The sequence below is a fragment of the Schistocerca cancellata genome, chromosome 2, assembly GCF_023864275.1.
Source record: "Schistocerca cancellata isolate TAMUIC-IGC-003103 chromosome 2, iqSchCanc2.1, whole genome shotgun sequence".
NCBI lineage: Eukaryota > Metazoa > Arthropoda > Insecta > Orthoptera > Acrididae > Schistocerca > Schistocerca cancellata.
In genome coordinates, this window is record NC_064627.1 from 875,705,397 (window position 1) to 875,777,485 (window position 72,089).

The window sequence follows — 72,089 nt, forward strand, 5'->3', positions numbered from 1 at the left end:
AGAATAGGGCCCTTGCTCGCCCGGCCGTTCACACGCTGTGAGACCATCTAGCGCGTCGTTCGATGAGTCTGCCTTGTGATCCCACCTACTTTATAGCCTCTAGTAAATAAATAGAAACAAAAATGTAATAAACATTGGCAGGAATGTGACATAAACACCACAATTTCTTGCATGCTTGCACGATAGAGGACTGCAGCACCATTCCCCCTTTCAATTATCGAACAGACGAAAGGATGGCTGACATAGTGTTTAGTGTATCTGGGATTGTAAAACAGTTAAGATCCTTAGACGCTAGAAAGGCATCTGGCCCAGACGGTATCCTCCGGGACTGGAAGAAGGACCAGATCATAGCAATCTATAAAAAAGGGTAGAAAATCGGATGCGCAATTACCAGCCAATTTCACTGACATCGATTTGTTATAGGATCATGGAACATATTTTGTGTTCAGACACAGTGACCTTGCTAGACTCTGAGGAGCTCATCTGCAGAAACCAGCACGGTTTAGGAAACAGCGGTCGTGCGAGTCACAGCTAGCCCTCTTTGTACATAATATACAACAGGCTCTAGATACCGACCCCCAGGCTGATGCCATATTTCTCTACTTTCGAAAGGCGTTAGACTCAGTGCCGCACTGTCGCTTGCTGCAAAAAGTGCGCGCTTACGGTCTATCCAGTGACATATGCGGTTGGACAGAAAGTTCTCTAACAGACAGGAGGCAGTATGTCGTCCTGAACGGGGTAACTTCAACAGAAACAAGAGTAACTTCAGGTGTGCTCCAGGGCAGCGTAACACGTCCTCTGCTTTTCACGATTTACATAAACGGTTTCGTAGATGGTATTGACAGCGGCCTTAGACTGTTTGCCGCTGATGCCGTAGTCTACAGGAAAGTAGTACCACACGAAAGTTGGGAACGAAACCAATGAGGATTTGCAGAAATTAAATGCGTGGTGTAATGACTCGCAGTTATCTCTCAATATTAGTAAGTGTAACCTACTGCGTATAACAAGGCGAAACACTTTAATTTATGAGTACAAAGTGAATGATCAGTCTTTGGAAGCGGTAACATCAGTCAAGTATCTGGTTGTGACTATTGGAAATGATCTCAAATGGAATGATCAGATTGCCGGCCGGTGTGGCCAAGCGGTTCTAGGTGCTACAGTCTGAAACCGCGCAACCGCTACGGTCGCAGTTTCGAATCCTGCCTCGGGCATGGATGTGTGTGATGTCCTAAGGTTAGTTAGGTTAAAGTATTTCTAAGTTCTAAGGGTCTGATGACCTCGGAAGTTAAGTCCCATAGTGCTCAGAGGCATTTGAACCATTTTTGGAATGATCAGATTACACAAGTAACGGGTAAGGCGAACTCTAGATTGCGGTTTATTGGTAGAATACTGAAGCGATGCAGTCCTCCAACAAAGCTTACAATAAGTTTGTTCGTCCAGTCTTAGAGTATTGTTCGTCTGTATGGGACCCTTACCAGTTGGGTCTGATTCACGAAATTAAGAATATCCAAAGAAGAGCGGCAAGATTCGTGACTGGTACATCTAGCCTTTGCGAGAGCGTTACAAATCTCATAGAAAGTTTGAAGTGGGCCACACTTGCAGATAGCGTGTCGCTAAACAGAAAGGGCTGCTCACTAAATTCCGAAATCCAATGTTCACCGAGGATGTACAGCATATATTATTATCACTAACTTCCAGATCGCGTAATGATCATCATTCAAAGATAAGGGAAATAAGAGCTGGTACTGAGGCGTTCAGACGTTTTTCCCTCGTGCGATCCGCGGGTGGATCAGGGGGGGGGGGGAGGGGAAATATGACTTTTGGCGCGAATTGTGCCCTCCGCCATACACCGCTTGGTGGCTAGCGGAGTATATTTGCAGATATGTAGATAGAGGCTTTCTTCACGGTATCACAATTTCAGTTACTAGCAGTGTACTTGACTGTTACTGGAGTACCACTCACACTTCGAAGCTCTAACAAGATATTTCGTGCTGCTGCTATTCCACTGTGCCTTGGCTTCGCTGAACCCAGTGTTGTGATGGTATGAGATGGATGGTATTCTATTAGAGCGAGGTTCGGTCAGCACATTTCGTTCCACGTGGGCAGCCGCTGCGGTGCGAAGTGCGCCACACGCTCCTGTGCCCCAACACGCTCATTCCTCGCCCGCCGGTGCCGCTCGATGCGTTATCAAATGAGTTAATCACGTGGCCACCGCCGCCGGGGGCCGAGGCTGATTGTGGGAGGGGGAGGAAGCTGGGAGGCCGTGGCATGCGCTTAATAGAAACTGCTGCGCGCAGCCAGCCCGCCGCCATTGCAAACTTCCCCCCCCCCCCCCCCCCCGCTCCGACCTTCGCCGATCTACAATGTACTGGCTCTCAGACTATCGGGGAAACAATCCGCGGCGTGCAGTTCTCCTCCCCTTCCCCCCTCCCTCCACCGCACGTATGTCAAGGTTACCACTGTGGTAGCGAAATCCACACCGTTGTACAGGATGTTGCAGATGGATGTATCTACAGGGTTAACCGGTCCAACACTGAAGACTTTCCGAGGTTGATAAGAGATGTTTTCTGAAGGTACATGAAATTTATTCGCAGTTTGGAATACGAACAACCATAAACTGTGTCAGGGAATGATAGCAATGAAATTTGTGCTGAATCTGGACTCGAACCTGGATTTCCTGCTTTACGCGTGCAGTTACCATGTAACACCATAGCTTAGACACTACATACCTCTTGTTGATTCATTTAGCTTTCTATTTTGTTCAACATCCCACCGTTGAACTTCTGTAAATAGTGTATGATTAATTCGATATTGTAATGAAGTGTAATCTCTGTAATATGCACAATATGAGCAAATGACATTTTGTCTTACTCGTATAATCTCTTTGGTTATCTCTGAGGTTGAATCATTTTGTTTAAATAATTTTTTTGTGGAAATGTCAATATGTGCAAATGTTCTGTTTTGTTTATTGTGTTTGGTTGCTGATATGTAAACTGCTGACCTTCACTTAGGGTTGTTAGTTATTTCATGTGTAAAAGGTGTTGTGGCTCCCCTCGAGAATGGAAGCATGCAGCGCGCGCAAATTGTGGTTGCATTGGATAGAAACGTGGAACAAAGAGTCAGTCGGGGACGAGCTACCAAACTATCAACTACTCATATAAAAGTTGTGTATTGTGCTGGTTCCGAGAGAGGCTTTTCCTGACGTTTCCTCGGATGGATGGATAACGAGCTGGAACTATTCTGAAATTGGTATCTATCATCGCCACCAAGAAATGACAGAGTCCAGCAATTCTATCTACAAATCCACCTACCGACATGCACCCGCCACCACTGCGCAATCACTGTAATAGAACAGAAGAACTATAGTAATGTACAGTGACGGATCAGCTCATTGGACGTGTTAGTGTGCTCAAATATAAGGTAATTTATAACTGAATTTATTTACCTACCTTGATTTTTTTCCTTATCACAACACCTCTTAGGTTCCTCTCCGTTTGAACTACGATTACCGAGTGTCTTTTATTGAAAGCATATTAAAATTAATATGGCAATAGAGTGTGCTAAGATTAATAATGTTTGTTGAAAGGATCTAACAAATATCTCAACTTTGTGTTTCACTGCAGTATTCAGAACTGGAACTGTTGAGAGTTAGATGTTCATGCTTGCTAAGTGTTTCACTGATGTAATGAAAGTGTGTTTAGTTTGCTCTGCTACAGTGGTCAAGATTAACGGCCCCCCTCCATTGAAAGTAGTTAAAATGCAAAAAGTTACTTAATTATAGAAAGTTTCAGTTACTCTTGTTATTCAAGTGAACTTCTGTACAATATCGGGTTCCTCTTTTGTATTAAAAGTGCATATTAGTGGTGTAACAGGGTCAACGGTTTGTCTACTGTGGCCGAGCGAATCTAGACGCTATAGTCTGGAACCACGCGACCGCTACGGTCGCAGGTTCGAATCCGGCCTCGGGAATGGATGTGTGTGATGTCCTTAGGTTAGTTAGGTATAAGTAGTTCTAAGTTCTAGGGGACTGATGGATGACCTCAGAAGTTAAGTCCCATAGTGCTCAGAGCCATTTTGTCTGTTGTGCTCATGATAAATAACAACTAATAGAAACTAATAGAAAACTAATGAAAATAGTAACTTCTTGATTCGGAAGACAATGAGAAGTAATTTGTTAGTGAACTCCATTTAATTTTCATTTAAGTAGAAAGGTGTTAGTAGTGAGAGACTTAATCTATGCACAGTAACTAAGTTTGCTGTGAACCATATTCATATTTCATGTCAGATAGGAATTTGTTTGAAAAGTAATACTAAACCTATGTCCGAGTTACGATTCTACAATGAATGTTAAGAGTAACGTTATTGAGACCATTCAGTTTGACTAAATCTTCAAGATAATAGTGTGTTTTATTATCTTGTTATATTTACGCAAATAGTTTGTTCTGATCTGTTAGCTCCAACCTTAAAGTGAACATACTGTATTCAGGTAGCAGAGTTCATTGCACTCGCGTGTGGCAAAGTATTGGTTGTGTTTGTCCGCTACTCATACCTGTTTTCCTGAACAAGAATGTCAATCATTCTCTTGCCAAATTAGGCTTTCTTTGAACAGTGTAGATAGGTAAAATAGTGTTTGTTACTGTTTAAATATTTACGTGATTCTGACTTTCACTTCCGATAAGCCACCTCCGTTAGGTACAACACGGTCAACATAACGAAATTCTTCTCAGAGGGTAACACTGCTCTGTTGCTTTATACCACAATTGCTTGAATAAAAATAATTTCATTATAAGAACTGCCTCCAACATTAAGGTTATGGTACAGCAGATGGTAGTGTTATACGTGGCTTTTCCGTGACAGGACTATTTGTTCTGTTGGGGCATAGTACGTAATAAACCAAATTGGGTATTTGATTACATAAGCTACGTAAATGTAGTTGCAGTGTTATAACCTCAATCGCTTTGGTATTCCGTGCACGAATGACGGCCAGACCCAGTCTCCCATATGTCGTCGTTCCTGCGTCACAACCTGTACTCGTACACGCATTGTGCCGTTCCCGTAGAGGGAAGGACACTTTAATCGAAAGCTTTTGTATGTCCATCCTTTTGACAGGAGGTCTTGGGGACCAAAGCCTTTTACTACTGTGAGGAAATGAAACGCCTACAGCCGTCCTTATGATTTCATTTATTTTGTAGCTACCAGTTTCGGCGACACAATGCGGCATCTTCAGGCTGTAGTCGATGGTGAAGTGGTTGCCACGAACCCTATATATACGGCATCAGTGGCCAAAATAACTGGTTACGCAGACTATCTAAAAACGTCGGTGTCAACACTCCAACCATCAACTGCCAACACAATCGCTGCCTAGTGTCGGCGGATACTTACGATATTGCACTGCCTATCACGTTAAGAAAACCGATGCAATGTTCCTCCAAATACGCATGCATATCTCCATGAACAGTCACTGCTGTCACTACAGCCGTTATGAAATGTATTCGCAGCTGCAAACACGAAAAACCATCAGCCGTATTTTTGAATGCATCGTTCTTCTTAACAACACAGGCACTGCAATATCGCATTTATCCTCCGATACCAGGCAGCGACTTTAAGTTAAAATGTCCTTCAGTGTGGAAGAATTACATAATGTGTGTACGAGTACACATTGTGACGCAGGAGAGATGACATATAGATGTCTGGATATGGCCGTGAGTCTTGCACAGATAGCCGAAGCGGTTACAGAGGGATATATGGGTTCGAGTCCCGGTGCGGCACAAACTTCCACTGTCGCCATTCCATGACACAGCCGATGGATGTTCGTATTAGCAACTAAGAATACTTTTCGTATATTTTGCGAAGATTGTAGTCACCACAGTGCCTGTTCCTTCGGACATGCATGCATGGACGCATGCATGCATGCATCTCCAAAGGAACATTACATCGTTCTTCATAGGAAACATAGGCACTTCAGTGTCGTGTTTTACGAGGACTTTTACTTTCGTTGTCTACATTGGTGTCCACAACTTAAGGACGCGAGTAACTTTCCCATTATGTGTCATTTCCTAATAACATAGCTCGATGAAATTTGGATCAAACACTCAAAGAATTGCTACAGTATAGCATTGAAGGTAACTGGAGCAGACACGCAATGAGAAGAAACGTCCCCTGTATTCAGAGACAGTATGTACGGCATAGTACAGAAGATAGCTCAAACAAATACGCAATGAAACGGACAGAAGCGAAGCTTTTATTCAAAGGTATATGATACCTAGCACTTACTGGAATTGCCGGCCGTGGTGGCCGAGCGGTTCTAGGCGCTACAGTCTGGAATCGCTAGACTGCTACGGTCGCAGGTTCGAATCCTGCCTCGGGCATGGATGTGTGTGATATCCTTAGGTTAGTTAGGTTTAAGTGGTTCTAAGTTCTAGGGGACTGATGACCTCAGAAGTTAAGTCCCATAGTGCTCAGAGCCAAAGTTACTGGAATTAAGGAAACCGCGGAAAGGAGGACCCACCAATATAACTTTCTTTTCACACAACCTTTTTATTTAACAATATGTAAACTGTGTTTTACAGATAATAGAAGCATTTAACCATAAAATTTTCTTCAAAAAAATGAATATATCAGTATAGTTCTTTTGACCTTAAACCTTAAGTTAAATAAGCTTTTAATCTACGCAAAAGAAATCTGATGTTCTGTATTGCAAAGCAGCAACAATATGACAATGATTACAAGACGGCCGGACCTGCAGCCCGCTCGTTATCGGGTGAAACAGCGGTGTTTACTACCGCGCTGGACACAGTCTGTCTTATTAAATGCCCTACGGCAACACATGAAAACTACACTCCTGGAAATGGAAAAAAAAACACATTGACACCGGTGTGTCAGACCCACCATACTTGCTCCGGACACTGCGAGAGGGCTGTACAAGCAATGATCGCACGCACGGCACAGCGGACACACCAGGAACCGCGGTGTTGGCCGTCGAATGGCGCTAGCTGCGCAGCATTTGTGCACCGCCGCCGTCAGTGTCAGCCAGTTTGCCGTGGCATACGGAGCTCCATCGCAGTCTTTAACACTGGTAGCATGCCGCGACAGCGTGGACGTGAACCGTATGTGCAGCTGACGGACTTTGAGCGAGGGCGTATAGTGGGCATGCGGGAGACCGGGTGGACGTACCGCCGAATTGCTCAACACGTGGGGCGTGAGGTCTCCACAGTACATCGATGTTGTCGCCAGTGGTCGGCGGAAGGTGCACGTGCCCGTCGACCTGGGACCGGACCGCAGCGACGCACGGATGCACGCCAAGACCGTAGGATCCTACGCAGTGCCGTAGGGGACCGCACCGCCACTTCCCAGCAAATTAGGGACACTGTTGCTCCTGGGGTATCGGCGAGGACCATTCGCAACCGTCTCCATGAAGCTGGGCTACGGTCCCGCACACCGTTAGGCCGTCTTCCGCTCACGCCCCAACATCGTGCAGCCTGCCTCCAGTGGTATCGCGACAGGCGTGAATGGAGGGCCGAATGGAGATGTGTCGTCTTCAGCGATGAGAGTCGCTTCTGCCTTGGTGCCAATGATGGTCGTATGCGTGTTTGGCGCCGTGCAGGTGAGCGCCACAATCAGGACTGCATACGACCGAGGCACACAGGGCCAACACCCGGCATCATGGTGTGGGGAGCGATCTCCTACACTGGCCGTACACCACTGGTGATCGTCGAGGGGACACTGAATAGTGCACGGTACATCCAAACCGTCATCGAACCCATCGTTCTACCATTCCTAGACCGGCAAGGGAACTTGCTGTTCCAACAGGACAATGCACGTCCGCATGTATCCCGTGCCAGCCAACGTGCTCTAGAAGGTGTAAGTCAACTACCCTGGCCAGCAAGATCTCCGGATCTGTCCCCCATTGAGCATGTTTGGGACTGGATGAAGCGTCGTCTCACGCGGTCTGCACGTCCAGCACGAACGCTGGTCCAACTGAGGCGCCAGGTGGAAATGGCATGGCAAGCCGTTCCACAGGACTACATCCAGCATCTCTACGATCGTCTCCATGGGAGAATAGCAGCCTGCATTGCTGCGAAAGGTGGATATACACTGTACTAGTGCCGACATTGTGCATGCTCTGTTGCCTGTGTCTATGTGCCTGTGGTTCTGTCAGTGTGATCATGTGATGTATCTGACCCCAGGAATGTGTCAATCAAGTTTCCCCTTCCTGGGACAATGAATTCACGGTGTTCTTATTTCAATTTCCAGGAGTGTATATAAGCTCCATTGATGACAGAGTGATTCAATTACTCAAAACAGATGACTTGACTTTTAATTTGAAAGCTGTTTGTCGAAAGGTTCGGGGTTAAGAAGCGCACCTGTGCATAAGGTTAAACAGATTAACAAACAATATGACAATGATAGGGCTTACTTCAAAGCAACCAGCTTTTTAATTTTAATCGGCAACCAAGGTGCGACGGGATCCCAACCCGTCCCTTCTGACAATTTTATTTTGACTAATTTAATATTTTCAGAGTTAAACTGATTGTCAGTTATTAAGACCGCTCTGAAGGAACGTCTTCAAACATTACCTGTGAACGCGAATTACAAGAGAACTCACTCGGCGGAACCACAAGATCCAGATAAATACACCAATAATGACTCGGTCTTTCAAACACAGAAACAAGCAGCTTAGTACAACACGTTCTTGAGATTAGAACTAATGACTGAGAAATGCAATTACAATCAAAGAACTGAACCGGTTAACAGATAAATCTTGCCACAAGGTCTCTCTTTGTTTAACGGCAACCTGTGCCTTAGTACAACTGTTTCAGCTGTATTTACGACCAAGAGCTGATTAATTAGAAAATTAATGATCGGATACAAACCAGAAGGTAAAGGCAGTATAATAGCAAAAGAAATTTTCAAATTACAACTAGTGTCTTTATTTACCACCAAAGAGCCGACCGAGTAAAACTCTGAGAGCCAGGTACAAACCAGAAAATAATAAGGAGCGCAGGTAGACAATGAAACAAATCACCACGAGGATTACAGAATGTTACTCCCCTTTATCAGCAAGCAGGTCAATGGATCCACGGTGCGTCGCAGAGGTTACTGAGTGGTGCCGATGAAAGCCAGGTAGAAGACGGCAGCCAGGTCACGAGCGGCCGTCCGACACGAATGTTGCCAACCAACCGACGGGATGTCGGCCTGCTACTTGTAGTCGACGCTGACCCCGGTGAAGTACTCCGGTATCTTCGCTCTACGCAGACCCTCCTTGCGCAGCTCGTGACTTCGGCCGCTCAGACCTCGTGACCACCTCTTATCGCGAGCGCTACCACCAATCCCAAAAATTCGTCCCACCCCCCCACCCCCCCGCCGACAACTCTGGGGCCAGCGAACCCCATATACATACAACTTTTCCTTATAGATATTGGCAATGGGGCCGCAAGATTGATAGTGGATACTTCACCTGAGCCAGACAGGAACGAGCAAGTCAGCCAACCGCCGAATGCCTACTGCTCGAGAGGGTCGCACATTGTCGTCCTTAAAAATTAAGTCACTTTCGAATGCGCCCCTGAAAAGATGCACATATGGAAGGAATTCCGTGTCACAATAATGTTGACTAGTGAGTGTCCCTTGTTTGGAGGTCAAGTACGCCAATGCAACTTTATGCCACCCCACACCATAACATCTGCTGCATCAAAACGTTCATGTTTGACTATGTTCTTGGAAGCATTATATATTGCCACCCCTCGGCTTATGGGGGTACGTCCAGATTTACTGAGTCTTCTCTCATCCGAGAAGGGTCCGCGACCCAATTCCTAGTTGGTTCAGTCACTATGTTCTTGGTGTCATCACACACGGAGTCGCCGATGTCAACGGAGCAAACGTAATGTTCGTCGTGCTAAGGGATCACCTCCATGCAGTCTCCGAGCCACTGTGAAGCGTCAGTTTGCTTGCCTTGCCGTTCTATTAAGCAAAGTCGCGGTTCCTTTGTTGCCTGTTATACGCTGTAGAGGTTATCTTCTGTCTCGACCGACAACCGCCTCTCCGTCGGGAAGCAGTGCCCGTGGCTCGGAACGCTTGCCATGCACGTGAAACAATGCAGTGAGCAGTACCTAACCCCCAAGCTTTACTTAGCCATTCTGTCGGTTTCCTAATGATTCTTCCACGTGTGAAGTCATCCATATTTAGCTCCGGGCCATGCTGTAACGATGAATAACTCCACAGAACACTGTTAACTGCTCACTGATTAACACGCACTGTCTTTTCCTCTTCCTTCAACGGCCTCGTGTTATGGAAGCAGCCCCATTTGGAGCTATTGTGGAGCTGACCTCAAGTCACGTGACATCCAGCTTTCTGTGCACAACTATTCGAATTTGAAAATTAGAAATAATGTTACAGTCAACTCATTAAGAGGGATAATTCTACGTAAGAGGTTTAACACATTAAGTCAAGTAGCAAATTTATAAACTGTATATATGTCTTCATCAAGTACTTGGGAATGAGCCCATTTAGCGAAATCCAACAAACTTTACGCGTAACTTCCAATCTTTTCGATACTTTCCTCGCTGACACCCCAGCCAAAATAGTGAAAGAAGGAAAGTTAATCACTTACTGCATTTTTATTGATCACGCATGTCTTAGAATTATTACTTCTTTACTACCAAATCTATCCGCGACACGTTTTGCAGGCAGTAGCCATATACGACTTAATGTATGTGCAAAAATATATAATAAATTGCACTACGCAGCGGACTGTGCACTGATGTGACTCTTCCTAGAAGATTAAAACCGTTGGGCCGGTCCGAAACTCGAACTCTGGACCCTTGTCTTTCGTTAGTAAGTGATCCAACGACTGAGCTGCCCAAGTACGAATCACGAACCGTCCTCACAACGATACTTCCGCCAGTAACTCACCTCCTAGCTTCCAATCTTCACAAATGTTCTCGTGGAAAACTTCCTGGATTCTCACTCTTCAAAGACGCGGAAATGCAGAAACATGGCTTAGTCACAATACAGAACCAAGCCCTTTCGAATAATGTACAAGACCAGCAGTCAGTTCGACGTGGTTTGTAGTGTCTCCTTGACATCTAGGAAGAAGGAATATGTTTTCACTACAGTGACAGAACAGACCCACCCTCACATCACAGTCCCATAATAAGCTCTCTGATGTGAATACCTTTACGAGTCTCAGATTGAGAGGTTGCATGCCCTGTTTTGCATCGCCTCTCATTTTCATCAATTTTATTAATGTTACATGCCACTGCATGGTGGTAACAGGGCAGATAAGGATATCGTAATGAGAGTATTTGTACTGAGAGCTCATCCATGTTGGGTTACTTCTCTGGGTGGCCTGTGTGAGGCGAGCACCGAAGGACGAGGCACACTGCGTTTCCGGTTGGGGGCTGCACTTCTGCGAATTCTGAGAGGGTCATACATCAATGGGCTTAAGCGCCTGACGTCGGTCGAGTTTCACCTATCCTAAGCTGGGCAAGCCGACCTGTGAGATATCTGAGTGTCGCCGCAGTTTACATGTTTACCGTTATAGCACGTCCGGAATGAAGACTGGTAGCATTGGCTGACTGCATTGTCCTCATGATTCTGATAATACTTGTGGACCATCTGCTGCTAGGTGCGACTGTCTGGCGCCGGATGGCTGGTGATTAGGCAAGTTTTTTTCGTAGCCAGTCAAACGGCAAGTTCCGTGCCCACAGCTGAATAGCGGAGGGATGATTGGTCAACTTAAACTGAGGCTAGTTGACGTCATAAAACCCTGCTCGAAATTGGAGGGAACGGTCGCTATTGGCGCAAATGATGCTCTGAGACAATGTGGGGGAATTTTGGAATCAGCACTGAACGCTGATTCACGGTTTTCTAGGATAGTAGGGAGATGAGCAATGTAGGCTTCCCTCTTGCATTGTGCAGGCGCACGGGATTCAGGATATGATCTTCGTCGGAGTTGGACGGTCTTGCAATTTAGTTGCAATTTTTCAACAGAACTCTCGGGCAGCCTTAGAGGCCATGGGTTGAAACAGAGTTTCTGCTCAGCAGAAGTCGGCGCCTACATCATCAGAACGCTACCTACCGACGATGTGTCGCAGATTTCAGGTCTGGTACGGTATTTTGCGGCTTTGGCATTGTAGGACCTATAGTTTTTATATTGAATCCCTCAGCAGCACGCACGCTCGCTTTGCTACAAGACCACCTCGCTTGTTTCCCCATGTGATCCCATTTGAGCTCTCACTACTAATCGCAATACTGCAGTATACACTCCTGGAAATTGAAATAAGAACACCGTGAATTCATTGTCCCAGGAAGGGGAAACTTTATTGACACATTCCTGGGGTCAGATACATCACATGATCACACTGACAGAACCACAGGCACATAGACACAGGCAACAGAGCACGCACAATTTCGGCACTAGTACAGTGTATATCCACCTTTCGCAGCAATTCAGGCTGCTATTCTCCCATGGAGACGATCGTAGGGATGCTGGATGTAGTCCTGTGGAACGGCTTGCCATGCCATTTCCACCTGGCGCCTCAGTTGGACCAGCGTTCGTGCTGGACGTGCAGACCGCGTGAGACGACGCTTCATCCAGTCCCAAACATGCTCAATGGGGGACATATCCGGAGATCTGGCTGGCCAGGGTAGTTGCCTGACACCTTCTAGAGCACGTTGGGTGGCACGGGATACATGCGGACGTGCATTGTCCTGTTGGAACAGAAAGTTCCCTTGCCGGTCTAGGAATGGTAGAACGATGGGTTCGATGACGGTTTGGATGTACCGTGCACTATTCAGTGTCCCCTCGACGATCACCAATGGTGTACGGCCAGTGTAGGAGATCGCTCCCCACACCATGATGCCGGGTGTTGGCCCTGTGTGCCTCGGTCGTATGCAGTCCTGATTGTGGCGCTCACCTGCACGGCGCCAAACACGCATACGACCATCATTGGCACCAAGGCAGAAGCGACTCTCATCGCTGAAGACGACACGTCTCCATTCGTCCCTCCATTCACGCCTGTCGCGACACCACTGGAGGCGGGCTGCACGATGTTGGGGCGTGAGCGGAAGACGGCCTAACGGTGTGCGGGACCGTAGCCCAGCTTCATGGAGACGGTTGCGAATGGTCCTCGCCGATACCCCAGGAGCAACAGTGTCCCTAATTTGCTGGGAAGTGGCGGTGCGGTCCCCTACGGCACTGCGTAGGATCCTACGGTCTTGGCGTGCATCCGTGCGTCGCTGCGGTCCGGTCCCAGGTCGACGGGCACGTGCACCTTCCGCCGACCACTGGCGACAACATCGATGTACTGTGGAGACCTCACGCCCCATGTGTTGAGCAATTCGGCGGTACGTCCACCCGACCTCCCGCATGCCCACTATACGTCCTCGCTCAAAGTCCGTCAACTGCACATACGGTACACGTACACGCTGTCGCGGTATGCTACCAGTGTTAAAGACTGCGATGGAGCTCCGTATGCCACGGCAAACTGGCTGACACTGACGGCGGCGGTGCACAAATGCTGCGCGGCTAGCGTCATTCGACGGCCAACACCGCGGTTCCTGGTGTGTCCGCTGTGCCGTGCCTGTGATCATTGCTTGTACAGCCCTCTCGCAGTGTCCGGAGCAATTATGGTGGGTCTGACACACCGGTGTCAATGTGTTCTTCTTTCCATTTCCAGGAGTGTAGTTGGGAGAGTAATATTTGATTCATTAGGACCTCCAGTCATTTCGTCAGCCTATTGCATTACAGAGATTAGGAGCCTCTCTTTTTCTCGAGACAACTCTTATTCTCATAATAGTTGTGTATACACTATCCTTTAACATACTGTATGTGTCAATGATCATGTGCCTTTATGTTATGATGTATAACAAATCTCATTGTAATATTTAGCCGGCCGCGGTGGTCTCGCGGTTCTGGCGCTGCAGTCCGGAACCGCGGGACTGCTATGGTCGCAGGTTCGAATCCTGCCTCGGGCATGGGTGTGTGTGATGTCCTTAGGTTAGTTAGGTTTAAGTAGTTCTAAGTTCTAGGGGACTTATGACCTAAGATGTTGAGTCCCATAGTGCTCAGAGCCATTTGAACCATTTTTGTAATATTTAATCCGCATATTATTTCGTTGATATATGCAGAATACAATTAACTCTTGTTTACTATGATAAACTTCTCTTTCTTTTCTCTGAGTAGATTACGATTTTTATTAAATTATTGTGGGTGTGCACTCCGTATTTTACCAACTAACAGGGTCCGCCATCATTTCCTTTCGTTACTGTTTTTTGCATAGTTTCTTCGGTGGTAGGTAAGGAGGGTGTCGAGTGCATGTCTCGTTCTCATGCAATATTCGTCAAACTGAAGAGGTAGAAACTCTTCTCCACCCAAGCACCTCCCAAGATAATACCTTTAATTTGTTGTCTGTTTATAGATGTATGGTCTTTCTCTAAGATGAATATCAAGAGGCAAGTTCCCAAACACTGCTTGCAGTGAATGAGTTGAGGCTCTGTCAATTCCATCAGAACAACGCAGAACGGTATGTTGCAAATTGCACCACAGACAGTTGCTCGGTCATCAACCTCAGTCTATGCACTCATATGTCAGCACTATAAACCACAATGGCAGCCAGTAGCGTCTGACGACGCAGATGAAATTTTTGGAGATATATAGAACCTTAGTAGCGTTCTCCATTACAGCCGATCTTTCGAGCAGCCTTCTCAGATACTATGCACCGAGCTAGTAAATAGTAATAAAGTAGCCTTAAGGAACTATTGCGATTACCGTATCGAAATGCAGGTGCGCTGACTTTCCCCAGTTACCACACACGAGATGTTATGTCACTGCACGTGGCACTTAGTCTATGAGATAATTATATCCGGAAGACTCTTGCAAAACCCCATGTCCCCAAAGGAACGTGATCCAAAGATTTTTTTCATATTTGTAGTTAAAGTAGCAGCCTACTTAATACGTTCCAAGGATATCGAAGAAAAAGAAAACTTGAGATATAATCTTGTGTTCTAACATTAATAAGCAATAAGAAATTTGATTTGTCTTAGGGCTCTTTTCCACATTCTAACTACCGATTACTATGGCTTAATGCACTACACGCAGGATGGCTAATTAATCAGTGAATAACAACACCAAAAAGTCCATTAAAACTAACGGTTTTTCAAATATTAAACCTTGACCACCAATTCCTAAGCTAGGTTTGGTGTCCTTTGTGATTGCTGTCGCAGGTACCAATATCTACAATTTGCTCGTATATTCCAAATCACAGGAATATTCTACAGCTTCAAAAAGTTTTCATTACATGTACGGAAGGTCGACATAGTGGGAAAAGAGTCTCATAAACAAATTAAAAAATCGTATTTTGACGGAGTAATCGTGATGTATACTAGAAGTTCTTAAGATTATCTAGCCCTGAGAAACAGAGTGTTTGTGCGTTTTGACAACGTTCTGTTGATCAACATTTCCATTCAATACATAATAACTCATTTCTGTAAAGATGAAATTAAGATTTCCCTCTGCCGTGTCCCTTCACGCTGGTAGAGAGCACACAAATAATCTATGTATTTTCTAGTCGATAAACACGCCGTACGGCGGCCGGCATCAGTTTGCAGCCTCTTATCACATGAGTAGAAAGAGCTTCTACAGCTATTAATTTCCATGTTTACATGAACTATCATATATGCATAGACTTTCCATGAAAGTTAGTGATGGTAAACAGTTGGCACATCACTTTGAGCAGCGAGCACCTCAAGTCCTATGATTTTCTGTTGTGTCTGTTTTTATCTACAGTGTTTCGCAGCTTCATATACTTTAGTTAGTTGTGTTACTTGAAATATCAGCATGTCATCTTTAGGTAAAAGAAGTGCTCCCAATGCGGTCACATACAACGTCGCTACAGTGAAGGTCTTCTTTTCAGTTGGACGTATCTCATATATGAAAGTGCCACGTAACGTGTCTTACGGAAAGAATAGCTACGCAGGAGAACTACATCAACGAGTGTCAGTTACCTTTCAGTAACTCCAAAATCACTGAAATATTACTAATTTACAAATACAGTTCCATAAACTGAGACAATTTTCCCCTTTTAGTATAAATATTAGACACAATTCTATTCCTCCAACACATTACTTTATTTGCGCTTCCAGATACTTATGTAGGTGACAGACACGAACAAATAACTGGAAAAATGCACATTAAATTTACTATCTACGAATCACTAGAATATAGTCATAGATGCTTAACACAGCTTTCTGAGAGTTATATAATGCTCCTAACAACTACGCGACATTGAATGTACGACGTCACATAACAATTTTGAGCTGCTCTCATGACGCGTTTCCCAAAAAACGCCACAAAGTGCTCTTAATACTTACATGTACATTTTTTCCCGTTTACGCTTTCAATTTTTAATCGACACTATGACAGTGCATATCATAAAACTCTCATTACAGTTTTCCTTAAAGTGAGCAGTTACTTGTAATGTAAGTTTGTTAACACTGATGTCGTGCCTTTAAGAGAAAATTGAAAAATAAAATTGGAAACAGGAATATTGATAAATATAATTATGGGCTCTAATCAGTCAATGATCGCCTCAGTGTGAATATTGACCGATGTAGTGTAGCTTTGAACATTCCAGAGAGGGGTCAACGGATGTTTAAAATCCTGGTTTGCAGCTAGTGTACACCTTTTAGCATGAAACTTACTTATTTTTAGCCATCTGGTGTTTCTAATCCTTTACAACATAGTATGCTATGGTATGTCGGAACGAAGCGGGCTGTCACCCAGTGCAGCAGAAATAACTATTCAGTTCCATCAACGCAACATGGCCATGTTAATAAAGTATTCATTACGTCATGTTTTGTTAGGGTGTTTGCCCAGAATATATGACCTAGAGCGTTTCTGAACAGATATCGGTTACATATAAATTTACATTAGGTCGAACAAGGTACTCCCTGAATAGAGTTTAGTGTACGTTAGACGTTTATTAGCGGAATGGAATTGCCTCTGTAATCAATGATGGATAACCCTTCTGCCATGTCGTAAACGGTATATTGGAATTCTTACATTACCGTCACTCTTAGAAACTCTGAAATACAAGCAACGAGAGCACGTAATAGACATTTAAGCACTTCTTGTAATAAATACGGAGACACATCACGGTGTTCCATCCACACCAAGACAAAGTTTTCGATATTGTTATTCGAGCTAGACACTACAGAATACGTCTCTTAGAAATGCGGAGTAAAGGTCCTCAAATTTAAATATCGATCTGGAAAGGTAATGTGACGCGTACTAATCTTATACGGAGGAGCCAACTGCAATGGAACTGTACTATGCGAAAGATAGCGTTTCCTAAAGTAACGGAAGCTTACATTGCCTTAAAATAGAAGAAATATGAAACTCCTGAAAAGTCACGCATATCCATTCATGATAAAGTAATCAAAGTAGGGAAAGCATTATTTACTAACACTGAGATCAATCTAGAATGAGCAATATAGTAACGACAAAGAGTGCGTGCCTCATACAACTTCTGGTCGTCTGACAAGGAAACAAGGGTGACAGAATGTTATGGGAAAAACAACACTGAGTATGAAATTGTACTAAATGTGGAAATAATAGATCAATTAACAGATTTTTAATCCTTGGTTGTGATAAAACGTATGAAGACGAAATTGCTTTTCGGCATGAGATAGCGAAACTTATTTCATGGGTAGTACTTCTGCTTCTTCTTCTTCTTCTTCTTATTCTTCTACCTCTTCTTCGTCTTCCTGAAACGTTTCTGCTTATGCAGGTAGTTCACAGAGAATCATCGAAACTTCTGTTCCTTCCCCCCCCCCCCCCCCCAGAGTCTATCATTTAGCGTCTCTTCCCACTGCAGTCCTCTTCCGCTCACATCTACCTCCATCTGGTCTCTCCACCTTGTTCGTGGTATTCCCATTAAATCTTTCTGGTCCCATTCTTTCGAAGTGGTCAAATGATCTAAGGTGCTCCGGTAAGCCCTATCTTCATAAATTACATGTTTTCTCAGAAAGTATTTCAGCTATCAATTTGAAATTTTTATAGTTTATTTACTGGAGTACTGGCTACAACTTAACACAGGGAATTTTAAGAAGTTGATTTCGGTTGTTAGACATTAATTTTCTCTCTTGTAATGAAAATCACTTCTTGATTGCCATTTTGTGTATGTAAATTCGACAACATAACGGCTTTTTGGAAAAAAAATCCGTCTTAAATTACGCACAAAGGACCATGTAACATTTCCTGAAAATTTGAAGCTATGTTGTTTGGTAGATCCTGAGAAAACAGGTAATTTGTATGAAAAGACAAAATTTTTGGCAATGGAGCGACAAAGTTTGAATTGCCTTTTTAGTATACTCTAGGTCCTTAGGATGGATTAGCTTCATATTTTGCAAACTCCTCCTCCATATCCCTCTTTGTCCTCCTCCTGTTCATTCTGGCTTTTATTTCTCGCCTATTTACAGCCGTGTCAGCTGCCTGAAGACGTTCCTTGTCTAAAGCAAGCATCCTTCGCCCCATGTTGAATTCTGTCTTCATGTCGATATTTCGAAATACTTTACACCTTACAGCGTTGCCATCGCTAAAAGTAGCAACAGCAGCATACACACCAAAATGAAGTGTTTCTATTCCAACAAATATACTCTTAGGGATTCTAGACTATACAACACTATTAACATTTACATTGGGGTTTTGAGTATTTCAATGAACACACTTTTTCAACAGCTCTAGTGCTGTGAAGTCTCTGAAAACATATCTAACACCTCCATTACCGTGTCAGACAAACTATGTTTATGAGCGTACCCTTCATCAGTTAGCAATCACTTGCTGAACTTACAACGACCGTTTCCTCCTTTGGGACATAAGTAATGTTGTGGACTTTCACCGGTTGAAAAAGTTAAAGAAAAGGAACCCAAACAGCCTTTTTCATTCATCGACACTGTGTGTATGTTTTGCCTAATAGGCATTCAATAATAGTTCTGTATTTCGTTAATTACACTGTTAACCATTTGCATCTCGTCATTCACCATCACTGAGTTTTCAATTTTGTACGTAGCTTGATCCCATTCGTTTCTGTACGTGTCCAGTTCACTCAAATTTCTGCACTACAACATATCATCATACAGTTGAGTTCTTGAATATGTTTGAAACTTTTAGCATCACTGTCACCAAGGTAATTCACATATCGCATTTCATCACATACAACGGAATGTTGAAATATACTAGCAACACCAACAACTTCCATTCCCTCACTGCTGCCACTACAGTTGGTTTTGCAATTATTTTCATGTGTTTTATTTTTTCGTGGACACCTATAATATTTAAATAGTGCTGCTACGTCTAAAACTTTCCCTGGTGGCAGATACTACACAATTAACAGATGTGTATCCGCGTTTAGGCCAGACACCTCGAATGCTGTATTCAAGTCTCTATCATCACTGTTTTCTATTAGATTTTCTATAGATTCTGTACACATATCTTCCATTTTAGTCACTACTAATCTATTATAGTTCGTAAATTTGGTTGGGTTCAGGCCACAGAAAACTGCAACAGCAGTAGAAACCTTACCTACTGTACGAAAGGCTTTAACAAATCTAATCTTATTTTCATAGATTTTCTTGATTGGGAGTTACTGCAGCATTGTTCCAAAAGATGATCATGTGTGGGTCTTGTAGGAACACTTACCAACTTCAGTTCCACTTCATTTGCAAGTCCTACGTGATTTTTCTATAGAGGGTTCCAGACGACTTCATCACACTGAATACATCCTACACAGTTTGCAAAAATTCCGTTGGGAACTGACATATGAAATGCTTCATTCACGTCCGAATCGCCCATAAAACATTCATACTTTTCACTAACTGAACAAAGCTTCCTCAGCGAAGTACTTTCTTTCTCACTTTCATTACAATGGGAAGGTGCACTTACGAGGTTAGGTTCACACAATTGGTTATTGTCTTTATTGCTTACGGTTAAAACACCTACTTTTGGCATTCCAACATTTTTCCTTCTCTTAAAAACCTTCAGAGGATTTCTAGTCACTTTAAGAAGAAACCAACTTCTTGGAGATTACTGCCAGACCACCCAATGACCTGGGAAAGTGTCTGAAGAAATGATTTTCTAAAAATGATGACGTAGAATAGCTTGTGTAACATCAGTTATGTTTCAACAGTACTTCATCCAGGCCTGATCAATATTCTCCCTCTACAGTGATGATTCTTCATGAGTTTTTGCTAGCTACCGTTACACTAGGCAGTGTTAGTCATTGAAATAGATGTCCAGCATTTACGAGCTTTATTAGAGGAGGCTTCTGTTTCTTAACTACAAACAGCAGAGCGAAGTGCAGATTATTAATAAGTGCAACAAGAAAGATATTCACAGTAGGGAATCACCAGTACTCTAGGTCACATACATGTGTTAAAGAGTCTATAGTTTATCGTTAAAGTGAATGCCATCATTACGTTATGTACAGGCCACCACATAAAGAGATAGTTTTGCTTCCAGATATAGTCACATCGCGATCATCCTATAGGAATTGTACTAATTTGGATGATTTATGACTACAGTCTGAAGAACAATTACGTCGAATTTCGCTGCAGTAAAATATCCTATGTATATTCCCTGTCACTTTAATATGCCTTTTGACTTATCTTATGTTTATTACCTATTATGTCGTAATAGATGTCTGTCCATCACCTATTTTGATGGTATGCTACCTTTGTGCTTTTATTACACTTCTCTTACGTTTCTCCATTGTTGTGTGAAGAATTTTCAACTTTCGTTATCCAGACATCTCTCCTTTACGAATCTGGGGTGCCGCTGATTGTGGTGAGAAACAACGCATGAAGTTTAGCTGTTAACTAATCACAACCAATTAATGGCAATGTGTTTACACTGAAATGTCTTGCAGACAGAAAGAATGAGCTACTTTCCATTTAAAATTAAATTTCTCATAGATTACAGCCACCCAGAATACAGAATAGCGAAAGACAAGTATATGAATTTGGTTACATCATTTGCAAGAACAAGATCGCTATGTTAGACGATGCAATACTTCGGAATGCTACTTATGCTCTGAGGTACTAAAAATGGAAAACTGACATTGTCGTATCTCCTCTTCCATTACATCTAAATTGATAAAATGGCACTCACAGAGTATTGTGTTTTAATAGTAATTTATACATGAAATGTAATGTTTATGACTAATGAAGGAGAAGGATTACATACACTCACGTCACTGACACATAATATCATGAATAATTTGTTTCAATTATATCATTGTTCAAATGAGTACAATTTTTCTTGGTGGAATGTGTATCCTTAGGTGCTTTAGAAAATTTATAGCTTATCTTTTCTCTCTTCTGGTCACGATGCTCCGCACATTTCGATAAATATCAGATTCTTCTGCTAGTTTTACATTTCATCTGCCACTACACCTGTCCACTTACCTTACAGATGTATTTTGCAGCAGCGTATATAGTATGCTTGATATTTTTTCGTTTCCAACTGAAAGTTGCTCGTTCATTTGTAGTTCAGTTACGGTCATAACATTTTGATTTTTCTTATGTCGAGTTAGTTCTGGAAATACCAGAAATGGTCGCTGGGATGATAGAGACTCAGGTCCATGCATTTTCCAGGTGTTATCAACTGCCTCACAGAACACTGTCAGTGCAGAGAACCCACGGAAACGTAACTGACAGTTGCTGGTAGCATCTAATCTTTGTGATGTAAATACAACAGACTACTGAACAATTCAGCATATTCGGTTTTAAAGACGGGAGGGAATTATTGTGTAGCGAAAGACAGGAAAATGTTAATTCTTTGGTGACACCAGCACTTTGAATAAATATTAATCATATTTTTTTGTTTCCTGGATATGAGTAGCAGGATGTCTATTTTGAGTGAGTCAGCGTGTCAGAGATGTGAAGGTGTAGGTTTGTACCCCATTCTTTCTTTACAGAGGACTAAGCTAAAAGTTACAGTTACTGGAAAAAAGTATAGAGGTGGAGAGATAAGTGAGAATTGAATTTTTTGCCAAGGTAACAGAATACTGGTCAATTTTTGTGATAGCGCAGAGGTTTGCTATTGATGAGGTTTTAGGGGCTGATGTTTTGTCGAGGCATCAGGCCTGAGGTACACTAAAGTGACTTTGAATTGTAGTGAGGCGACGCTGAATTCGAGTTTTCACGAATATTCGGTTAGGGAGAAGAATTCAAACCACTGTTTTAAATTTCTCACCAGATTGAGTTGTCTTTTGAGCTGAAGCCTGATATTAATGAGGCTAGTGTTCATGCAGTGCTATAATAGACTGCCAATGATATTATTGTACTTTCCAGGATGTATGGAATCAGATAGACTGCGTTGAGGAGGCAAACAAGGTTGACAGAGGAAGTCTAAGTTGTGTACAGTGACAATATTCTTCAGGAGCTCTGAAAATCCTGGTACAATTAAGACATTTATCATGTCAGTTCAGGGCCAAGGAGCTTAAAAGGTATTTTGTAACAACATATTATCAAACAACATTAACTTATAGGGCATGAGCTGAGACTGAGATGATCTTAGATGAAAATGTGACTGAGCTTGGAGTCAGTTCATATCATGACCCTGTATTAGGAGACGGTATTAGGTGTTGGGTTCTAGGCAGTCCCACAAGCTGACAGACCATTGATATCCAAAAATTATTCTTGGTATTAGAGTTCTCTCTGCAACTGATTTAAGAGAGATTTATTGGCTAACTGAGTTGCATCTTGTGGGTCGAAAATTCACAACATTTTGGTGCTAGAGCTTTTGTCATCAACTTTGCAAGTAGCCCTGTAGGCTGAATGCTAGTTCAGCTGCATTAATCGCCAGTTTTAAATGGATCCTTCCAGCATATTTGAGAAGGACATCGTCTCCTGTTGTTGAATATTACTTTCTGATTAGAGTTGGAACGGATTATGGAGTTCTTCATGGAGTATGGTGTATTTGTGAATCTAGAGGAGTCAGTTTGGCAAAAGCCATATATAATTCACTGTACTCCTTGTGACTGCATCAGCGATTCTACCTATTCCTGACAACGTTGAAGCGATTCATGATTTTTCTGTTCCTAAATGAGCAAACATATTATTGCATTCTTAGGCTTAATTTACTTTTACAATTTTTTTTAAATTTTAACATATTGGCTAGACCATGACTGTGTGCACTGTTGCATAAAAGGACTTCTCAAGGCTGAGATGGCCAATCGGAGATAGAATCTGAGGTATTAAACACGCTCTGCTGGAGTCTCCTCTACTGCTGATTTGAATAGAGGTTTCTGTCTAAGTTTGAACAATTCTAAGATGGGTCTTGATACTGGGCTCTTGCAACGATCTGAAGCAGATAAAGTTATGAAGCATCATATCATTTTGTGTGTTACCCAGATGCTCACTAAGTGTGAAAACAACAGTGGAGTCACTGAGCTCGAAGATCTGGCTTTTTGTCTGGGCTTTTGTGATGTTTAGATGTTATTTGTTTCTTAGAATGAGAAATGTCTATACTTCTGATGAGTGTAAAGTTGACTCATGGTCTTCTGCTGAGGCATTGTATACATATAAAAAAAATTTTAAAAAATCGGTACGTAAAAGGAGACTAAAATGTAATATTCATGGGGAATTGGAAAGCTGTTGTACGGAACAGAAGAAAGAGAAAGAGTGACAGGAGAATGGGCTTCCAGTACGAATGAGAGTGGAAAAGGGGTAACAGAATCCTGGAATAAATGTCTGATTGTAACTCTATTCAAGAATCACAAATAGTTGGGAAATACAGGGAAGCATAGAAAGCTTCCATCCACATTACGACCGAGCGAGATGGCGCAGTGGTTAGTGGTTAGCACACTGGACTCGCATTCGGGAGGACTACGGTTCAATCCCGCGCCCGGCCATCCTGATTTAGCTTGTCCGTGATTTCCCTAAATAGCTTCAAGCAAATGCCGTAATGGTTCCTTTGAAAGGGCATGGCCGACTTCCTTCCCCATCCTTCCCTAACCCGATGAAACCGATGACCTCACATTTTAGTCTCCTCCCCCAAATCAACCCAACCCCATCCAGATATACTCTCAGGCCACAAATAAGTAATGATGAAGAGCAGATTGAAGTTTAAGAGGACACTTCGAAAGAATTAATGTGGAAGGAAGTGGTATACTGAAGTACTGAAGAATGACGTGTATGTTGTTCGCTGAGGATATTTATACTGTTAACACCAGCGTAGGCCGCTCAGGTGAAGAGGAGAGAACATATCCGAAAAGGGCAATCACATGTGTTGGATAGACCAACATAGGTACAAGGAAGGTAACTGAGAAGAAATCTTGAGTAAACAAAAACAAAAATAGTTCAAGTGATCGACGAAGAAGGTAGTACAAAAATGATCTGGGAAAGACAGGAGTACACCAGTACAAACCACTTAGGAATGAAATGAATAGCAAATGCAGGAGACCGAAGGAGAAGAGATCTCAGAAAGACGTGAAGATATTGCAAACGAACGGGTTGTTGGAAGGATTCTTTCACAATTTAAAAAAGTAATAACGAACTTCTGTGAAATTCAAAAGTAAGGTTGGTAGCACTAAAATGGCAAAGAAAAGTCCTCATCTATGACAGAGAGGACATATCTGACGATGTTTTAGAAGAAGAAATTGGAGTCAATAGGGATGACTTGGAGAATCCAGTATTAGGGTCAGAATTGTAATGAGCTCAGGAAGACTCGAGTTCAAATAAGACAAAAGGGATAGCTGTAATTCTGTAAGAATTTCTAAAATCATTGGGGGAAATGTCAACCAAACGAATATTGAAGTTGATATATGATATCTATCAGATTTGCAAGACACCATCACACTTTCGGAAAAATATCATCCAGATAATTTCGAATCTGCAGGGTTGTCCATAAATCCAAAAGAGTACGAGGGGGTGGAGATCTGAACAGTGCGTTCAAGGCATCCCAGACATGTTCAATAAAGTACATATCTAGGAAGTCTGGTGGCCAGCGGAAGTGTTTAACTCAGGAAAGTGGTCCTAGAGCCACTCTGCAGCAATTCTGGACGCGTGGGGTGTCCCATTGTCCTGCTGAAATTGCCCAAGTCCGTCGCAATGGTCAATGTACATGAATGGACGAGGGTGATCAAACAGGATGCTTACGCACATTTCATCTGTCAGAGTCGTATCTAGACATATCAGAGGTCCCACATCATTAAATTACACACCATTGCAGAGCCTGCAACGCCTTGAAGAGTCCCCTGCTGACATGCAGAGTCCGTGGTTTCATAGACTGTCTCGATACCTGTACACGTCCGTCCGCTCGATACAACTTGAAACGACACTCGTCCGATCAGGAAACATGTTTCTACTCATCAACAGTCTACTGTCTGTGTTGACGGGCCCAGACGAGGCGTAAAGCTTTGTATGGCGCAGACATAAAGGGTACACGAGTGGGCCTTCGGCTCGTAAAGCCCATATCGATGATGTTTCATTTAATGGTTGGCAGGCTGACTCTTATTGATGGCCCAGCATAGAAATCTGCAGCAATTTTCGGAAGGGTTGCACTTGTCTAACGATTAACGATTCTCTTCAGTCGTCGTTGGTCCCTTTCTTGCAGGATCTTTCTCCGGCCGCAGCGATGTCGGAGATTTGATGTTTTACCCGATTCCTGATATTCACTGTACAATCGTGAATGTGTTGTACGGGAAAATCCGTACTTCATCGCTACCTTGGAGTTGTTGTGTCCCATCGATAGTGCGCCGACTGTAACACCCTGTAATTTCAGGTAACTCTCCAGAACCTGCCGTTGTTGCAGCAATAACCGATCTAACAACTGATCCAGACGCTTGTTGTCTTAAATATGCATTTCCTACCACAGCGCCGTCTTCTGTCTGTCTACATATCTCTGCATTTCAATATGCATGCCCATGTGGCGATACGCCACTTAAAATGATAAAAATGATGCTGAATAACTTCGCAAATACACCAAAACTGACTTCGTAACGAAAAAAATATTATCGCAGAAAAGTAACAGAGACTCTGTAATAAATTAATATGATCTGCGAATGTAATTGCTATCTCTGTTCTTTTTTCTATATAGTATCAGAAGCCATTTTGTAACGAGGCACGAAAGCTGGGTTTTATGTAACATTTAGCCTGAATATAATCAAATATTACTTAAAAGTGTCGCTAATATTTTTCTGTAGCATCTCCTATATTCATAATGTGATAGATTTTAATACTTTATTTATAGGTGAACATTGATGCAGACGACAGCGCCATTGTTCTAAATGATAACAGCCCAGAGTAGTAATATCTTAGTATTCGCTAATTTTGATGTGCAAAAATAAATTTAAATGCAGAACTGTCTTGATAAGCGGTTCTTCCTTTGAAACTGTGAAGGTGGTCAGTTTTTCCAATATTGAATCATATTTGAGTAAAATTAATTCAATAACTTTTTTCGATCAGCGCTTAACGAAATTTCGAGAATCTCCTTAAGTTACATTTTCATAATAGTAAAAAATATTTTACAAAATTCAATTTTAATTCAAGGAAAGACAGCTTCAAATCCGGAATTATTTGTGTTTCTTTTTTATTGATATGTTACAATACAGAATCGTCGGTCTTTTGCGGTCTAATTGTGTTGGTGAGGCGGTAAATTCATCCACAGAGCAATGACGCTGCGTCACTGAAGTGCACTTTGCGGTTGTGAAGGTGGGACATGGAGTCCCGTACTACCCTCCGATGGTGACAGTACTACATCAGTCAGGCAGAAAAATTTGGCCCTACATGGGTAGATAGGTTAGGAAAGTATTGGACGGTCTCTTGTTTTAAACATCAGAACATCGTGTCGGGCACACTAACTGTGAGAAGTACCACAACTGAGTCACTAACGTAAATAATTTTTCAGTTGTGAATCAGGTAGAATAACAAAATGGTTCAAATGGCTCTGAGCACTATGGGACTCAACATCTGAGTTTTTATCAGTCCCCTAGAACTTAGAACTACTTAAACCTAACTAACCTAAGGACATCACACACATCCATGCCCCAGGCAGGATTCGAACCCGCGAGCGTAGCAGCCGTGCGGTTCGAGACTGAAGCGCCTAGAACCGCTCTGCCACACCGCCGGCGTAGAATAACACTAACTCCAACTTTTCATAACATATAAATACCAATACATAAAGAACCACTTCACTATATAAGTTTCTTTGGCACCTCAGGTTATAACAGGCTAAAAGGGCATTCCTGGGCAAGAGAAGTCTACTATTATTAAACATAGGCCTTAATTTGAGGAAGAAATTTCTGAGAATGTACGTTTGGCTCACAGCGTTGTATAGTAATAGAACATGGACAGTGGGAATACCGGAACAGAAGATAATCGAAGCATTTCTGCTAGAGAAATATGTTGAAAATCAGGTGGATGCAAGTAGGTATCCCACCGCAGTCTGGAGCGTGTCCAGACACGTCTTCGTCCTGTAAACTCATATACTATATTTTCAGGGACAAGTCCCATTTCGAATGGAGTCACCCTTGTTGATCAGCGGTACGTCGACAATATTCTGGCCACTGTTTTGTTGCCCTTCATCGAAAGCCATCCTGGAGCCTATATTCAAAGAAGATAATGCCCATCCGCACATGGCGAGGGTTTCCACCGTTAGTCTCCGTGCTTGCCAAGTTGGTCAGTACGGTCGCTGTATCACTCCCCAAAAGAGAACGTTTGCAACATTATGAACAGGCCCCTCCACCCATCTCGGGATTTTGAAGATCTGACTTACCAATTGCACGGAATTTCTACGATATCCCTGAGGAGAACATCGAACAACATTATTAATCGATACCAAGCAGAAGAAATGCTTGCATAATGGCCAGAGGTGGACCGACAACAAATTTACCTGCTCAGTTTGGGAAGAGCTTTCTCTTGAATAAATCATCCAATTGTTCTGAAGCAATAATCACTCGTGGCACTGTACACGTACACCACAGCTACCGATATCAGTCCAATTCGGATAGTTCCTTTGTGATACATCTTCTTTTTCTTTTTCCTCTTCTTAGAGTGAATTTTCGTTTAGACGGTGGTCCTCCCCGCCCTTCGTTGCTGTCAGGCTGAGGTTTACGGCCCTCGTAACGCCCCAAAAGCGCTGAGTGTGAGGCAGTAGCGCCAGGGCGTGTTGGCCGGCCCTCGTGGGAGAGGCGGCCTTTATCAGATGCTCCGCACGGCGAGCCCACCTGCTGCTGCTGGCGATGGCGATGGCCTCCGCTTTACGACTCGCGCACCGCTTTTGATGCGGCTACTCACCGGCTCTCAAGGGCTGACTCGCTTAGGGACCATGCTCTTCTTGGAAACCTTTCGCTGCTACCTACTGAATCTATTTTACTAAATTGTGCACTATTATAGAGTCGTCGTCGAGTGTACAACTTTATACACTGTAGGCAATTAAAGTTGATAACTTAATGAAACTGAAATGCCACAATCGTCAGATGGGTGTGAATCATATTTGAGCCGCAGGCTGGTCGTGTTCGTGCCGTTTGGTGCTTGGCATCTTGTCATTGTAGTTATGACATATCGTTTCTTATTCGATTTACTGGCGTTGCTAAGTTGCTGGCTTGCCTGCCCGTGAGTGGCAGCAGCAGCGCTTATCCATACAAGTACTGTGGTACTGTCTTGGGAGCGACCACTAATATTTCCGGGTCGCATTGTGTGCAGTGGCGAGTTGCGAACGGACATTAGATCGGCTGGGCGCGCAGCAGCGAGCTGGTCTGTGGAGTGGTCGGGCAGCGTGCTGCCACTGCCGGATTGAGGAAGGGTAGCTGCGAGAGCGACGACTTCGTTGCACACCGAACGCTGGACGTTTAAGTTGAGTGAGGAGTAAACTGCTAATGCAAACTCGGCTGTTCTGAGATCTCGCCCTTGCTCGGCGTGTTGTTGTGCCCACAGCCACTGAGCCTGGCGGCAAAGAGTGAAGTGTTTCGAGGAGGGGAAATATTACAGCCGTCTATCTCTATTTGTTATTCGTGAGTGAATTTTGTATTATCCTTATTAGTGAAGTGTAACAAGCGGTATTTTCTGACTTGTGGCCGCTAACGCCCCAGTTACCTGCCCTGGAGGTTAGCGTACTTGTCCGGCAGTGTACCTTTCCTCGTCGTGTTGAAGCTGTCCGACATGGCGTGTAGTTCGACAGCCTCTTGCATTGTATTGTGGATACTTTTTTTTGGAATTCTACCTTGGTTCTAGTGTTTCCTTCGGCCTTGGGTGTTTTCTGAAGACGTAGTGCACTCTGTCATTTCACCCTTGCTTAAAAATATTCCATCGTGGTACCGGTGATCGGACATTAGACGGATTGGTTAGTCGGTAGCTCGGTGCTTAAGCTGCCCCTAGTATCAGTTGCCATCCTGTTACGTGAGTACAACTCTTAGCTGTCTGTCTCACCTTATGTTTGAGTTATCTTCCCAGGCCGACCGTTGGAACACTTGCTGAGAACGGCTTGTCCTGATTCCTTAGATTGTGATGTTTGTTTTAAGGATATTTGTAATTTTCTAATTATTGTTGGTGTGGCCTTCAGCTGATCAATAATTTCACTTCTTTCGTGATTGGGCCTTAGGCCGTTTTACAATAAGTTTTTTAAGCAAACTTGTTTTAAAAGCAAGGTATATATTTTAAAAGTGCTATTTGGAATTGTTTTCGTGGCCTTCAGCCGTTTGTTATTTGAAATTTTGTGGCTTTCAGTCGAGTAATAATTTCACTTATTTTATAATAAGGCCTTCCGCCGTGTTATACAGTGTTTTAAAACTATTTATCTTAATATGTGCTATTTGGAATTGTCCTTTTGACTTCTAATTCGGTACTTCAGCCATTTGTTGTTTGAAGTTATTGTAGGTGGCCTTTGCCCCTAAAACTGTGGAATTTTTTTTTCTGTGAGAAGGCCTTCAGCAGACATACAGTCAATTGGGTTTTTTAAGAGATTGTTTTAAAATATTAATTTCCTTAAATAAAGATTATTTATATCTTGTGCAATCGATAGTAACTGTTTACGGCTCCATCCACAATCGTAACGTTACCTGCCCCATCTTGAGAAACCAGCTCTCGACTGGTAGCAGAGCGTGGTTACGATTGTGATATGCCCATTTGAGTTACTCTCGGTACAATTGCAGTCCTGTCAGTGTTACTGGATATTTGTTTTGGAATTTTGTTGTTCTAAGTGACTAACTCCAACGGCGATCAGGCAGTGCCCCGGGATCAGCCTGTGGAGGAAGGACCACTTAATTTATGAGCTGGCGATAAGGCATCAGCCTGTTGAGGGTAGTGTTCCGGACTTAGCGGCCCGTTTGTGTGCTACTGTTCTTCAGCCGGTGGACGCCACACTAGATGTTGTGGGTGACACAGAATCAGCTATTGAGTTTTTGTTTAAGGCCATTAGAGGCCTTGAGGACATCATAGGCCTATTGGAAGGGACTCAACCTAGTGGCAGTGAGACAGTGTGCGGGCGCAGTTAATGCATTTAACTAAGCGGGTAGCCGATTTAGCGGCGTTAAGGTTGGAGGAGCGTTATAAGAAGTCAACCGTCGAAATGGGGGTCCTTGGTTAATAATTTTCAGTTTAAGCTTACATGTTTAGAACTTCATGCAAAAAGGACAGAGGATCAGGACTCGGTATCTCCAAACAGACGTGGGAGCCAGTCCGTGAGTGATGCGTTTGTGTCTTCCAGGACGTTAGACGCAGCGTTTGCTAAGTTGCCCATCCCTTTGGTGCATTTCCTTCGTGACATTAGAGTATTATTTATAGATCGACTCACACAAACTGAAAGCTTATTATGGTTCTTGGTTAGCCTTGAGCAACACGCTGCTGCCTTTGGCATTTCGCATCAAGTAGTTTTGTCGCTATTAAATCCGTTAGATAGAGGCGAATTGAGGACCCTCGTTTCCCGAGCCATGAAAGAGGGGTTGTCTTTGCAGCAATTGAGGCATTCGGTAATTAATGAAATATTGCCCATGGGGGTTCGCAATCAGCTCGAATGTCGCAATATCTGGTAGGTGCAGCAAGATAAAGTGGAGGTACATTAATATGTGGACAGAGTCAAGACTGCCTACTTGGCCTTGTTGGTCGATTTGCCAGAAAGGGAGTTGGTTTATATTGTCCTAAGGGGAAGAATGAGCGCCGTGGATGAATCGCACTTGGTTTTTCGTGATTGTCCTTCAAGCAGGGAAGAACTTCGTGCCGCTGTTGTAGCGGTATCTGCGTTACTGCTCGTGGACGAGGGATGCCATATGGCTAAGTTTCAGGCCGCGGGCGTAGTCAAGAAAACTCCGAATTAACGACATCGGCGGAGGCTGCTAAGAGGGAACCGCGGCGTTGTTTCAGGTGTGGTCAGACAGGTCATTTAGTTCGTTCTTGCCTTCAACCACGCGCGCCCTGAGCCAGTAAATGACGTTGGGCTGGGCAACGACTTCGGAATCGAGCCTTAAGGAATTGGTGTACCGGTGTCGCCGCCCCATCATGACCGCCTCTGCCTTATATTTGTTTTCGGGTAGGTGGCGACCCTATTTGCGGCCTTTTGGATTCTGGTAGCTCCTTTTGGTTCTTGAGCTTGGAATGGTTTCTTGAATTTGGTCATCTTGCGAGACTTCGGTCGGTCCCTTCTCTGGTGCAGAGATGTCGAGTTGCCAATGGCCAGGTGTTGCCTCTGCATGGTTGGGTCCGAAGGAGTATCACGGTTGGCGATTTCTCCTGGCCCTTGTCTTAGGCCTTGGCTACGAATCTGACAATTGACACGATTTTGGGATGTGATTTTATCGATAAAACCGGTCTTGTCGCGGATTATTCCAGGCACACCTTCTTTCTTAAGTTCGCTTCTGCTCAGAAGTTAGTGTTTTGTGAATATGCGAAACGAAGGGTGCATATCGGCATGCTGGCGATGTAAAAGTTAATAAGTTTGATATCACTCATTTGTCGTCACAGCAGGCCTCTCAATTAGGCGACTTGTTGCAGGTGTTCCCTGAGCTTCTGTGTCATAGACTGAGAGTTACTAGTGTTGAGTACCATATCCACTGTCAGACGATATTCCAGTCAGGCAGTCCCCGTATCGCCTCTTACGACCTAAGATGAAGATACTAAGAGCAAAAATATCTAAAATGCTTGAGCAAGGAGTTATTAGGTCTTCTACACTCCTGGAAATGGAAAAAAGAACACATTGACACCGGTGTGTCAGACCCACCATACTTGCTCCGGACACTGCGAGAGGGCTGTACAAGCAATGAACACACGCACGGCGCAGCGGACACACCAGGAACCGCGGTGTTGGCCGTCGAATGGCGCTAGCTGCGCAGCATTTGTGCACCGCCGCCGTCAGTGTCAGCCAGTTTGCCGTGGCATACGGAGCTCCATCGCAGTCTTTAACACTGGTAGCATGCCGCGACAGCGTGGACGTGAACCGTATGTGCAGTTGACGGACTTTGAGCGAGGGCGTATAGTGGGCATGCGGGAGGCCGGGTGGACGTACCGCCGAATTGCTCAACACGTGGGGCGTGAGGTCTCCACAGTACATCGATGTTGTCGCCAGTGGTCGGCGGAAGGTGCACGTGCCCGTCGACCTGGGACCGGACCGCAGCGACGCACGGATGCACGTCAAGACCGTAGGATCCTACGCAGTGCCGTAGGGGACCGCACCGCCACTTCCCAGCAAATTAGGGACCCTGTTGCTCCTGGGGTATCGGCGAGGACCATTCGCAACCGTCTCCATGAAGCTGGGCTACGGTCCCGCACACCGTTAGGCCGTCTTCCGCTCACGCCCCAACATCGTGCAGCCCGCCTCCAGTGGTGTCGCGACAGGCGTGAATGGAGGGACGAATGGAGACGTGTCGGCTTCAGTGATGAGAGTCGCTTCTGCCTTGGTGCCAATGATGGTCATATGCGTGTTTGGCGCCGTGCATTTGAGCGCCACAATCAGGACTGCATACGACCGAGGCACACAGGGCCAACACCCGGCATCATGGTGTGGGGAGCGATCTCCTACAGTGGCCGTACACCACTGGTGATCGTCGAGGGGATACTGAATAGTGCACGGTACATCCAAACCGTCATCGAACCCATCGTTCTACCATTCCTAGACCGGCAAGGGAACTTGCTGTTCCAACAGGACAATGCACGTCCGCATGTATCCCGTGCCACCCAACGTGCTCTAGAAGGTGTAAGTCAACTACCCTGGCCAGCAAGATCTCCGGATCTGTCCCCCATTGAGCATGTTTGGGACTGGATGAAGCTTCGTCTCACGCGGTCTGCACGTCCAGCACGAACGCTGGTCCAACTGAGGCGCCAGGTGGAAATGGCATGGCGAGCCGTTCCACAGGACTACATCCAGCATCTCTACGTTCGTCTCCATGGGAGAATAGCAGCCTGCATTGCTGCGAAAGGTGGATATACACTGTACTAGTGCCGACATTGTGCATGCTCAGTTGCCTGTGTCTATGTGCCTGTGGTTCTGTCAGTGTGATCATGTGATGTATCTGACCCCAGGAATGTGTCAATAAAGTTTCCCCTTCCTGGGACAATGAATTCACGATGTTCTTATTTCAATTTCCAGGAGTGTACATCTGCTTATGCCTCCCCCGTATTCCTTGTTCCTAAGGATCAGTGGCTGGATTTTAGGCCTGTTGTTGACTACCGGCGTCTGAACACCAAGGACATCACACACATCCATGCCCGAGGCAGGATTCGAACCTGCGACCGTAGCGGTCGCGCGGTTCCCGCCTGAAGCGCCTAGAATCGAGACGAACGGGAAATCAGTTATATATTCGTAGCAGAGACAAACAGGGAATCAGTCTAGAAATCAAACCGATGCAAGTTGAGATATCCACTTTGATATCGGATTTTGACAAAGGCAAGACTGTAATGGCAGGGTACTTGGGAACGAAAATCTTGGTTAAGACACTGCTGGTCGGATGATCTCGCTTTACTGTCATGAATTTCTGCGGAAACCGGTTGGAGCACAGTTAGTAAGTGACAAGAAATCGGAGATCCACGCTAGTGAGCAAGGCGCTCCGTAGCAAATGACCTGTACGTGTTATCGTGTCGACTTAATGGAATCATCAACTACGACTGCAGGAGGCTCCAGATCATCGAGACTGGACCATGCATGAATAGAAACGTGTCGCCTCGTCTGATAAATCACGTTTCTTGTGGCTCCAGGTCTGTCGTTTTCTCCAGATACGCCGCGCCCAGGCGCAGGTACCTTCTTGCATAGAGGCCATATTACGTTGCGATATAGATCCACCTGTGAATTCATTATGCCCGTGTAATAACTGCAGGCAATATGACAGCTGTGGCGTCCTGAAATTACTGGGACCACCTGCACCTCATAATTTATTGACAAACAGCCAACATGGATACAGAAAATATCGCTATTGTGAAACACAAAGAGGTCTTTATTCTCACGATGTAATGAGTACTAGCAAAAGCGGGCGTCAAATTGATTCCACAGTTTTAGATTTTCAGATTCTTTTTTGTTTCAAATCTCATAGAGATGTTTATTACAAAAGCTTCCTTCATGTATGTCTGCGAGAGGAGAAGCTACTCTCTCACCTATTATTCGTTTACCGAAAATTATTAAGGATTTTGTTACAACCAGAACCACCTTGAATGAGAGTCTAGGAAGTTAATGGCCTGAGCAGACGGTGATGGAGCCTGGTAGGGAGCTTAATGCGTGAGGTGTTTTTATGGTTCTTAACTCATAGAAATGGTATGTTGGGAGTTAAAAGCGAGACCATCTCGCAGTAAATCTTGCTGGACAGGCCCACACTGTACAGGGCATACAGAGCAGTCCCTTGTCAAGACAGGTCTCCAGCATTGTATGCCGCTATACGCGCATTGGGGCCAGCCGGAGGCTGGGCGGGGGGTGATGGCCTGAAGGGCACATGTACACAGTGGAGTCATAAACTGGGCATTGTCTGCAAATCCACACATAATAAAACTTCACAAATTTTTGTTTTCGCTGATAATGCAAATAGGCCTGCGACCCATTTCCATCGGCCGCCTCGGTTGTATAAGATACTCTGGCGTCTGAGAAACGTTCACAGATAGAATCTTTATTACACCTCATAGCTAGGACTTACAAACTCCAAGGCACAGGAGATATAGATAAAGATCTATAAGATTGTATCTGTTCATTTCTTGCTGTGGGAAACGACACGATTTCGGACAAAAACATCTTTCCCCTCCACAAAAACTTAAAAAAGGCAGTAATTGGCTGTTTCCTTTCTTTCCAGAGATGCAGGTTTCGCAACTCTTGCCCTGGTTCGACATTGTGCTGTCGTGTGGGAGGGAAGCTTTAGCGCCTCACGAGCCCTATGATTGCCTCGAGACGGCATGAAGGCAGTGTCTTTCGTGCACTTTGGGGCAAAACGATTTTATTTTCTGGAGATGTGCGAAGCACTTGGCTGCTGGACTTTGGTCTGGTAAGGCAACTTCTGGTCAATGCTCTGGCATGGGTTGTTGATGCTTGTGACCTGTCCTGAGACTGACCTCATTTGCGAGTAGTTTCGACTGGGGAGCCTGTGGTGAAGTTCTTCCTGTACTGACAGTGTGATTTGAAACGTCTCGGACTACTCGATTGCCGAGAGCACACTTATTCGTTTTTGGTTTACCAGTCTCGACGTTTGGCATCCTTGTGGGCTCTGTCGTATAAGTGAGCCAAATTGGTCATTGGTATGACCAGCAAACGGGTGTGTCACACACTGAAATCTACCACGATATCAGGGCTCTGGTAGAGAGAAAATTGCGATATGTCTGCCTGATCGCTAGACCGTGAAATTTTTGCATTTCTTTCGTGGCCGTCTCACGTCTCGCCTCTGCCGCACACATCTCGCCAGCTGCAAGTTACATCGGTGCACGAAGGAAACGGGTTACATTCTGACGCTCCGGCCTTGTCAGAGCCTACAGATCTTAATCGCCACTTGTTCTCAGCTGCACACATATCGAGAAACTTCTGTAGATTATCAATCAAATTCTGCTCAGCGTCAGAGCAATTCAAATTGCGTTATCCACATTGTTAGTGCCAGAGTATTTGACTCACTTCTGCCATCCAGGATCCTTGTCCACTGCGATTTTAAACCAACTGTTAGTCGTTTATTGTTTACAATTAAAACTTGTTTAGCATATTTTATGTCTGTCTTTGTTTTGGTAAAACAAATGTTGTTAGCTAGATTTTTCACACATTCTCAATAATTTTTGTATAGTCCAAACAGTGTTACCCTTCATTTTGGCGTCCCCTGCCAGGATCTCGGATTGATGACACCTTCTGTGACCTTCAGATCGTGCTGCCTAGCGTTGTTACTCAATTAGACGTCCCATGCGCAGTATTTTCAATTGGTGGCACCTTCTGTGAACGTCAGATCGTAGTTAGTGTCCCATAGTGAAGTTTCTGTTCCCCATGTTTAATGTGGTGCACTGGGTAGAATAGATTCGCGTTGCTGGCACCTAGACGTAGTACGAATATTTAATTACTATAAGTGTGTTTTTTTTTCATGTTGTCGTTATGACTTCTGTGTCACTTGATTGTTTGTTTCTGCCGGCGAACGGAGTTGTGCTGCTTTGTTAGGATTGAGATTTTCGCTTGAGCTGTTATTTGAATTCGTTTTCAGGAACGAAGAATCAGTAGCTCACAGGAGCATCTGTGAGGCATAGGAATGTGTAGTGTTTAAATTCGTTTGGGTCAGAATTATTGTGCATGCTTACAATAAGCAAGGCACGTTTGCTACAGAGTAGTGGAAGTAATTTTTTGTTATCCATGGATACACCTCACATTTTTAGCGATGATCAGGCAGATATTACACAGGATTCGCTGGTAAAAGCAGTTGCAGACCGGACACAAATGTCGAACGTAGAACCTGCAGAGTACGACGACATGTCTCAGTCAGGTGACCAAGGTGAACGGGAGACTGCAGCAGAACGAAATGCGGGCGCTGCTGGTAAGAGACTCACCACCAGTGAGACTAGCAGACCAGAATCGCGAACGAAACGTCACTGAATGATAGAATCTTGTTGATCTAGTCAGGAAGGTGTTAGCAGTGGATCTCAGTTTGAAGCTCTCACGCAATTTATGCAAGAGGCAGAAAGGAAGAGAAAAGAGGCAGAAAAAAGAGTCGGGAGGAAGAGGAGGAAAGACACAAAAACGGTCACAGACGGTACAGATGGAGTCAAGAAAGAGATCGCAGGAAGCCAAGAAGAGCTAGGGAATGTCAAGAAAACGACAGTAGAAAAGCGTGAGGTCGCGGACCAGGCGAAGCGAGAAGCCAAAATCGTGCCATCGGTAGAGCAAGTGGCACGAAAGGACGCACCAGTGGCCAAAGAACGAGTAAACGCAAGAACTGAAGCGTATAAGACAAAAACAGCACTTGCAACTCTCCAAAGGCAAGCCAAAAAAGCAAAAGCAAGTTCAAAAATGAGTGGGGCTTCGAAGAGAATTGAACAGATAGGAATCAAACAGTCCGAAATCTGTGAAGTTAAAGATCAGTAGGCCCGAGTCACTGCACAAGAAAACGAGTTGGAAAAGGACGTTCGGCAGGCACATGAGCGGATCGCGCAATTGCAAACACAATTTCGTCCGGTAGAGCGTCATCGAGAGCATCACGGAAGTGAGGAAAATCTTTTTGCGACTCTCCGAACCGCTATATGACGACACATCCCCTACAGATGGGCGAATGCAGTAGGAATATGCTCCTGCCGCTGCGGAACGCGTAATAGGAAATGCTCTGTCGGTAACACGCAGCATGTCAGAGACCGAGCCCGAAAACAATTGTACAAGTCTACGGAGGAGGTCAGAAACGTTATTACGAGAATCTGACAACACACACTAGGGGATACCACGACAGTGCACGAGGATCGTTTGGGCACGGATACATGGAAGCCGGCCCAGTAGACGAGAGGGAATATTCGTATGGCGGATACGTCAAACCTATCGACCACGAACATTTCTTTACCAAGCCTACAAGGAGGCAAACAAAGCATTACATCCAAAGACCGAAATGGCACAGTAAGATCACGTGCTACCAGAATCTTGGCCACTGAAGTACAAGCTCCAGTTCATCTGTGGTTTCTTAGAAGGGTCGATTGTAGAACATATGCGTGGAATCGCGGAGAGTTGTCGCTCGTTTCAAGAATTTAAGGACGCATTATTTAGCATTTCTCGGTCACAACACACAAAGGAGAGGATAAAACAGGAGATACTATTAGGAAAGGACTTAGAAGCGTCAGGATTCCGCTTCGCAAATTCTTCGAATTCCTGGTTAAGAAGAACCGATTCTTGGATCAACCATACAGTCCTAAGGAAATTATAAAGCACTGCTACATCAAAATTCCCTTTACGTTACCAGCAACTGTTCATAGGTAGATAGAGCGATTCAATCGAAGCTTTCAAGAGCGCGCCGTGCGAACTCGAGTACATCAATGAAATTCACAGCTCGCGGGAAAGAAGTAGAAATAGTGACTGTAACTGGCCACATTTGCCAGGGAGGAATGACGATGGACGAAATGGGGGAAAACATCGATCGAATCGAAACCAAAATTCAAGCTTAAATGGGAATAACCAGCCATCATGGGAAAATAGAAGATGACGAGTAAATTATAATCATAACAACAACAACTACTACTACTACCGACGAAACGGGAAATGGAAAGAGAGACAGAACGCGAACCAGGGCCGACAGGAATCTAGGGACCAACAGCAAAGCAACAGCAGGACATACAACGGTCAAGGTCAATGCAATGACCAATGTAGCGAATATGTGGAATGGAGGCCATCTAACCCATTGCAATGGACACACAGAGAAATTCAAACCGGAATTGACACACAGCCGCTGCGGACTGAACTCATAACAATGCCTCAGAAACCATCGGAACGAACGATATTAACCTGTGAGCGTAGGAAGATACAAGGGAACTGCTACGGGAAGAAAAGGAGATCATGACACACCCGGTTTTACACCCCATCATTCACATCACAGTCGGCAGGGTCAATCTATCCGGGATTGTGGACAGTGGAAGCGAAGTGACGGCGATATCGGATTCGACATACAAGAAATGCACTGTGAATCGTACTTGGCCGGTACTAACGTTGAAGGAAACCAGAATCACCGGGGAAGCATAAAGAAATGTTCCAAACCAGGTTGACGTTCAGTTGCCACGGACATACCTTAGAAGCGACCTTTCTGGTGGTCCCTTCTTTTTCAGTTGAGGTAGTATTTGGTATTTGGCATCTGGCAATCAACAACAGGCCGTATTGGACGTAGGGTGAGGAGAACTGGCTTTACATAAAGACAGCGGCATGAAGATTTCCTGCGCAGATCACGCAGTGCGTGCACAAATCCCTGCCGAATGCTCAATTTCAACTACGCAGCTAAAAGAGGGGAAGAAAAAAATCTGTCGTGGCACCATTTGCATAGCCGCAACACTCAAGATGTTGAGCAAATTCGAGGAGAGGTGCGCGATGCTATTGATCAAGGATGCAAGGGAATTTAGTAAACATCCGGATGCAGGAAAAAGATGCTAATGTCTTTCTACCGAAAACCGAAACAATCTGAAACCTTATGTATAGGTTTTGGGTGCGGGGACACACTAAATTTTTCGTGCCTCCCTGCCAAATCCCACACACCTAACGACAGAAGGTTTCTCTCGAGATCAAGAGGATCTTGACGAAGACATCATTGAACCAACAGCCTCCACGTACATCAACACACTCACAATGGTAGAGAAGGCTGACGGCTCGATCCGTTTGGTGCTGGATTCATGCCTAATCGAACAGAATCTCTGAGCCAGAGACAGATCGTCCGCAAATGCTGGAGGATCTCCTGCAAAATTTCCATGGTTTTACGGTTTCTTCGTCTCTTCACTTACAGTCCAGTTTCTGGCAAATTATGCTCCACCCAGACTGAAGGAAATACATAACGTTCCTTGCATTCGGGGAATGCTATCAATTTAAATGTCTACCATTCGGGCTAAACGTGCCTTCATCTGCCTTCATTAGAGGACTCGAAAACATCTTAAACGATTTCATTAAGGTATGGATCACCACCTATGTGGGCGACCTCTTGATAGCAGAACCGATATGGAGAGGACACAATGCGATCCTCAGAGAAATTCTACAGATCTCAAACAATGCGGCGTAACCGCCAAACTCACGAAGTCATACATAGGAACCTCACGAGTAAAATTCCTCTTGGAAGGAGTCACAACAGACCCAGAAAAAATAAAGGAAATCACGATATTTGCCACTCCAACAACCAAGAAACAACTACGTGGCTTCCTTGGCATCGCAAATTTCTATAAGCGGTTCGTCCATGTGATGAAATTAGCGACACTGCAACTATACCAGCTCACAGGAAAAAATGCGCCGTGGGAATGGGACGACGTAGCGGAAGATGAATTCAAAGACTCAAAACCGCGCTGATTAATGCGCCAATTCTTTCGCACCGCAACCTGGAGGAGGACTTTTGCATGGGGTCAGACAGCTCATACTCTGGAATTGCTGCAGTGATTTTCCTACGATATCAGCAAGAGGGAAACATGGTGCCCAAACCCATTGCTTTTGGAAGCCGAGTCCTCAGCAAGTGTGAAAGAAATTATTCGGTTACTGAATTAGACGCTCTAGCAGTTGTTTTCGGCTTCGAGAAATATCGTTTTTTCTTGTATGGGAGAAACCCAAGAGTATACATCGACCACAAGGCCTTGGAATTCCTATTCACAGAGAAACTCTGAAACAAACGTCTAACGAGATGGGCACTCTTTTTCAAGGAGTATGACTTTTCGATCACAAACACACCAGGGAAGGAGATCATCATTGCGGATGCGCTGTCACGTTCACCTATGGGGCTAGCAACAAGTGACGCTAACCAAATGGAAGACGAACACTACAACTTGTTCTATATGAAGGAGGTTGCGTTTGAGAATTATGTAACCTCAAGCCTCAACATTAGCAAAGAGCAGGACCCGGGTCCAGGTCTATTTGCTGTAAACCAGGGAGTGAAAGACAAGATGGATTCAAAACTGAGGCAGTTTTACTTAGTACGAAAAGGCATTCTGTTCTTTCGAAGTGAAGGAGAAGGAGCGCCCTGGCGCGTTTGCATTCCAGATGAATTGGTGAACAAGATCATTTGGCACACCCACCTGAGTTACGCGCATTTTGGAACCGGGAAGTGCTACTTAAAAGTATACACACTGTGCTATTTCAAGAATATGGACAAAGGCTCACTTGAAGCATCTTGCAGCAACAGATTTAATGGGCCCGCTCGTGCGAACAAATAGAGGATACTGCTACATCCTTGTGGTAGTAGAGCTGACATCCAAGTGTATCACTTTGCCCCCGCTCAAGAAAGCAACTGCGCAGTCAGAATGTACAGCGTTCTGCAAGGATTTCCATAGGCAAGTCGGCCATGTCGAAAGGATAATCTCCGACAATGGACCTCGATTCCAGTCAGAGAAGCGGTAAGAGATGTTGCTAAAACACGAAATCAAACCCATATTTGCTTCCATACGACATCCATAATTGTCGCCAGCAGAGAGAATGACGAAAAGTCTGGGAAACCTCTGCCGTATGTACTGCGCGAAACGACACAGCACCTGGGATATTTTCCTACGTCACTTACAGGACGTGATGAACGAGTTGCCACACGGTGCCACCAATAGTACCAATAACAGTTGCCAAGAGCAGGCCACCCACACATCTCATCGGTGAAGTTGTGAATTTTCCCCCATGAACTCGAGAACACCACCAACGTGTTGTTGACCTTGCGCTCAGGAGATTGCGTGATGCAGGAGAGAAACGGAAACAGAACTGGCACAAAAAAGCACGTGAGAGAGAGTACCGAATTGGCCAAAAAGTGCTCATTAGAAGTTTCAGCCTATCTAACAAACAGAATCCGCTGTGCCACCAACTGCGTGTCCAGAGAGTCGCTCACATCAACTATCTGGAGACAGAGACCCTGAAACCAAGGAAATCTCTTGGCATCCAACATGTCTGTCATGTCAAGCCATTCATAGAATAAGTGTACATAGTAGATTTATAGATCCGAGAAGGTGCCGTATGTAAATAGTCTCCATGCATGAAAAGTTTAACGTAATTTAATGTTGATATTGTGTTGCTTAGTGTAATTTTCCATTTGTTGTATTTCGGTGTTATTTTGATTTTTGTCATTTCCATTAGTTTTCAGCATGAATCCTTTTTGAACGTGGTCAAATGAGTTGCACATTTGTGACATCTTCACGCCAACATTTACTGGAAGGTGTCAGATTGAACTAAAATTCCGTTGCCAGTTATATGTAATCGCCCATTGGCACTTTTTGTGGCATACCAAACCAGGCAAGTTGCAATACTGAGTACTCTAAAAAAGTGAATAATGCTATTGTTTCTTTGGGCCTCACAATTGTTGTCCGATTTCCGCAATTGAGCGACGTATTTCCTCGTACAAGAGCCTTCACAATTATCACCATGGTCGATTAATTTGATTGTGTTTACTTTCCATGGTTTCTTGTACACTGTACAAGGGACAGATGTACGTCACTTAATGATTTTCGCAGTGTCAAGACGGTAAATCGTGCCCGGGAGCACGTGCGTCTCAATTTTCGGATGTGTTTCGTATGGTGTTAGTGGTCCACGCTTTGAGCTCGAGTCGACGCCAAGACACGATTTTGAATGACCCACCGCCTATTGCGCAATGTAGCCTAAGTCTTGGTGGTATTTTGCGAGCGCCTTGTGAGCGCCATCGGCGAAATATTGTGTATGGGGAATTAGCACGGGCAAGTGCAAGCAAGTCATGGTAGAGTGGCGAACCCCAGACCCGGAAACAGGAAGCAGAAGCGAAATTATGGACCATGGAAGAGACTTAAATTAGAAAAATATTTATATATTTATATTTCAGAATGCTTTTGTTTCATTTCAGTAGCAGCGGTCCTGATGGGGGAAACAGGAGGCCTCCTTGTACCATCTAAAATTTCGTGCACCTAATAATAAATGCCACTACAAAGGTTTCAAGTAAAACACCAGCACCTGAGTGAGTAGACGCACTTCCTGACCGTATCAGCGTCAACAGACAACACCGTTGGATATCGAAAAATAAAAGAGGAGTAGACAAGGAATAAAATGCATGGAACTACGCTTTGGTAGTATTAACAGCGACATATGGTAGTACAGTACGTTAGTATTTAATAGTGGGAGAAGTCTGCATGTTTGGTGGAGGTATAGAGGTAGCGCCAGCGAAAAATCTACGTCCATACAAAGTTAACAGGGCCCTGCAGTCATTAAATTTATTTTTGGTTCAAATGGTTCAAATGGATATGAGCACTATGGGACTGAACTTCTGAGATCAGCAGTTCCCTATAACTTAGAACTACTTAAACCTAACTAACCTAAGGACATCACACACATCCATACCCGAGGCAGGATTCGAACCTGCGACCGTAGCAGAAGCGCGGTTCCAGACTGTAGCGTCTATAACCGCTCGGCCACTCCGGGTGGTTTTATTTTTGGATTTGCGACCTTAGTAATAAAATAAATAAGCAAATATATTAAGTAAATAAAAGATTTTGTGTTCACTATTGCTTTCTTTTTATGTAAAATAAGGGATTATATCGATATAATGATATTTGTGAGAGAATATGGCACTTGACCACTCTTGAGGACTGTGCAGACTCGGGAACCAACACGGCTGACTGGATGTCATGGCCCACGGCAGCCAGCGAGGGGCAGCTTTTATGACTCAGCTGTAGCAGCCAAGTTGCAGGGGACGTGACCGCCCACTGCAACTGAACCGGCCTGCCAGCTGATTCACCTACGTCACACAGCCCCAGTGGAGGCCACACGTCACAAGCTAGCTCAGACAGCGGGACGTCACCGTGTGCCGACAGCAAAGCCCTAGCAGCCAACGATCCGCCAGGTCGCTAATCGAGGGACAAGTGCGTCGCATGGCACCGCAGTCAATGCGCATACTGAGCCTATCCGACTCAGTGGGGTAGCAAGAGGTTTGTGTCCCGTCGACAACAGGTGAACTAATAAGATGTCCCGCACCGGCAGGCGCGTTCTGATGCAGTGGTGCGTGGGAAGAAAGAGGCTGCCCCACACCCCACTAATGCTGAATGGATTTCTATGTCAGGGTGTCGATTGCACTTGAAATGCAATGCTGTAGCGCCAGTCACTGACAGCTAATTGCTGCTTGCCCAGGATGACGCCAAGCGTCCAGCTGCGGTCCGTAAGCTGCCCGAGATGCCAGTTGCTGCCCAGACACCAGAGCCTGTGAGATGAAAAGAAACGCCAGAGATGACTGCCGCCACTTCTGCCACGTCATGCGCTGAATGAGAGACCATTCCACTTTGGTGCACATTCCTCTTCTTCAGTCCTACCAGTCACAGTTTGTGTGAGTGCATAAATGCCATGTTTTCAATTCGCATAATATATTCAATTGTAAAATTTGTCTGCTCAAGGACCCTTGTGGACGGAGGGATAGGATACCTTTTTGTAATATCATTATGTAATATCTTCTGTGTTTTTGGCATATACACTCCTGGAAATTGAAATAAGAATACCGTGAATTCATTGTCCCAGGAAGGGGAAACTTTATTGACACATTCCTGGGGTCAGATACATCACATGATCACACTGACAGAACCACAGGCAGATAGACACAGGCAACAGAGCATGCACAATGTCGGCACTAGTACAGTGTATATCCACCTTTCGCAGCAATGCAGGCTGCTATTCTCCCATGGAGACGATCGTAGAGATGCTGGATGTAGTCCTGTGGAACGGCTTGCCATGCCATTTCCACCTGGCGCCTCAGTTGGACCAGCGTTCGTGCTGGACGTGCAGACCGCGTGAGACGACGCTTCATCCAGTCCCAAACATGCTCAATGGGGGACAGATCCGGAGATCTTGCTGGCCAGGGTAGTTGACTTATACCTTCTAGAGCACGTTGGGTGGCACGGGATACATGCGGACGTGCATTGTCCTGTTGGAACAGCAAGTTCCCTTGCCGGTCTAGGAATAGTAGAACGATGGGTTCGATGACGGTTTGGATGTACCGTGCACTATTCAGTGTCCCCTCGACGATCACCAGTGGTGTACGGCCAGTGTAGGAGATCGATCCCCACACCATGATGCCGGGTGTTGGCCCTGTGTGCCTCGGTCGTATGCAGTCCTGATTGTGGCGCTCACCTGCACGGCGCCAAACACGCATACGACCATCATTGGCACCAAGGCAGAAGCGACTCTCATCGCTGAAGACGACACGTCTCCATTCGTCCCTCCATTCACGCCTGTCGCGACACCACTGGAGGCGGGCTGCACGATGTTGGGGCGTGAGCGGAAGACGGCCTAACGGTGTGCGGGACCGTAGCCCAGCTTCATGGAGACGGTTGCGAATGGTCCTCGCCGATACCCCAGGAGCAACAGTGTCCCTAATTTGCTGGGAAGTGGCGGTGCGGTCCCCTACGGCACTGCGTAGGATCCTACGGTCTTGGCGTGCATCCGTGCGTCGCTGCGGTCCGGTCCCAGGTCGACGGGCACGTGCACCTTCTGCCGACCACTGGCGACAACATCGATGTACTGTGGAGACCTCACGCCCCACGTGTTGAGCAATTCGGCGGTACGTCCACCCGGCCTCCCGCATGCCCACTATACGCCCTCGCTCAAAGTCCGTCAACTGCACATACGGTTCACGTCCACGCTGTCGCGGCATGCTACCAGTGTTAAAGACTGCGATGGAGCTCCGTATGCCACGGCAAACTGGCTGACACTGACGGCGGCGGTGCATAAATGCTGCGCAGCTAGCGCCATTCGACGGCCAACACCGCGGCTCCTGGTGTGTCCGCTGTGCCGTGCGTGTGATCATTGCTTGTACAGCCCTCTCGCAGTGTCCGGAGCAAGTATGGTGGGTCTGACACACCGGTGTCAATGTGTTCTTTTTTCCATTTCCAGGAGTGTATATCAGTTGAACTGTCATGATTGTGAGACATATATTTGTCTGCACATTAATTAATGCTCTGATTATGTGCCTATTTTTGTTTTCAGGTCGTAGAAGGGAATAGAAAAATATATGCAACTTAGGTAATAAGACTAACAGATTACACATGTGATTTCCTTGTTCATTGAGAATTTGAGAATTTATGTGTTTGATGATTGAGACCAAATGAGAGCGAGGGTAAATCAATGAGCAGAGAACAGTCCATACACCAGGACATTATAAATGATAAGAGACATGAGACGTCTCTTTCCTCATCATATGGTGTGAATGGGTATATTTGTTTGCTGCAAGCCCTTTTAAGCGCCTATAAATGTTTATCGGAAGTCTGTGATGTAACAGTGACGTCTGGGTCTAACATAATTCATATACTCACAGAAAGTTTATATCTATTCCTGCTGGCTTGCAGCTTCATGTGAGTGAATGACCCCTGGAATGAATGAGGCCAAGCTACGATGTGTTTTAGCCATGGACAATCCTGATTGGCAAAGTTACCTTTTTTCATATATATCGGTTATCTGGATGAGATTCTCCTACTATTTTCAATGATTTATTCTGGTTCGCATCACAGTAAAGAATATTGAAGTGAGACACTACCCATGCAGAAACAACAGCAGGAAGAGGGCAGGACAAGTTACTCTCTCACCTATTTTTCATATGCTCAAAATTATTAAGGATTTTGTTCCAACCTGACGCACCTTGATCGATACTCTAGGAAGTAAATGTCCTGAGCAGACACTGATGGAGCCTGGTAGGGCACTAAAAGCAAGAGGTATTTTTATGGTTCTTATCACATAGAAACGGCGTGTTAGGAGTTGACAGAAATTGGCAGCTAGCCCATTCCTGAGTACATCTTGCTGGACAGGTCCACAGCTGTGCAGGGCAGAGCAGCCCCATGTAGAGATAGGTCTCCACCAGAACAATGCCGCTATACCTGCATTGGTGACAGCCGAAGGCTGGGCTGGGGCGACAGATTGAAGGTACACATCTACACAGTGGAGTCATTAACTGGGCATTGTGTGCAGTGTTCGCCGATACTGCAAATAGGCCGGTGACCCAGTTTCAGTGGCTGCCTTGTATAAGAAACTCCAGCGTCTGAGCAACGTTTTGACATAGAAACGTTATTACACCTCATAGCTACGACTCACATGCTCCAAGGCACTGGCAATTTAAATGAATATCTATAAGATCGTTTCTGTCCACTTCTTGCGTGACTTTCGAGAAAAACATCTTGTGAATAGTTTACACTGGGGAGCATGTGTTGAAGTACTTACTGTACCGAGGGCATGACTTCAAACGTTTCGGACTACTCGTTTGCTTTTTGGTTTACCAGCCTTGACGTTTGGTATCCTTGTGTGCTCTGTCGTATAAGAGAGCCAGATTGGTCCTTGGTATGACCAGCAAACGGGTGCAACACGCACTGAAATCTACCATGATTTCAGCGCTCTAGTAGAGAGTAAATTACCATCCGTCTGCCTGATCGCTATACCGTGAAATTTTTTCAAATTTTTCGTGGCCGCAATCGATTCACACGTGCCGTCTCACGTCTCGCATCTGCCGCACACACCTTGTCAGCTGCAAGTTACATCGCTGCACGAAGCAAACAGGGTAACGTACTGCCACTCCGGCCTTGTCAGAGCGTACAGATGTCAATCGCCACTTGCTCTCAGCTTCACCTACATCTGCTCAGATCAATTTAGATTGCGTTATCCACATTTTTAGGGCCAGAGTACTTTACTCACTTCTGCCACCCAGGATCCTTGTCCACTGCGAGTTTAAACCACTTGTTAGTTGTTTATGGTTTGTAATATATCCCTGTTTATCATAATTTATGTCTATCTTTGTTTTGGGCAAATAAATGTTGTTAGTAAGCTAAATTATGTGTACATTATCACTTTTTTGTATAACAGCTCCACTGGTTAACTTTCAAGTCTTTTTGGACTGTGCAACTGTGTGTGTAAATGGTCTACAATACAGTAAAGCCCAATAGAGGCTCTTAGTTGCACTTCATGTACCTAAGTAATTCCTGTTTTCAAAATTACATTAATGTCTCATTCCTTGAAATTCTTTCTATAATTATCTGATGTATAATTCTATTATTCTTGTTATAACGTTCATATGGGCCTATGTCCCTGCCTGAACACGAAAGTCTGAGCCATTAGTGTCTTGTTTTCGTAGCAGCAATGTAAGCCACAGAGCCGCTCAGTCTGATGTTCCTTGCACGGTGTACATACAGCTGGAAGGTTTTTAATCCCTAATTTTTGACTTGAGCATTTCTGATCTAAACTTTGACTATTGCCTTCTCGCTGTGTAACTTTCCATTAGTAATCTTGCCATGTTATGACATTTTTCACCTTGGTTAATGTTTCTGTCAAAATTAATTTTTTATGTATTTTGTAGAGTTTTTAAATTTTTATTCTGATGAAGACATCCTTAGAGGTGACTAAACATAGGTTAATGTATGAAACAATGATTTGCTACTGTGTTACTTCTCCATTGAAACTTACTTGCCGCGCGGAATTAGCCGAGCGGTCTGGGGCGCTGCAGTCATGGACTGTGCGGCTGGTCCCGGCGAAGGTTCGAGTCCTCCCTCGGGCATGGGTGTGTGTCTTTGTCCTTAGGATAATTTAGGCTAAGTAATGTGTAAGCTTAGAAACTGATGACCTTAGCAGTTAAGTCCCATAAGATTTCACACACATTCGAACATTTTTTTAACTTATTTACGGTTGGTGAATGACAGCCATGTTCAAAACTGTATAATTTCCAGAATGATTTTGAAACCGTTACTCACAAGCGACTTCTAATTAAGTTGCATGCCTGTGGAGTATCCTCTCTGTTGTGTTACTGGATTCATGATCTCCTATCAAAAAGATCACAGTTCGTAATAACTGAAGGAAAATCATCGAGTAAAACAGAAGCAGTACATAGTGTTCCACAAGGAAGCAATGTAGTCCCTCCATTGTTTCTGATGTCCATAAACGATTTAGAAATTTGTAGATTGCTCGAACAGCAATCGTAGAATGAAACCTTCTTTTATAAATATTAGTAGTAAATAGCCAAAGAGCTACAATTTGACAGGTTCAATCAAACCACCTTTAAAAGGTAATGTAGATAGCCTACGGTTGCCTACAAGCGCTGTGTGCTGGTGGTGCATTGCTGGACGCAACTGCCTAGTAAGCTGGAGATCCCCAGTTCGAATCCTGGTCTGGCACACATTTTCACTCGTAGCGGCTGATGCCGCACAAAAACCTGATGCGCTGATAACAATGATCCCTTTCCCTTCCTTTCTTTTCTATCCCTCCTCCACCTCCAGTTTACATACTTAAAAAAGATTAGGCCTACTCATCAGGTTTCTCATTCAGACTCCGCTTACTGCATTCAATGTGGGTTTTTTTCTGAGAAGAATGTTTTATACCTCGAATAAGAGAGAAATGGCTACTAGCACGTGTCGGAATTCCAAATTGGCTATATCGTGACCTATCAAGACTGCTGGATGTCACATCTTATTGCTGCGTAGGTTGGTCAGTAGCCGACAACTATCATGCGAATGAGGAATCGATGGCCTCAGGATGTTCACATTCAATGCTAAGCAGAATTTCAGCGGGCCAACGAGACCTGCGCAGGGCCGTTTAGGGTCGTACACAGACATCACGTATCCTCAAACAAGGTAAGAATTGTTATGTAGCGAGACACGTATAGTCACGAACAGTTCTAGGACTGGTCGAGCGCCACGGCCATTTTTAAGGCTCCCTTGAAGAAGGAGCGAAATCGTAGCCGACATTTCTGCATCCAGCGACCTCAGTGAATACAGAAACGGCACCATGTAGTCTTTTCAGACAAATCTCTGTCCTACATACAGCATCACGACGGACACAGCCGTATGTGAATGCTCTTATGAAAACGAACGTTACCACGCTGCTTTAGAAATCGTAATATGGGCGCTGAGTGAGGGTATGAGGTACCATTTACTACACAAGAAGATCACCTCTGTTTAGCATAGCTAGCAATATGGACATCCAGCGTTACAAATCAGATGTGTTATGGCCTACGGCTTTGCCTTATCTTTGAGGTCTCCGTGATATTTCTCAGCAAACTAACGCAAGACCGGATATTTAAAATGTTGTTCTCGCGTACCTCTATGTAAACGGTCTTAAGTGTTCCCCTCTGGCCAACACGCTCTCTAGATTTGTCACCCACTGAAAACAACTGGGAATTGGTTTTTGCGACACTGGCAAGCCGCAACTCACCAGCCTCTACTGCTGATTAATTCCTACGTACAATGAAACACTGTACGCCTGCCTTTCATACATGTACCTATCGATGTCCTGCCAGGTTAGAGCGAAAGTGACAGACGTGTGTACAAAAATTCGCACTCCATATACGTCCAAATTACCTACAACTTTAGTGATTGTTCGCCTAGTTATACCGTTTACGCACAGTAATTAAAATTTTGTTGGATTCAATTTTTCGTGATAGGCGTTGCAGCCAGCTAAGTAATGGGGATCACCTGTCGGTCAACAGCTGCCTTATCACCTTCCCCTTGGAAGTCGCCTCAAAGAGAAGGCTATTCAGGAACTGTTCGCCAGTGGAGATGTGATGAATTAAACGTGCCTGTTGTCACAACGACGCGTCCCTAGCACTGACTACCGCAATCAACGACTCCTGTTCACGCAGCAACCTCAACAGCGAGCCGCCTACGGGCTGTAATCCTCCTTCGGTGTGATACAAAACTGCGACAGTGCTATGTCTTCCTATCGGCTACTGACAGCATTATTTGTATGTCCTGTGGCCAGCCATGCATCGCCGGCCTGCTGTGCTATGTTTTGATGCCACAAAGTGTCATGCGCTGCCGCAAAGATGAACGATACATCTATGATAAAGCGGCCAATACCATCATCGGAAAACGTTTTCGATGATGTTGAGCCATATCGCAATGTTTTTTGTAAGAGTAAACCGCCATTTGACTATTATTGTATTTATCTTCTGTACTATCTAGATTTCGGCTTTTACGTCATTATCAAGTATCATGCTAAAAGTTGATAGGCCATTAACATGTCATATCTGTTGTGGCAGCGCGTCACCAGATGTCGAGTCTTTCACTATTGCCTTACTACCGACATTCTTGGTAGTCCTCCGCTCTGCCGCCACTGCAGGTTATTCGCCGGGATCCGGCGGCCTTGCCCCGTGGTTTGTTTTAGGATTTCCCCAGCCCTGAGCCATGCGACCTGACGCTGCTAGCCATAGCCTACCATCTTCCGGTATTGAGTATGCGCCACTTTCTCGCTCTCCTGCCACTTGACCGCCTTCCCCAGGAAAACAGCAGACTCTCAGGCTGGATACAGGCTCCGTTGCATCGTTTGTCCAAAGGGCCTGCTACAGCATCAGCTGTTTGTTGGTATGTACTGCGCTCACGAGAATGGCGCTGCGAGCACAGCTGAATCGTGGGACGCTGTGGCATCATATGTGACGCACTCACCAAGGTCTCAGAGATGAATACCCGTGACTGAATGATTTTAAATAATAAGCTATGTAGTGTATCAGTGCTTAAGGGATAGAGCTGGTGTTGGCGCGCCGTGGTAATCGGTTGTCCTAGTTCCGCCTCTTACCATTAGCACGGCATGTCGTCTAGTATCTGGTGTGTGTGCAGCCCTTCTTGACGTGGTGTTCTCTTGCGATGTGATGTCCAGCATGGTTCCCACATTATTGCACGTACATCTAGTGTGAGCTACAGTGTTTGTAAATCCACGAGACACGCATAGTAAGACTGTTCCGACATGCACTACTGGTTGGCGAATAAGATCAATATTAATACACATCAAGTGCACACTGCATACATTGATTCGTAATTATATGTGTTTTTTGTTAGATTTATTGACCCGTTTCAGGTTGAAAGGATATTATTACCTCGCAATGGTCTCCCCTTGATGCATTGTGAGGGTTCTACTAGCATTTTTTTTTTTCGGCGAATTCAGAACCGGTCTATACGAAAGTTCGTATTTTTAATCCTCCATTCGAGGCAGATGACTCTTTTTTTAGGCACATTTTGCCCCCTTATGGAGAAATACTACATATTCTAAGGGAAATCTGGTCTCCTGAGCGTCTATTACAGGTCTTTAGTGGTGTTCAGTCGGTAGAAAAGGTGATTTAAAAAAAATACCTCTCGCTTGAAGGTATGTAGTTGTTTCCGTTGCTGTTGTTGTTATTGTTGTGGTCTGTCCGAAAACTGGTTCGACGCTGCTCTCCATGCTACTCTATCCTGTGAGGGCTTCTTCATCTCCGAAAACTGCTGCAATCTAAAGCCTTCTGAATCAGCTTACTATAGTCATCTCTTAATCTCCCTGCACGATTTTTACCCCCGTCACTTCCCACCAATGCTAAATTCGTTACCCGTTAACGTCTCAGAACGTGTTCAATCAGCCGATCCCTTCTTCTGGCTAAGTTATGCCATAAATTTCTTCTCTACCCAATTCTGTTCAGGACTTCCTCATTAGTTACGTGATCGACCCATCAAATCTTCGGCATTCTTTTATAGCACCACATTTCAAAAGCTCCTATTCCCTTCTTGATTAAACTGTTTGTCAACGATATTTCACTTCCATACATGGCTACACTCCACATAAATACTTTCAGAAGATACTTTCTTTCTTACGCTTAAATCTATAATCTATGTTAATAAATTTCTCCTCTTCAGAAATGCTTTCCTTGCCTTTGCCAGTCTACATTTTACACCCTCTCTAGTTCGCCATCATCACTTACTCTACTCCCGAAATAACAAAACTAATCTACCGCTTTAAGTATGTAGTCTCCTAATATGAATCCCTTAGCATCACCTGATTTATTTCGACTACATTCAATTATCCTTGTTTTGCAATAGTTGATTTTCATCTTATATTATCCTCTCAAGAGACTGTCCATTCCGTTCAACTGCTCCTCCAAGTCCTTGGCAGCAAACCTTAAATTCATCTCCATGAATATAATTCCCACTCCAGTTTTTTCTTTGGCTTCCTTTACTGGTTGTTCAGTGTACATAATGAATAACGTTGGGGAGAGGCTACAACCCTGTCCCACTCCCTTGTTAACCACTGCCTGCCACTCATGCCACTCGATTCTTCGAATGCCCTTTGGTATGCATACAAGTTGTAAATAGCTTTTCCTCCTTGTACTTTATCGCTGCTACGTTCAGAATTTCAAAGAGAGTGTTCCAGTCAGCATCGTCAAAAGCTTTCAGTAAGTCAAAAAATGCAATAAATGTACGTTTGCCTTTCCTTAATGTATCTTCTAACATAAGTCGTAGGGCCTTTATTGCCTCACGTGTTGCTGCATTTCTGCGGAATTCAAACTGATCTTCCCCGAGGTTGGCTTCTACCAGTCTTTTCATTCTTCTGTAAAAATAATCGTGTTAGTATTTTGCAACAATGACGTATTAAACTGATAGGTAGGTAATTTTGACGCTTATCAACAACTGCTTTCTTTGGAATTCAAACAACTACATTCGTCCTGAAATCTAAGGGAATTTCGTCTGTCTCATACCTTTTGCAACACGATGGCAGAGTTTTGACATAGCTGGCTATCCTAAGGCTATCAGTAGTTCTGACGGAATTGGTCTCCTCTCGGGGCCTTGTTTCGACTCAAATCTTTCCGAACTTTGTCAAATCTTTCTCGCGGTATCATATCTCCCACGTCAGCTTCACCTACGTTCACTTCCGTTTGTATAACATTGCTTTGAAGTTTATCTCCCTTGTAAAGACCCCTTCTAGTCTCCTCCCATCTTTTAGCTTTCCCTTTATTGCTTAGGACCGGTTTTCCATATGAATTCTTGATATCCCTTATCCCAAAGCCCTCTTCAGTTTTCCTGAAGGCGGTATCTATCTTTCCCCAAGTGAAATATGCTTCTAAATCCTTACATTTGTCCTCTAGTCACTCCTGCTTAGAAATTTGGCACTTAAAGTCAATCTTATTTTTTAAGTGTTTGTGTTCCCTTTCGTCTGCTTCATTTGCTGCATTGTTAAATTTTCTCCTTTCATTAATTAAATTCAATAGCTCTTGCGCTATCCAAGGATTTCTACTAGGCCTTGTCTTTTTACCTAGTTGATTCTATGTCGCCTTCTCTAATTCATCTCTTAAAGCTACTAATCAGTCTTCTACTGTATTCCCTTCCCCTGTTCTGATCAACGGTTGCCTGATGCTCGCTCTGAAACTGGTTATCCAGGCCGCATGTCCTTAATTTACTAACTGTTTCCTCTTTCATTTCTTCCTCTACCCTTTCCCCCCAGTCCATATACACCTAATGCTTTCTTTTCTTTTTCTTCCTTTTTCGGACCTCCATCGTCTCCTTGAACTACCTCAATTATCGTTTCTATCTCAGCAGCCATTTCTTCAGTCTCTTCATGATCTGCAAAGACAGTTTCAAACTTGTACTTCTGTGGTAGGCGTGACTTCGTGTCTATCTTGGCTTTTATAACGCGTTCATTATGCACTTCATAGTAGCCTTCCCGCATTCCTGTTTTATTATTCATTATTAATCCTACGCCTGCATGTCCCCTGTTTGATTATGGCTTATAAACCTGTATTCAGCTGACCAGAAGTCCTCTTCCTCCTTCCACCGAACTTTACTAATTCCCACTACATATATCTTCAATCTATCCATTTCACTTTTTAAAAGTTGTAAGGTGCTTGACAGTTTAAGGAATCTAACATTCCACTTCCTGATACGTAGAATGCGAGTTTTGTATTTTCTGATGACGACATCCTCCTGAGTAGCCTCCGCCTGGAGGCCCTAATGTGAAACCAGTTTACATCCGTAACATTTTTCCAGGGAGGATATCATCATTTAACGATACAGTAGAGCTGCATATCTTCGGGAAAAATTACGACTGTAACTTCCCCTTGCTTCCAGTAGTTAGCAATACCATCACATCAAGGTAGTTTTGATTGATGTTACAAGACCAGATCAGTCAATCATCCGAACTGTTGCCCCTGCAACTAATAAAAAGGCTGTTGCCCCTCTTCAGGAACTACACGTTTGTATGGCTTTTTGACAGATACCCCTCCGTTGTGATGGTACCTACGGTATGGCTATCGGTATCCATGAAGCACGCAAGCCACCCCATGGACGGCACGGTCTATGGCTGATGGAGGAGGAAGGGGGTGGTATGGCATTGGCGTGATTGTATTAGTTAAACCGGACAAGAAGAAACCTGCTTTATTTGTGATTGGAGCGGCCACCTTCGTACTAGTTGTCCGCTCATTTTGGTTTTATCAAAAGCCGTTTATAAACAGCGTAAAAAAATTGACTACAGCAGAAGTTCTCCCACAGAATTAGCAGAATTATTGAGCATCAAAGGGGATAATTGAGGGATATTGCTTGTGAATTTCGCCGTGACTCCCGCGGTGCCGGACCCGTTATTCAAAACAAGTGTCGCAGATTACAAGCCGATGATGTAGTTGTGGAGCCTTTTCCTTTGGCTCCTCCTTCGGATAGCCCTCCATTGAAGTACCCTTTTCTCCGGCTTGAGTTTTTGTACAAGAAACGTATCTGAACAGGCGGTTGCTGGTAAGTCAACTGGCGATTCTCCCTTCATCCAGGCCGCCTTATCGGGAACCTGGTTTAGGACCACACTTGTTTCCCCTGGCTCTGTCGGATACCTCTCTGGCTTTCTCAGCTTCCCAAACTATTACTGAAACTTCTTTCACGATCTCCATGTCACAGCTTCTTGATGAGCGTAGCTTGATAGATTCCGAAGGGCGAGAGGAAACCATCGCTACAAATAAAACTGCCATACGGGAGCCCCTGTCCGTCGACGACTGTTGTGCTGACGTCTCTCCCATGCAGTCTGACAGGGATGTTCTGCATGAACCAATCAAACAACCGCATGCCGTAACGCAGATTCCGAGGATCCGCGGTGAACAACGTATCCAGCCTGAGGGAGTCGCAACACGAAAAAAGAAAAAAACTGTTGGAAGATGGGGGAGATGTTCACACTTCTTCAATCTCCGTTTCGTCCATTGATTCTGACGCGGATACTGGTACGTAGCTCATTTCGGTGATGGAGTTGTTATTTTGAAGTTTTTTTTTGCATTTCAGTTGTCAATGCAAGTATACGCTTTCCTCAGTATGAATATTGACAGGATTGGTTTTGAACTCCGGCTCGACGCTTTGCGACAGCTTCTGTAGATAACTCTGTTGCAGACATAATTTTTGATATGTGGTATTGTTTGACCAGTTTTTAGTTCCTAATGTCTAGCTAATGTAGCTTTCAACTTTCTAGGGGCACTCCCATGTATTACGGAAGGAATTTCAGTACGAGGTTCTGAAAATCTCGATGATAATAGGAGTATAAGATGTAGCTTTTGTGATCTCGCGTTAGTTCTTCTCCGTGCTCCTTCTGGTTCTGCTCTTCCTGTGGAACGTTTGAGTTTCTACGAAAAGGAAGTCATTTACCTACTTTGTAAATCCCCTACGAAGACTGTGTTGTATGATAATTTTAATTGTATTCTCTGGCCGACGGATCAGTCTCCTAATTATAGTTTTAATAAAGAATTCGATGACATGGTACGTTCATCGTACCTAAGTGATGCATGGGTTTGTCGGTTTCCTATACTTGTTGTCCCCTATACTTATTTTACTACCACCGTTCGCAGTCGACTTGACCGCATTTACTTTTTAGATTCCTAGTTTTGGTCGTTGATGTGATACCTGCCTGTTTTCCTGATTATTGTGTTGCAGCCGTCACAATCAGCTATGTGCAGTAACCGGTAAAACAGTATCATCCTTCCTAGAGGCTCAATTAAGCAACTGTCTACTCGTACAAGCCCATTTTCTTGGCGTTATCGTTCATAGACACTGCATGCCAAGCCACAAATTCGTAAAGCTACCTTGCGGTTTGGTGTCGTAAGGGTGGCAGACGTCGGGCGAACGCAGAATTTTATTACTCCGTATTACGTCAACTATATCGTAGCGCTGTCCGCCCCGATAGTTGAGTGGTAAGAGTGACGGGTTGCTGTCCTACCGGCCCTGGTTCGATTCCCGGCTGGGTCGGAGATTTTCTCCGCTCAGGGATTGGGTGTTGTGTTGTCTTCATCATCATTTCATCCCCATCCGGCGCACGGGTCGGCCAGTGTGGCGTCGAATGTGATAACCAAGGTGACCGGAGCTGCCCCGCAAGGGGCCTCCTGGCCAATGACGCCAAACGCTCATTTCCATACCGTAGTGCCAGGCAAGCTCCTCTGCGGATTACGGACGTACGGCGAATTAAAGCCAAATTATTACAGTTAAAACAATTTGATATGGAAGTGGTACGGACCAAATCTCAACCACGATCTATTTATTAGATGAAGTGGATTCACTGCACCATCTTACCCCTACGCCGACTCGCTAGAAACGCCTTTGCACTTAATACCTGGCTAACGTTGATAGTCGAGTGTCAATGCGTCACCGTGATATTTCAAATTTAATTTGTAACTGTTTTACTGAACTGCTTACGTCCTGGTTTCCTGTTGGCTTCCCCCGCTCTTTTTTTCTCTTTTTTTTTTTTTTTTTTTTTTTGAGTGATTTCCGCAAGGACATATATATGATGTTGTTATCGGGTCTCAATTACGCAAGTCATCTGGACTGGATGGAATTCCTAATGAATTTTATGTTCATTTTTTGCCTCTCAGAATTGACACAGTAACCGTTGTTGGTTAATGAAGTGACAATATGTTTCGCTACCTGCTCGTTTCAAGGAAGATAAAATGGTCCTCATCCCGAAAACCGAGGGTCGACCTGACTTTCACTCATTTCGTCCGATTACTCTCCTAAACTGTCACTGTAACATTGTCACTCGAGCTATAAAAATCTGTCTCTCTAACTTTTTCGATAAAATCATTGCTGTTCACCAGGTTGTATGCCTGGACACACGATATTAACTTTTGTTATCGAATGTCGAGATGTTTCGGTGTTTGCGGCTGCTACTCTCTCAGGGGCCTTGCTTTTTCTCAATTTCCATAACGCACTTTGTCGTGTCAGTCACCGCTTTGAGTTTTACTCACAACGCATGCCAGGTCTTACCCAATATTTTTAGTGGTATTCATATCTCGGTGGTTGTGAACAGTCACCTTACCGCATGGATTTGGGTCCAACAGAGTGAACCCCAGTAAAGCCCCGTTATCCACGTCACTCTTTGCTTTATTCTTAGAACCCTTGCTTCCACGTACTTCTATTCAACTACGTGGCTAAACTATACCGGGAGAACGATTGAACGATACTCGGTCCGTGCTTACGCAGATGACATCATGGACGTTATGGTTTTAACACGAAACGCCGTACCTTGCATTTCTTTCGTTTCCTTGCTGGCGCCCACGTTAATTACCGAAAATGCACGTTAATACCGTTGAGGAGCTTTAATCAAGTGATAACTCCTTCAGCCACAGTGATCGACCGTCACAAGACTTTAGGGATCGTAGCAGATCGTAAACCGACCAAAATGGTGGCACTTAACTGGCGAGAGAATACGACTCGTGTTCAGGGAGCGATTGTTGAACACGAAAGAAGTTTCCTTAGCCCCCTTCACCAAGCGCGCATCTATTTTCAGGAAAGTGTAATACATTGCTCGGACATTCCCGCTTCCCGCGATGATGGCCCGCAGACTCAAACAACTATCCGGAAAATTCTTGTGGCGACGACACATCTTTCGAGTGAAGTGTTCAGGTAACGCAAGCTGGGAGAATTGCGTCTTTCCGATACTAAAGTGAAGAAATCCATTTTTGTTTGTACAACGCAATGTCTTAACGTCTACACAGGCACCGTATTCCATTACATCTCGTTTGTTTTCCTGTCACCAGCCGGTCAGTCCGACTCCTCCAGTTGATGTTGGACGGATTAATCCTATATTACGTCATATCCGCGAATATTTTATATCAGTCGGTTCCTTGGGTGCCGATATTCTTTCAAAGAAGCACCTCATTGCATTAGACTTACTGCTCCGTTTCAGCGTGAAAATCCTGCAAAACTGCCTGGACTAATCTTAGTGACTGCTTCGTCGTGGCACTGGGTTGTTCATCATTTGATACCGAATGGCGACCGTCTTCTCCACATAGGCCTTCGGCAGACTGATCAATGTGACGAATTTCATCACAATGATATCTTAACTCGAAAAAATGGTTCAAATTGCTCTGAGCACTATGGGACTTAACTTCTGAGGTCATCAGTCCCCTAGAACATTGACCTACTGAAACCTAACTAACCTAAGGACATCATTCATGCCCGAGGCAGGATTCGAACCTGCGACCGTAGCGGTCACGCGGTTCCAGACTGTAGCGCCTAGAACTGCTCGGCCACTCCAGCCGGCTATCTTACCTCACTGGCTGGTCTGTTGTGGACGGGATCATTGACTCTGGATTCATCGGCGGTTGGATTTAGTTTCCCGAGGACATAAAACCGCTATTTCGGATGAATTTCTTATCCGTCCGGAAGTATTCTATTTTCCTGAGACAATCTAATACGATCGTATAGCTGCTGGGACATTAAGTTCTCTGTGTTGTTCGAGGAGGGAACGACCCTGATCATCGTGCTTTCCACCAGAACCTGGAGACCATGCACTGGAAGCTGTGGCGGCTCTCACGTTATGGAACGCTCTTTTAAAATGCGCTTTTTCTTGTTTTTAGTAGACAATGTGATGGTTAGGTTCCTCTGTCGTCTTTGATTCCTCCTTGTTTCTGGTGCCCAGTTGCTTCATTTACTTTTCTTCCTTAAACAGATAAAAATTAAAAGTAAATAAAACTTAAAAATGACAGTGGGCTTGATTTCCTGGTTACTCTGTTTTTTTTTTCTCTTGTTATGTTACTAAAATTACGCGTAGCCTCAATTTGTATCTTATATTACAAAATGATTTTGACTGTCATCGTCTCAATGTTCATGAAAATACCGAGTCAATCTGATAAAACAAGAGTAGCATATTTGACTTGTGATCAAACCGTCCTCGGTTCCGACTTCAAACCTCACTATTGCTTAAATTTTTAATAAAACCTTACCTTCCGGCGTAAGAAGTCATTGTCGTTCCGCCAACGTCCTTGTTAGGGAGGGTGGACGAGCAGACAAAGCTTCAAGGCACTCTCTTGCCCTTAGGGTCGGAAACTGCCCCTAAAAGATTGGAGAAACACCAATGAGCAACGGTATGAGGATGCAGAAGGCAATGGAAACCACTGCATAAAGACAAAAAATGTGTATACAAAGATCATGTAGCCTGTAATTAACAAAATGGTTCAAATGGCTCTGAGCACTATGGAACTTAATATCTGAGGTCATCAGTCTCCTTGAACTTAGAGCTACTTAAACCGAACTAACCTAGGACGTAGCACATATCCATGCCCGAGGCAGGATTCGAACCTGCGACCTTAGCGGTCGCGCGGTTCCAGACTGAAGCGCCGAGAACCGCTCGGTCACACCGACCGGCAGCCTGTAATTGAAAAAGATTAATGATCGTCTCTCCTATGGCAAAACATTATGAACTAGATATGAACTAGATAGCCTTTCGGAACACCGGGAGGGCACTGCCAAGGGGGAAGTGAACACAAGAAAAAGATTGAACAACCAACTCACTGGTAACATTCTACGAGTCAGGGCATGGAATGGCAGAAGTTTCAACGTGTAGGGAAGCTAGAAATTCTGAAAAGGGTGATGCAAAAATCTAGATATATATCGAGTCAGTGAAATGAAATGAAAGGAATTTTTGGTCAGATAAGTGTAGGCAGCAGTAAGTGATAAGAGTGGAGTAGTATTCGTTAAGAATAGCAAGACAGGGCCTAGACTGAGTTACTGTGAACAGTTCAATGATAGGGCTGATTTCATCAGAATAGACAGCAAACCGACGCTGATAACAACAGTTTAGGTGTACAGGCTGGTATCGTAACCAGAGGATGAAAACATGAAGAAAGTATACGAGGATATTGAACAGGTAATTGAGTACGTAAAGGGGAAGGAAAATCTAATACTCATGGGGGAATATAATGAGGTTTCTGGGGAATTAGGATAAGAAATAGTTACGGGAGTATATGGGCTTGGCAGAAGCCACTAGAGAAGAAAAAAAACGTATTAAGTTCTGCAATAAATGTCAGTTGGTAATAGCGAATACTCTGTTCAAGTATTACAAGAGGAGGAGGTATACCATGGGAAGGCCGGGAGCTACGGGAAGCAGTCACTTAGAACCCATCATCACCAAGCAGAGATTCCGAAATCAGATATTGGATTACAAGGCTTTCTTAGAAGCAGATACAGACTCAAATCACAATTTAATAATGATGAAGAATAGACTGAATTTAAGAGATCAACGTAGTAACACGTGGGATACGGAGGTACTAAGAAACGAAGAGATACGCTTGAATGTTCTCTGAGGCTATAGATACTGCTATAAAGAATAGATCAGCAGCCATTTCAGATGGGGAGGAATGGACATCAATGAAAAAGGCAGTCACTGGTGATTGAAAGGAAACAGTGGATACAAGGAAAACAAACTGTGAAGAAACCATGAATAACAGAAGATATACTTCAATCGATCGACGAAAGATAGAAGTACAAAATTGTACATGGATATTCAAGAATAGAGAAATTCGAGTCGCGTAGGAACGGAATAAATAAGAAGTGCAGGGAAGTTAAGGACACATGTTTGCCTGAAAAATGAGAAAAATTGTAGAATAAATGATTGTCTGAAGGACGGCATCAGCGTATAGAACTTAAAAATAGCGGTAACATTAAAAGTGGAAACCTGTTCAAACCATATGGTGGCGGTTCCTTATTCTTGTTCTAATTCACTGACGCTATACCATGTCGTAATCGTATCTTATAAAACTAAATAGTATCTGGTAAATATTGTCTTTGGTGTCACGTTATCTCCAAAGTGCATGTCCTAATGTTCCTGCATTACTCTCAGTAGCTATGACCTTAAACTCTACGTTACGCCCATCTTCAATTACTGACAACGTCGTTCTCGTATCGGCCATAACTGTCCCAAACAATTCACTCTACACCGTAAAATTCCTATTCAAAGAAGTTCTTAGGGCTATTCTGACCTAGTGCCACGAAGTAAGTTTCTGGGAATCCAAGCATTCCCTCGCATGAGACAGGCACTCTCTCGGAAGTGCCTGGCGTAGTGGCCTTTTCAGTGGCACAACCAGCACACTACGGATTACTCTCTGTGCAATGAGCTCAGTGTTCAGGTAAATTGCACTTGATGCGTACTGCATGTGGTAACGAATATTCCATCCGCCATTTACCTTTTACAAAACACTATCGAATCCTGACATTATGGGTAAAGTAGGGAGAGGTCAGGCACGAGGATGCAGAGAATACCACGAGTGGACTTCAAGTAAAGGCCAGTATCGTACTAACAAATGTTGCGGTTGTCCAGAGCGGTAACATTAAAAGTGGAAACCTGTCCAAACAGCATTCATCTTCGTTCGCTATTCGTTCTGTAATTCCTTCTCTCCTTGGTCAATTTTTATCAGTCTTCTTCTCCATCAATAATCTTTTTCGTCCACGTCATTCCAGACAGCAAATGTGAGTTGCTGTCAGGACGGCTTGGAGTGAGTTGCAGATTCTTTAGCAGAGATGGATTTGGGTGAAGCGGAAGACGGCCATCCCTGATTATAGTTGCGTATTTTTGTAGTCAGTCTTCTGATTGGTTTGGTGCGGCCTGCCACAAATTACTCACTTGTGCCAATCTTTACATCTGAGAATAGCAATTGCAGCCTGAGTCCTAAATTATTTGCTAAATGTATTCGATTCCGTGTCTTTCTCTACAGTTTTTACCCTCGACAGGTCTTTCTAGTACCATGGACGTAAATCCCTGATGCCTTAACCGATGTCATATGATCCTTCCTTTCGTCTTATCAGTCTTTCCCATTTGTTTATTTCCTTTCCGACTCTACGAAGAACCTCCACATTCCGTTCCACATCGCAAATGCTTCGCTTCTGTTTCGGTTTTCACACAGCCCGTGTTTCACTACTGTACAAGGCTGTGCTCGAAAAATACGTTCTCAGAAATTTCTTCCACATATTGAGGGCTATGCTTGATACTGATAGACATCTCTTGACCAGGAACGCCCTTTCTTCCTGTGCTAGTCTGCTTATATCCTCCTTGCTCCGTCCACGAAGGGTTATTTTGTTGCCTAATTAGAGGAAATCAACTTCGTCAACTTCGTGGTCCACAATATCTGATGTCAAGCTTCTTGCTGTACTCATTGGACTATTCATTCCACTCAATACATCCTGCAATTCTTCTTCATTTTCACTGAGCGTAGCAATGTCATCAGCGATTTTTATTACTAATATTCATCGATCCTGAATTTTAATCCTCGTCTTGAATCTTTCTTTTATTTCCCCTTTTTCGATGAAGAGATTGAAAACCAGAGCACAAGAGTAGATCTTTTTAACCGGAGCACTTCGTTTGGGCTTCCTGTCTTATTGGTCCTCTTGGTTCTTTTACGTATCGTGTATTATCCGTCTTCCCCTAAACTTTACCCCCATTTTTCTCACAATTTCTAACACCTAACACCTTTTACACACTGTCGAACGCTTTTCCATGTCAACAGAACCAATGAACTTGTCTTGATTTTTCTTCAGTCTTGCTTTCATTACCAACCGCAACGTCAGAACTGCCTCTCTTGTGTCTTTACCCTTGATAAAGCTGAAGTAATCATGAGCTAATGGATTCTCAACTTTCTTTTCAGTTCTCCTATATATTATTCTCGTCAGAAGGTTGGATGCATGAGCTATTCAGCTGACTGTGAGATAATTATCGCACTTGTCGGCTGTTGGAGACTTCCTAATTGTGTGGATGATGTTTTTCCGAAGGTCAGATGGTATACAGCCAGCTTCACACATTCTACACACTAACGTAAATAGTCATTTTGTTACCACATCCCTCAATGATATTAGAAATTCTGATAACCGTTATTCGTCCCTTCTGCCTTACTTGGTTTTAACACTTCCAAAGCTCTTTTAAATTATTCTTCTAATACTGGATCCCTATCTCCTTCCTGTCGATTCCTGTTTCTTCTTTTATCACCTTGTAGAGGTCTTCAATGTACCCTTTCCACCTATCCGCTCGCTCCTCAGCGTTTAACAGTGGAATTCCCATTTATTCACATCACGCAATATTACCTCAAAATGGAAGACTGGTAATACCACAGGGCGTATAATGAGTCACTGGCTGAAATGTCATCTCCCAAACCTTCTCATTTCCGTCCTGAGGCAATGTTCATGATAGTGGTTGATCCACTAACCAAGCGGAAAATGTGACACAGCGGCAAAGTCTGTCAGGTATTATTACGATATCAGGAAGTAAATGAGTTAATACGGATTTCATTACAGCCCCGATGGAACTGATACAGCGCCTGTAGCTAAGAAAGAATTATGGAGGGTCATTGGACAACTGGACAGCAAAGTGAATCTGGTTCAGCATCGATAGCTTGGTCAGTGGTATCGGAGAGCTCTCAAGGCCCAGTACACTGGATCTCCGATCAAGAGAATTAAGAAGGAGTAATAAGAGTAACAGGTTATAGACATTCTGATGGATTCCTCAATCTCTTGAGAACGCAACTATGGCAAAGCTGCCACTGATTTGTGCTTTTATGAATGTAATATACGGTACAATGGACAGTGTGCAAACTGAAAATTTCGGTATGCCAGTATCGACAAACAGTAGGGCAGTGCACATAAAGTGCAGTTCGCATGTGTCACTATTGTTCACCATAGGTTAATCAACGGCCTGGACACAGTACGTACATTCTCCTTGACAAACGTTGGAGACAGATAATAAGTTATTAAAGTGATCTTGTATTAGATGATAAGGGAAGGTATAGATTAGCACAAATGAAACTGTAGGGCCAGTAAGCTACGCTGATACCCATTTCCTTCCACATGACAGAGCCAGAAAAGCTATTCAGCAACAAAGAATTTACCGATATAGGACAGTGAAATTACGAACAAATAACTCTGTGTTTGTACCTATTAGTGGAGAAACAATAATAAATGTGTAAATATAAAAACAGAGCAGTGACACAGGAAGATAATTTATCCCCAGAGGTTCTGTCAGAACAAAAGTAGGTGGACAGAAAGTGTATATAAATGTAAATTTCAGACTATCAATTAGAATTAAGAGGACTGAATTCAACCCAGGAGGAATGAACGTAATAAATCGAGCGGTGCCCGTAGCCGCACAAGGTGTTCTGCACACTAAAACCCGGTAATCAGTGACCCTTGTCGTAACAGCATCCTCAGCAGCGATCCGCTTCCGCACTCCATTTATTTCCATGAGGCAATGAGGAGGTGCCGCAGTGTTTAGCATACTAGAACTTGCATTCGTCGGGATGGGGGGTGGGGGACGACGGTTAAAATCTATATCGAACCGTCCAGATTTACACTTTCTGTAATATTAATATATCGCTCCAGGCAAATTCCAGGATGGTTTCTTTGAAAGGTCACGACCGATTTCCTTCCTCACGCTTGAAACGATCACAACTTTCCCTCCGTCTGTAATCATCTCGTTGTTCTCCCTCCCTTCGGGCGCTGGTCACCCTCCGAGGAGCTTCCGCGTGACGGAAGAATGTGGCAGTGCTACCTGTTCCGTACAGCCAGCTCCCGACAGCAGTTTCGATATCTCTCAGGGCACGCCAATCTACGCATGGCAGCTGGGCCATGTTTTGACGACCACCCCATGTCTGAAGCTGCTATGAAGACAAAGACGCATCTGTGATGAATCAGCTAACAATCGGGCCTTGAACCCTTGACTGCTACCTTGCCTACCAAGCCATTCTTGGCAGTCGTGCTCTCTGTCTCCACCGTGGGTCTACTGGCCGGATTCCAGCCGTTTTATCATTTTCCGGACATGGACATTAGGCCTCCCGATTCTCTTCCGATGTGGGGCTAAGGGCACTGGGTCACCCCTTCGCCACTTAACCGCCTTTCCTGAGACAATAGCATATAGACGTCGCAGCCGAACCAGTTACGGGTTTGGTTGTACAATACCACAAGGCCTGGCGTAGCATCAGCTGGAGCTCGATATGCGATGTCGCTATCAAGGAAGGAACTTTTTATTCTGATAGCACCTTCCGGGCAAGTGCTAAAGTTTCGCAAGTGGACTTCTGTGAAATTCGGAAGCTAGGAGGCGAGGTACTGGCGGAAGTAAAGCTGTGAGGAAGGGTCGTGAGTCGTGCTTGAGTAGCTCAGTCAGTACAGTACTTACCTGCGAAAAGCATAGGTCCCGATTTCAGGTCTCGGTCCGGCATACACTTCTAATCTTCCAGGAAGGTTCATGCAGTTTTCACTTTTCCACCTTCTGCAGTGTCCTGTCCTACTTCCTGTCCCATACTCGCAGATGCTCCAACCGTAGCCCTACATCATCAGTTTCCTAGTAGTCAAGGGGCACCATTTGCGTCAGATGTATTAGTTCTGGACAATCCGTTGTTAGCCGAAGCTTATCCTAAATTTCATATCCAGTGTACCTCCGCAGTCCTTCAATTTTCGAGCTGTCTGAAGAAACGTTTGTAAGTTTTTGCATTCAGGGAGTACGAGCGAGTTGAGCACTTCATGACTTTTCTTGTGCTTCATTGACCTTCATCTGTCCTTTCTCTATTAACATTTGATTCGTTAGAGGAAGGCTACTGCAACTCTGCCCGACAATCTAATGAAATCTGAATTACAGCCATATCTGTATCCACACATACATTTGCAAGATTACTCTGCAGTTTACACTTAAGTATATGGCAGACGCTCCAAAGGAACTCTATTAAAGAGTCGACCGCTTCACTGTCCAACAGCACGTGGAAAAAATGAAACTCGAACCTTTCCGGGGGAGCTATGATTTCTCTTATTTTATTCCGATGCCCATTTCTCCCTATGTAAATGGAGTTTGACAAACTATTCGCTAGCCGGAGGTGATAGTTGGTGATAGGAATTTCGTGAAAACATCGCTCAACAACAAAAGACGTCTTCTTCTTAATAACTGACACACCACTCGGTTACTATATCTGTGATTCCCACCTATATATGATTATACAAAATGAACCGCCCTTCTGTAACCGACCGATACCGCATTGTTATATACTTGAAAAGAACGGTCTAGCGTAGTACAGGCAGTCTCCCTAGCATACTTATTGCACCTTCTAAATCTTCTGCCAATAAAACGCAATCTTTTATTCATTTCCACAACTTTTTCCACGTCATGGTGTTACTTCAAGTTTTTCGGTGCTGTAAGCCACAGATGTTTTGTTGGCCCCATAAGATTTGATATTGTGTGACAGAAATATAAACTATTATTCCTGAAGTACGTGGAAGATCGTAAACGTTTTGTTGTTTAGCTTAAACTAGCACATTTTTCTCCGTGAGAATATCTAGCGAAAATTATTTTACTTAATCTTTTGATAACAATAGCGGACTGTAAACAATCTAAGAGGTTTGATCCTAAATTCTTTATATACACTATCTTACAAAATGCATCCAAATACCGTTGGGTGGACATTAATGTGGAGAGCGTCAACATTTAGCCTTTTGACTGCTTAAACGCTGCCAGTGACACTTTCAGTAAGGTGTCTGAGTGTCTGTGGAGGAACAGCAGTTCATTCTTCGTCAGGAGCCGAAACCAGGGAAGATAATGATGTTGAAAACTTTGATCAGAAGCGAAGTCGACTTTCTCTCATCTCAAAGATGTTCTGTTGGTTTCAAGTCGGAACTCTGGGCAGGCCAATCAAGTTCAGTAATTTTGTTCTCCACATATCACTGTCACACAGACGCTGCTTTATAACAGGTTTGCTGATGCTATAACCCTTTCCCAATTGTTTCTCCACTGTATGCAGTACATAATGTTGTGAAATGTGTACACCCCTTTCGCTTTACGGGCTTTCTTCTGCATAATAATGAGACCGTACCTCAGCCACGAAAACACCCACATACCGTACCACTACCTCCTCCGTACTCCTCTGTAGCCACTACAAATGATGGCAGGTGCCGGTCTCCATAAATTCGCCAGACAAGTTTCACTTAGCAGTAACTACAGAAATGAGTAGATTACGAAGTGCGGCACGACCATTGTATCCCATTGATGTTAACTCCCTGTGCACCCTCATTTTTGAAGCTGGACTGCTGGTAGAACTCAAGAGTGGTTTCTTCCACAGATTTAATGGTATGTTTTGGAACCAACTTTCGCAATTCTCGAGGTCCCTTTCCTCATTACGCTAGGACTACCTCGACTTAATTTAGCTGTACATAGGTGTTCATCAGGGTTTCCACTTCACAATCACATCTGCTGCTCTGGAAGTGTCGAATGTCCCTGATGCATTTGTTACTCAGGTGACGTCCTATGAATGCTGCACGTTCGAAGTCACTCTACCCATTCTGCTGTTAAGTGATTGTCTACTGACAATACAATACTCCTTGCCTCTTTTTCACTGGCGGGTCTGCCTCTCGTGATGCTTAATGGTCAATTCCACATTTCGTATGTGTTGACTTCTTCTCCCAAGTGGCTTAAATCTTCTCTGGAGTGGTAATCTTTCTCCACTCATCCTTGCGAGGTATTCATTCCAGCCTCGCGGGGTAGCCGTGCGGTCTTAGACGCCTTGTGTCTCCGTGTTGTCCTTACGATAAGTTAGTTTAAGTTAGATTAAGTAATGTGTAAGCCTAGGAACCGATGAACTCCGCATTTTAGTCCCATAGTCCTTACCACAAATTTCCATTTTATTCATTCCAGTTTTCGTACATTCTTGTGTTTTACTGAGGATATTAAATAAATTCAGTTATTCCGTAATTTCGGAAATTCTCTGTCGGCTCGGCAAACGTTCACTGCCTTTAGAAACCTCATTTTTATTTCCTGTAAGAGACTTACTTAAAACTCACGATGCATTTCCACAAACAAGCGCTGGATCCGCGATTCTCTAGTACATCTTCAATCTTCTGGCTTTCCTCGCTTTATTCTTTATTGATCTATTTACTGATCAACCCTTCTTCCCAAACTCTGCTAATGTCTTCATCATGTTTTGATTATACACATACGCTACATCACAACGTAAATCGTTAAAATTTTGGCCAGTTCTGCTTTTATGCTGTTGATCACAATTTTTAGCCATACAGGAGGTTTTACTTTAGTCATTTGTTTTACGTTCTTAGCACTCTTTACTTCGTGTGAATAAAGAGGCAGTCGTGTTTCACGAGAACGGTATTTTGTGAAGCCGCGCTGGTTGCGTGACAATAAACATTTTTATTCGAGGTATTTCGTTTTGAAACACGGGATATATTCCAAAAACTGTATGAATTTTGCAAAAACAGACATAATGTCAGATGGGATAACTGCAATCCGTGGTTTTACAATGTTACTTATAATCCGTCTTGACTGTATAAAATGTTTATTCATTTGACCGGTTTCGGTTCCTCTAGAACCATCTTCAGATCTTCAATTTTCGGTACAAGAGTAACTCGTCCACACACAGTAACATTCACATGCTGTGACCCTGGATGTTAAGGTTACTGTGTGTGGACGTGTTACTCCTGTAACGGAAACTGCAGATCTGAAGATGGTTCTAGAGGAACCGAAACCGGTCATATGAATAAACGTTTTGCGCAATCAAGACGGATTATAAGTAACACAGTATGAATTATTCTGATTCATTCTCCATTAATTTGTCACTCGATCGGTAGCTCTAGAAAGGGGCGGTTGGAAACATATGTTACGTATTTCGTTACCCAGACGAGAATATTGACGATCGTGTACGTAAATGCGTATTTTTGTTTCGTTTCTCTTGAACCGCGCGTAAACTCTCGAGACAGATTGATGGTTTAGATGGAGTGAAGTTTATTGTGAACACAGCTACTACCGAAATCAACAGGAAGAATATGTCTGGGGAAAGGCTGTATGTGTAAGGGGGGGGGGGGAGGGGTGTGGAAGCGTTCTGCTCCATTAACGATGCAAGCGTGCCGTGCGTGCGCGGTGCTCGCACCCACCCGTAAGCCGGAAGCCGCGTCATTACACAAAGTGCGTGGCGAGGGGAGACCCGAGGGCGGAGAGGCGCGGGCCGACGTGCGTGAGCATGTGCACGCCCGACTGCAGTATTCCAACCACCGGCGCTCCTAGGGATGCGGCACGCATTATCATATGGGCGGGACCACCGCGATTGTAGCAGACAGAGCCATAGCCGATGATGCAAATCTCTCCGTTGCAGGTCGCGGTGCCTCTGACGCCAGGACAGCTGTCTGACAAGGACAGAGACCTCTGTAAGCCACGACATGAGACAGCGATCCTTATCACTACACGTCATAAACTACTGGTCATTAAAATTGCTACACCACGAAGATGACGTCCTACAGACGCGAAATTTAACCGACACCTACAACGTGCTGACATGAGGAAAGTTTTCAACCAATTTCTCGTACTCAAACAGGAGTTGACCGGCGTTGCCTAGTGAAACGTTGTTGTGATGCCTCGTGTAGGGAGGAGAAATGTGTACCATCACGTTTCCGGCTTTGAAAAAGGTCGGATTGTAGCCTATCGCGATTGCGGTTTATCGTATCACGATATTGCTGCTCGCGTTCGTCGAGATCGAATAACTGTCAGCAGAATATGGAATCCGTGGGTTCAGGAGGGTAATACGGAACGCCGTGCTGAATCCCAACGGCCTTGTATCACTAGCAGTCAAAATGACAGGCATCTTATCCGCATGGCTGTAACGGATCGTGAGGCCACGTCTCGATCCCTGAGTAAACAGATGGGGACGTTTGCAAGAAAACAACTATCTACACGAACAGTTCGACGACGTTTTCAGCAGCATGGACTATCAGATAGGAGACCATAGCTGCGGTTACTCTTGACGCTGCATCACAGACAGGAGCGCCTGCGATGGTGTACTCAATGACAAACCTGGGTGCACGAATGGCAAAACGTCATTTTTTCGGATGAATCTAGGTTCTGTTTACAGCATCATGATGATCGCATCCGTGTTTGATGATATCGCGGTGAAAGCATATTGGAAGCGTTTCATACTGGCGGATCACCTGGCGTGATGGTATGGGGTGCCATTTGTTACTCGTCTCGGTCACCTCTTGTTCGCATTGACGGCACTTTGAACAGTGGACGTTACATTTCAGCAGTATAATGCACGACCGCATATTGCAGGTCCTGTAGGGGCCTCTCTGGACACAGAAAATTATCGACTGCTGCCCTGGCCAGCACATTCTCCAGATCTGTCACGAATTGAAAACGTCTGGTCAATGGTGGCCGAGCAACTGGCTCGTCACAATACACCAGTCACTACTCTTGATGAACTGTGGTATCGTGTTGATGCTGCATGGGCAGCTAGCTGTACCTGTACACGCCATCCAAGCTCTGTTTGACTCAATGCCCAGGCGTATCAGGGCCATTATTACGGCCAGAGGTGGTTGTTCTGGGTACTGATTTCTCAGGATCTATGCACCCAAATTGCGTGGAAATGTAATCACATGTTAGTTCTAGTATATTACATTTGTCCAATGAATACCCGTTTATCATCTGCATTTCTTCTTGGTGTAGCAATTTTAATGGCCAGTAGTGTATAATACTCTGACTGAAAAAGTGCTATTACACTCATCATTACATGTTGATCCCAGCTACTTTTTCACTTGATTTTCTTCTTGTTTTCTTTTCTTTTCACTTATCGGTACGCATGCGACAATATGAGCTAAACGCTGCGCATACAAAAGGTATCGTTCCGCGGCTATTACCTTCGGTTCCATCGCTGATAGAAACGTAAGGTCAACTGTTTTACAAAGTCCCTGGGTCAGAGATCATTTGTATATCCAACGGAACGATCGTATTAGTGTCACTATCCTACAGTCCATGGTCAAAGTATGAATATTACACAGTTCCTCCTGGTTAGGCAACTGGAACAAATCAACTGGTTTTCAGTTTGATGTGGTCTACGGTGGGCCTTAAGGGGCTTATGAAGGCAGTATTACTTCGTTGGCGGTTCCTTACAAAATGCGAAAATGTTTTTTAACACTTTTTCGTACCACATCGAGCCGCGGATCCCAAGAGAGCTGTGCACAGCAAGCAGCTGAAATTTTTATGACATATTCCTATGATCTCGATCTGGAACAACCCTGAA